At 41.3% G+C, this 72,089-nt stretch overlaps 1 long non-coding RNA gene across 4 annotated transcripts; it reads right to left on the bottom strand.

Annotated features, from left to right (window-relative positions):
- Positions 1-21,569: 21,569 nt before the first annotated feature.
- LOC138765487 (uncharacterized) lies at positions 21,570-71,349 on the bottom strand. Of its 4 annotated transcripts, none has more exons than XR_011358559.1 (5): positions 71,010-71,349; positions 62,775-65,881; positions 62,321-62,401; positions 41,678-41,871; positions 21,570-21,751 (listed from the first exon to the last, which is right to left on the bottom strand). It is a non-coding gene; the product is annotated as an uncharacterized lncRNA (long non-coding RNA). The 4 variants fall into 4 exon arrangements; XR_011358560.1 differs by lacking the exon at positions 21,570-21,751 and adding an exon at positions 40,441-40,507; XR_011339729.1 differs by lacking the exons at positions 21,570-21,751; positions 41,678-41,871 and adding an exon at positions 55,618-55,774.
- Positions 71,350-72,089: the final 740 nt, after the last annotated feature.

Here is a 72,089-nt window from a genome sequence, read left to right as displayed (position 1 = left end):
TACAAATATTGTCTGTTGTGCGTCTTTTTTTGATAAATCCAGTTTGGTCTAAATTTACCATTTTCGGTACCTGTTCTGCTAATCTGTTTGCTAATAGTTTAGCTATTATCTTATAATCTGTGTTTAGCAAAGATATTGGTCTATATAACGCTGGTGAGAGTGGATCTTTCCCTTGTTTTAGTATTACTGTAATTATTGCTGTTTTACATGAATCTGGTAAGCTTTGTGTTTCATCAATCTGGTTGATTACATCCAGGAGGGGCGGAATTAATAAGTCTTTAAATGTTTTGTAGAATTCTATTGGAAATCCATCCTCTCCTGGTGTCTTATTATTTGGTAATTTTTTTATTATCTCTTGTATTTCTACTGTTCCAAATGGTTCTGTTAATTTATTTTGTTCTTCTATTTGTAGTTTTGGTAGTTCAATTTTAGTCAAAAATTCATCTATTTTCCCTTCTTTCCCTTCGTTTTCAGTTCGGTATAATTGTTCATAGAATTCTCTAAAGTTTTCCTTAATTTCTTTTGGATTATATGTAATTTGTTTGTCTTTTTTCCTTGATGCCAATACCATTTTCTTAGCTTGTTCTGTCTTAAGCTGCCATGCTAGGATTTTGTGCGTTTTTTCACCTAGTTCATAATATTTCTGTTTTGTCTTCATTATATTCTTCTCTACCTTATATGCTTGTAATGTTTCATATTTTATTTTTTATCCGCCAATTCTCTTCTTTTAGTTGTATCTTCCTTCATTGCTATTTTTTTTCTATGTTTACTATTTCCCTTTCCAACTGCTCTGTTTCCTGATTATAGTCCTTCTTCATCTTGGTTACATAACTTATTATTTGCCCTCTAATGAATGCTTTCATTGCATTCCATAGTATAAACTTATCTTCCACTGATTCCGTATTTACTTCAAAATACATTTTTAATTGTTTTTCAATAAATTCTCTAAAATCCTGTCTTTTAAGTAGCATGGGGTTTAATCTCCATCTATACATTCTTGGAGGAATGTCCTCTAGCTTTACTGTCAATATTAAGGGTGAATGGTCTGATAGTATTCTCGCTTTATATTCTGTTTTTCTTACTCTATCCTGCATACTCGCTGATAACAAAAATAGGTCTATTCTTGAGTATGTTTTATGTCTAGCCGAGTAGTATGAGTATTCCTTTTCTTTTGGGTTTTGTTTCCTCCATATATCCAAAAGTTTCATTTCTTGCATTGATTTAATTATAAATTTGGTTACTTTGTTCTTTCTGTTAATTTTTTCCCCCGTTTTATCCATATTTGGATCCAAATTCAGGTTGAAATCCCCTCCTATTAGTATGTTCCCTTGCGTATTAGCTACCTTCAAAAAGATATCTTGCATAAACTTTTGATCTTCTTCGTTAGGTGAATATACATTAAGTAGATTCCAAAACTCCGAATATATCTGACATTTTATCATAACATATCTCCCTGCTGGATCTATTATTTCCTCTTCTATTTTAAATGGCACATTTTTACTAATTAATATAGCCACTCTTCTTGCTTTTGAATTATACGATGCTGCTGTTACATGTCCTACCCAATCTCTCTTTAATTTCTTGTGCTCCAATTCAGTTAAGTGTGTTTCTTGGACAAATGCTATATCAATTTTTTCCTTTTTCAGTAAATTTAGTAGTTTCTTCCTTTTAATTTGGTTATGTATTCCAGTAATATTTAAAGTCATATAGTTCAGCGTAGCCATTTTATACTTTGTTTATCTTCTCTTTCCGTTTTCGATCATTACCTTTCCTCCTTTTCCATTTCTGTTTTCTTATTTTCAACTCTTTATAAGACAACATTTCTACAACATCCAACATTTTCCTTATTCTCCTATTTATATCTTCTTTATCCCCAATCTCCCCTTCCCCTCCTGAGTTGTCCTTTATCCCTTGTCGGACAACCACATCTCCCCTCTCCATTTGGGTTTGCGAATCCACTCGCAAGCGTCAACTGATTTTGCAGTGACCGCTATTTCCCCCCACCCAGCCCCCCCCAGAAAAGATTTCACTTTTCATATGTAACAAAGGTCACTCTTTTAATTCCCTCCTTATTCTCTCTATTCCATTACCTTCCCTTATTAATTCTTGTCTATACTATCTATATTTTCCTCTAAGTACAGATACATTCACGTATGCACATTGTATCTATTCACTCTTATACCTCTTTACCCACATACATATCAATCGTGATCATTTTTACTCTCATTACCCGTCTTCATCCCTCAGTCTATTTTTGTAATTGTTCTGCAAATTTTCGTGCTTCTTCTGGGTCCGAGAATAGTCTGTTTTGTTGTCCTGGAATAAATATTTTCAATACCGCTGGATGCTTTAGTATAAATTTATACCCTTTCTTCCATAAAATCGCCTTTGCTGTATTGAACTCCTTTCTCTTCTTTAGGAGTTCAAAACTTATATCTGGATAAATGAAGATTTTTTGCCCTTTATACTCCAGTGGTTTGTTGCCCTCTCTTACTTTTTCCATTGTCTTCTCCAGTACCTTTTCTCTTGTAGTATATCTTAGGAATTTTACTAAAATAGATCTTGGTTTTTGTTGTGGTTGTGGTTTAGAGGCCAATGCTCTATGTGCCCTTTCTATTTCCAATTCTTGCTGTAGTTCTGGACATCCTAGGGTCTTAGGGATCCAATCTTTTATAAACTCCCTCATATTCTTGCCTTCTTCATCTTCCTTAAGGCCCACTATCTTTATGTTATTTCTTCTGTTATAATTTTCCATTATATCTATTTTTTGAGCTAACAGTTCTTGTGTCTCTATCGCTTTTTTATTAGATTCCTCCAATTTCTTTTTTAAGTCTTCTACCTCCATTTCTGCTGCTACTGCCCGCTCTTCCATCTTGTCCATTTTCTTTCCCATTTCTGTTAAGGTCATATCTATTTTATTCATTTTCTCTTCTGTGTTGTTTATTCTTTTTCTTAAATCATTAAATTCTTGCGCTTGCCATTCTTTAAATGACTCCATGTATCCTTTAATAAGAGAAAGTACAACCTTTATCTTGCCTTTCTCTTCTTCTTCTATTTCACTGTACTCTTCCTCTTCCTCTTCTTCTTCCTCTGGGTTGGCCATCTGTTGTTTCTTTGTTGCCCTTTTCTTCTCTTCTTTCTTGTTTCCATTGTCTTCTGTGTTCTCTTCTTGCTGCAGGTGTTCTGCAGCTGTCGTTGCCGGCTGTGGAGATCGACTCCCCAGCTGGTTCCCCCTCCTGTCGGTGTGTTTTTTTTCATGCGCATCGCGCATGCGCGAGGAGTCGCACATGTGCGGTTGCGCACTTTTACTCGGCTCAGCGAGCCATTTTTGTAGTCCACTATCTACCGACCTGAGGGAGCGGGTTTCTCTCTCCACCGCGGGCCTCTTCGAGCAGGTAAGGCCTTCTCCTTCTTCCTCCGTTGTCTTCTCTTCCTCTCTTCTTACCGTTGCTTTCGATTTTTCTTTTTTTGTCGCCATCTTCTTTCCACCTTTATACTCACTTTACTTTAACTTTTATTTCTGTGCCTTTGTGTTTTCCTTTGTTTTTCCCGACTTTTCTGGAGAGGGCTGGAGTTCACTGTCCGGCCACTACTCCATCACGTGACTCCTCCAAGGAGCATCATTAGGAGTAAAACAAATATCTATCCCTTAGTTATTATCACAAGATTTGAACCTCATTTTGCACACATTTGGTGTGACATTTCCTACTTACTTTGTAACGGTCCCAACTTCAAAGATTCTATCCTCATTTCCCTGTTTCCTTAAAGACAGCTATCCAGATAGATGGCTATCTGTAAAAGTATCTATCTTTCATAGATAAAAAAATATCTATTGAGTCATTGAATGAGACCTGCATAGTTTGGCAGCAAAGAAAACTGCAAAGATTAAAACATTATTGCATCACATCTTATTGGGTGAAAATCACATTAATTTATTTTAATTTATTTGTCAAATATGTTTCAATTACTCAATAATGTTTTGGTTCACAATAATTAATGTTTCTTGCATCAGTGCTGAACTTTCTCTTTTGTCAATCTTCCTTTTCCTCATGGTGGAACAGTGACTTGCCACTGTATCCAAAATTAGGCCAATTAAGACTTTCACATTGATTGGTCCAACATGGTGACACTGATGGAACTGGTGTAATGGCAATGCTGCTGGAAAACCAGGAGAGCGCAGTACGAAGAAATAGCACTGAACACAAAGGGTTCAGCCACCTTGTTCTAATGCTAGTAGCTCCGTACAGACATTAAATGACCTGTTATAGAAACTGATGGCATTTTTAAATTAAAATCCTGCAACCACAGGTCTATGCCCAAGATAGCAACACCTGTGCTCAGCAGTAGCCATGAGGGGTTGCATACTCCGGAGAGCAGCGGGCAAGTGCAGGGCATCAGAAACATGGATAATATCCCCCTTTGAGAAGGAGAAATAGAAGAGATGACCCTACAGGAGAGTGATCATGGCAATGGACCAGAAAGGGGCTCAGTTGCTGAGGGCTCCACAGGCTATGGGTGAATTACAGTTGGGGACCCGCTGTGGGATGCTGCCCACTGGCTCATGGGAACCAGGTATGGGAGCTGGAATATGAGAGGGTACTGAAGGCAAGAAGGCATCTGAAGAACTTTGGACGCTGAAGACTTCCTGATCTGGGCTCTTTTGCTGAAGCTCCAGATCACTCTGTTCACAGAGTGAGCAATAATACCTTTCAGGAGGTTCCCAGTGACTTAACCACATTTGCCTAAACAAAGGGAAGTGGTCTAATCATGCTGTATACATTATATACCTTTCCCCAAGCCAGTAAAGGCAGTCTGAACAACTTGCTCATCTGTGTATTCCAGTATAAAAACATAAGGCAAATTCTGTCAAACACAGTATTTTTCTGAACCATGAAAGATGTTATATTTACAAATTTTCATGTGCAATTGTATTCTCTAATGTGAAATTAAAAAGTCTGAAAAGTCACGTATAGTTTTTTTATCTCATAGTTCTAAGGGCAGATTGAGCCTACAGAAGGTATGACAAAGTCCATCAGCCTACGGAAGTTGAAGGCCTATTGGAAGAGGTAAATGATGAACTTCAACTGTTATGGCATCAGACTTGCCTTGCTCATTTCTGACGGAGTATTGTGGATAGGATTCCTCAATTGTCTATGATAATGCTGAAGTTTGAGTTTTGTGTGTTAAAACATATTTACAATGTATAGGGGCAAATTGCACCAACCAAGTTCTTTCCATAGGTCATTTATCTGCTTTCTTAAATTCAAAAATAACATATCATGGTGACCTTCTCTAACTTTTGAAGCTTCAGAATTGTTACATTGCCCAATAAAGTAATTGCTGTTCAGCTGCAGTACTATGAAAGTTAAGTCATCGAGAAATTATTAGATGCACAATTTTTAATATTTGAGCATTTTGAATTTGCAATATTCCACAGATAAAATAATACACTTTTTGAAAACAGATGGAAATTGAAATATATCTCAAAATAATTAACTTCTTTTGCTAATGCAGCACACAGAGAAAAAAAAAATCTGATAATGAAAATTATTCAAATAGTTTAGATTGTCAACACTGTTGAAAATGTGAGTACAATAAATCAATTAAACCTGCCATTTGGGCCAAGAGCAACATCTCAAGTGTCTTTAATTCTTTAACTAAATCAGTGGTTCTCAACCTTTTACTTTCCACACATATACCATCTTAAGTATTCCCCATGCCATTGGTGCTCTGTGATTAGTAAGGGATTGCTTAAGGTGGTATGTAGGTGGAAAGAAAAAATTTGAAAACCACTGTTGTAATCGTACCTAATTGACTCGTTGTGTTCCCGGTTTCATAACTCCAAAGGGAATGGGATAATGACAATTTTTCAATCCATATTTCAAGCAAAATATTTCAGTAACAATTGGGTCTAGAGCAGTGATTCTCAACCTTCCCTTCCCACCCACATACAATTATGCAATCTCTTACTAATCACAGAACACCTATGGCGTCAGGTTTGCTTAAGGTGGTGTTATATCCTCAGTTGTAACATTGGAGGTCTTAATAAACACTCAGAGAAGCTTGTAAGTTTACAGCACAAACGTTTACTCACATCTCAGGCTGCCGCTCATGAATGAATACACTGTCACACTGAACATGCTCACCACTCACTGTGATGTGGCTCTTGCAATATGTCTCACTGAGTACACTCACCACTCAAATGTGATGCGACTTACAGTCTTGCAGTGTTCATGCTCCAGCATAAAATAGTTCCAAGTTTCCACTGTATATAACATCCCTCCTTCTTCAAAAGATTTATTAGGATTTAAATTTCTTAAAAATAAATTGTTACTGCTTCTTTACCTGCACTTGCCATTAAGAATTGATTATTCTAATTACACAATTGCAGTTCTATATTCTTCTCAGCAGAATCGCACTGGTGGTAGGATGTTGCTTCTCCGCGTCGTAGACCTTGTTGTGTCTGTTTGCTTCGGGGGTGTTGGTATGGTTGTGGATGGTGGTGTTGGTGGGTATTTCTGCAGTTATCATCTCTTCCTTTTGTTGTGTATTTCTGTATTTCTGGCATGCCGGACATGTAGCCACCATGTTTTTGATGTCCTTGTATATGCCTATCCAGCAAAAAAATGTATAATGTCAACTTGGAAAGCGGAAGAGAGCCTGAGATTACAGCAATGGTACATGGAAATGAATAAATCTATTCCATTGGAAAAAATAACATATAGTTTAAAAAATAAAGTCACATTATTTGAACAAATTTGGGAACCGTACATGGAACATAACAGAGAGGGCTTGCCTTGGACCTCCACCCCCTAAAATGATAAGATGATAAAATGACTTGATCCAGTGTGTAAAAATAAATGACACATTTTTCTTGTTTATTTTTCATTGTGTGATGACATTGTTTAATGGTTTTATTGTATTGTATATGTTGAATGTTTATTGGTTTTGGAGGGGAGTGGGAAGAGGGGAGGGAAGGTAGGGGGGAAAAAAGGGGAGAAAATGCCACTGTGTATATTTAAGAGGGAAATGTTTGTATGTATTTTGGTTGATATGGTTCACAGAGTGAAAAATAAAAGAATATAAATAAATAAAAAATACATGCCTGTCCAGTAAACTGCTGACTTTGCTCTAAGTTTGCATTTCTCCATTCCCACGTGGCCTTGGTATATTTTCTGGAGAATTTATTTTTCCATTGTCTCTAGTATTATCTGCCAAGACCCTGCCAGCAGTACACCATTCTCCAGGGATATGTCATCCATGATAGACCAGAACTGGCATATTGTAGGCTGTACATGTTTTATCCTTTCTGGCCATCCTTGTATCACCTATTGGGAGAAGCAGCTGCAACTCCTTATCCTTTGCTGTTTTGTCTTTAATCTGGTTTAGTTTGCTATTAATTATCCTGACAAGGTGATGTATCTTGGTTTCCATGTCTTTCATTTTGTATGTTTAATTTGGGGAAAGGCGTGACAAAGCATCAGCAAGCATCATTTCCTTCCATATAACCACTTACAGCACAGAACAGGCCAGTTCGGCCCTACTAGTCCATGTCGTAGCAAATCCCCATCCTTCTAGTCCTACTGACCAGCACCCGGTCCATACCCCTCTAGTCCCCTCCTATCCATGTAACGATCCAGTCTTTCCTTAAATGTAACCAATGATCCCGCCTCGACCACGTCTGCCGGAACCCCATTCCACATCCCCACCACCCTCTGCGTAAAGAAATTTCCCCTCATGTTCCCCTTATAATTTTCCCCCTTCAATCTTAAACCATGTCCTCTAGTTTGAATCTCCCCCTTTCTTAATTGAAAAAGCCTATCCACATTTACTCTGTCTGTCCCTTTTAAAATCTTAAACACCTCTATCAAGTCCCCTCTCAATCTTCTACGCTCCAGAGAAAAAAGCCCCAGTCTGCACAACCTTTCCCTGTAACTCAGACCCTGAAATCCTGTCAACATTCTCGTGAACCTTCTCTGCACTCTCTCTATTTTGTTTATATCTTTCCTATAATTTGGTGACCAAAACTGTACACAGTACTCCATATTTGGCCTCACCAATGCCTTGTACAATTTCATCATAACCTCCCTACTCTTGAATTCAATACTCCAATTTATGAAGGCCAACATTCCAAATGCCTATACTTCAAGGTAAACTCGTAACATTGGAGCCAGAGGAGTAGCCTCTGTAGTCTGGCTGCTGCCTTGCTTAGGTTCTTTTTCTGGATGTGTTCCAGCAGGAGATGATCACTCTCTACCACGAACTGTCTCCCATAGAGGAATTTGTGGAACTTTTCACATCCATATACGACTGCCAACAGCTCCCTTTCAATATTGGCTTATTGGGACTCTGCTGTTGTCAGAGCCTTTGAGGCAAAGGCTATCAGTTTTACTTCCTGCACCAATGCTGCCCCGAGGCCTCTGGTGGAAGCATCTACTTGTAATGTGACAGTTTGTTTTTCTGTCATAGTAGCTCAGTTCTACTTTTATGCAGACCACTTCCTTTAGCTTGTCGAAATCTCGCTGATGCGATGATGACCACTGAAACTCCACATCCTCTTTCAGCAACTCTCTGAGGTTGGCTGTGTGGTCTGACATGTGTGGGGTGAAGGAACTTGTATACTGGACCAGGCCGAGGAAGCTTCTTAGTTCCTTTATGTCCTTTGGGTGTTCCATTTCAGCAATCTCTGTTACCTTCTCTGGGCTTGGCCTGACCCCTTCAGGTGTGTCCACCATTCCGAAGAACTGGCACTCCTCCAGCTTGATAATGCATTTGTCTGCATTGAGTTTGATGCCGGCCCCTCTTGTTCTCTCTATGGCCTCATGCAGGTGGAGATCATGTGTTTTTCCATTTCTGCCAAAAATCTGGAAGTCATCTGCGATGCCAACAGCACCCTTGCATCCCCTGTAGGTCTCATCTATCTTTTGCTGGAAGATGACTTGGCTCACCTTTAGGACAAAAGGTAGGCGCAAGAACTTATACTGGCTGAATTGAGTGTTGAAAATTGTTAGCAGTGTCGATTTTTTATCCAACTTCACATTCCAATATCCATTCTTGGCATCTAGCTTACTGAAGATTTTGGATCTGACTAGTTCAGAAGTGATGTCTTCTAGCATTGGTATTGGATAGTGCCCTCTTTTTTCATTGCTTGGTTTAGGGTCTTTGGGGTCCAGACATATTCTTAGGTGGCCATTCGGTTTTTCCTTTACTACTATCGAATTTACCCAGTCAGTTGGCTCGACTACTTTTGCTATTCCTCGTTTTTCTTCCAGCTCCTGCTTTAGCTTTTGTTTCAGCTCTATTGGCACCTTCTGTGGAGCATGGATTATTGGACTGTATTTTGGGTCTATAGTAATTCAGGCCTAGGATTGCTGGTCCGTCAGCGTCAACCACAAAGACTGTGCATATGATGCTCTTGCCTTTATGTTTGCCTTTTATTTAGACTTTTCCTAGTTGTTTAATCATGGGGCCACCAAAGGCTGTGAGCATGACATTTGTGGCATCTAGTGTGCCTTCGTCCGGGTACCTATTCTTTATGTTCTCAAGAAACATTTGGCAGTATAGTCTAAGCAGGAGGATGTTGCTTTGTGATCCAGTATCCAACTTTATTTTCTAGTTGAATATTGTTGGTTTGTTTCTGATCTTTCTTTTAATTTGGATCGTGGTGTGCAATTCATTTTTTTCTCCCTTCCCTTTCTTGGACATCTCATGAAGGAGTATTGTTTCGATGCTGAGCGTCAGTGAGTCAGAGTCACTGCTGTCACTTCCCTTGATGTGATGTACTTTCCTTCTGTATTCTTGGTTTCTTTCTCTTTACATGTCAAACCTACACATCTCTTCCCACAGGTCCTGCACTTCGAACGATATGCGGGGCATTTCTTCCAGTCATTGAAGGTGTGTATTCTACCGCACCTCCTGCAGTTCTCGGATGTCTGCGACTTTCTCTCCGTGCGCTTTATGCCATCAACCCTTCTATCTCTGTGCTGGATGTTGGCCTGCATGGAGAGGGATTGCATTTGCCTCCTAATGGCCTTGAAGCCCCTAGCTGCGTCTACAACATCTGCTAGTTTCAAGCTGCCTTTTCCTATGAGAGCTCTCTGCACTTCAGGTTGAGAACTACCCCAGATTAGTTGATCGACTATTCTCTCCTCTATTTCTTTGAACTTGCATTTTGTTGCAATATTCTTTAGCCTTGTGAGAAAATTATCTAATGACTCGTCAGGCTCTTGTTTTAATCCCTCGAACTCGTATCGCTTTATTTTATGGTTGGATTTTGGTTCCAGATGAGAAGAAAATTTTTCTAATATCCTTTCTGGATTATTTTCTTCCCCTTAAGCCAGCTCCCAGCTATTAAACAGGTCTAGTCCTTGCTCCCCCGTCCAAAGAAGGATGTAACTAACCTTTTCCTCTGGTGTGAAATGGTTGAGGCGGAGTCAATTCTTTCATTTAAAAGGAGGCTGGATATATATATGGATAGGAGGGGGTTGGAGAGTTATGGGTGAAGAATAGGAGGGGGGATCTAGCGGAGTTGTTTGAGTGAAATGACGTGGACTTGAAGGGCTGAGATGGCCTGTTTCCATGCCATAAACTGTTATATGGTTATATATGATTATTATTTCCAAGGCAATCACTTATTCCAAGTGCAGTTCTCGACCCACATCTGCTACTCCACAGATCACGCAACACACTGAAGAAGCCTGCTGTCTCCTTCCCTTCTGTCACCTCCCTTCCTTCCACAAACTCCTCACTTCTTCCCCCCCCCACCTGATTTTACCCCTCTGCATCCGTCTCTCATCATCCTACTCCATTTTTCCTGTTTTCTAATGTGGCTACTGCAGAGAGTCATTTAACAGCAACTTCCTGCTACCCATGGCTCAGAGTGCAAACAATCTTACGACTCACTGCTCACAGGGAGAAAAAAAAGACCAGTTAATGGTCAGATAGAAGGGAAGTTTATAGAGTTCTCGAGAAAAGGATAATCGCCACAATCTTTTAAAAGACAAAATTTCCATGTTTTCAGATAACACAAAATTTCCAGAGCAGTGAACTGTGATGAGGATTGCAATAGATTTTGAGGAGGTAGAGATAGACTAGTGGAATGGGTGATAAATTATGAGGTGAAATGTACAGCTGGAAAATGTGAAACATTACATTGGGGCCCAGTTCTAAAAAGGGTGGAAGAACAGAGGCATTTAAGATGTGTTATGTCTAGCTTATTGAGAGAGCAATTCAAAACATTTCAGCATCCTGTCTCTGACAAAAGAGGCATAGAATAAAAGAGCAAGGAAATCCTGACAAGCCCTTATGAGCTGAGGGATTATGTCCAGTCCTCGAATCTTACTTAAAAAAAACGTGAAGACTCTGGAGAGGATTCAGAAAAGATTTGCTGAAATTATTCCATAGATGAAGACCTCAGTTTTATGCATAGATTAGAGAAGTTGAAGTTGTTCTGCTTGGAAATGAGGAAGTTGAAATGTGATCTGATAAATGTGTTGAAAATATTAAAGGGTATAGACATGGAGAAATTGCCTCACATGAAGGCATTTTGGATGAGTTGCTGCACCTCCCCAGCAGTCACACCAGCTTCAATCATGCACGGGCGTGCTAGCTCTCACCTGGCTGCTGTACCCTGATGCTGGCTTCCAGGATGATCATTGCTGGTTTGAAATCCATGCAGTCTCAGATACCTTGGAAAGCACGCGGGTCCAGCTTGGAGCGAAGAAGCATGAGTTTTTTCTGGTTGTATTGATGAACTCAATCTGTGTGTGGATGATCATCTTGATCACATGCTTCCATATCTTGAAGTATGTTGGAACACCTGGATGTTGAGGGCTGATATCCAGCCTCTTGATGGTGAGGAACTTCTCCATGGTCCTTTTAATTTTAAGCTAATTAAATTGTGAGTGCTGTTGCACGAATAATTCTGATGCAAAGTCCACAGACTGTACAACAGGCTTTAATTAGTTTAAATTTGTACACACCAGGTCTCAGTGTACTCCTGGCTTCACGTGTCTGACTGTTCCCAAAGGAGCTGGCTCAAGTCTTTATACGGGTTGGTGATTGACAGCAGGCAGGTGGGGCCAGCCTCCCAGGTTGCCTACCTGCAGGTATAGTGGTTTCCCCCTGCAGTAGGAGGGTAGGAGAGTGGCCAGTGTAGTGGTTGTATCACAATAAAAGCCAGCGAGATTGCTCTTTACTGGAGCTTATCAGGGTTTCATGGGCTGAATGGTGTCCTTTGTGAACCTGTCAGTCAAGTCAACATAAGTCCACCATAAATTAAAATTTTGTAATCTACATTCCACAAAGAGATAGGTCTATAAGAAGATTGTTTTAATGGATCACTATCCTTTCTAGGAATAACTGTAATGATCGCTATGGAAAAAGTTTCTGGAAGACAATGTTGTTCAAAATCTTGTGCTATTACCTTCATAAATAATGGAACCAATAAATTCTTGAACTCTATAAAATTCATCCAGGAACCCATATTCACCTGGAGATTTAATATTTATTAAACTGGAAAGCATATCAAATACCTCCTGTTCAATAAAGGGACTATCTAATTCATCCTTATTTTCAAATAATCATCTACAACCTCTTCATTATGTAATGATTCAGAGGTATAGAGCTTTTCATAAAATTTCATAAATACATCATTAATTTTTTGTGGCTTATAAGTGTCTTGATCATTATCCTGCCATATTGCATTAATTGTTCTAAAGGATTGTTCCTCTTTTCATTGCCAAGCTAAAACCTTATGCGATCATTCCCCCAATTCGTAATATTTATGTTTAGAATGTGGCGTAATTTTCTCTGTTCTGTACATTAACATTGTAGTTTTTTATTATCTAAAATTCTATGCTTATCCTCAGAAGGTGATTTTTGAATTCCTTTCTCCAATAAAGTTATGTCTTTTTTCCAATTTATCTATATTTATCTAATATCTAAGTTTTGAAAAATAACTTATAATTTATCCTGTTAAATAAGATTTCAATGCATCCCAAATAACAAACATATCTTCAGTTGAATGTAAATTAATATCACAAAACAATTGAACCGACTGTCATATAAATAAACAAAAATCTGGTCTTTTCAAAAATAAAGAACTCAACCTCCATCTGTAAACTAAAGGTTGTCTTTCTATAAATTTCATCTCAATTAAAAGAGGAGAATGGTCAGATATTAATCCAGATTTACAGTCCACAGGGTGGAAGGTAAAAAATAAATAAATTCTAGAATGAGTCAAACCTACTAGAGTAAAAAGAATAATCCCTGTCCTTAGGATGCATTCTTCGCCAAATATCAATTAGATTAAAATCTTTCATCAGAGACAACAATGTTTTAGCTGCCTTTGACTTCACTATATTTTTTGAAGATTTATCCAATACATGTTGTCTGAGGGCAAAGACCATGTCAGTAGTTCCTCTGTTTGCGTGAAAGCCGCACTGTGATTCTGGGAGAATATTCTCAGCGACACTAGGTATTATTCTATTTAGGAGAATCCTAGCGAAGATTTTGCCTGCAATGGAGAGCAGCGTGATTCCCCTGTAGTTTGAACAGTCTGATTTCTCGCCTTTGTTTTTGTACAGGGTGATGATGGTGGCATCACGAAGGTCCTGAGGCAGTTTTCCTTGGTCCCAACAAAGCTTGAAAACCTCATGCAGTTTGGCATGCAGAGTTTGGCCGCCAGCCTTCCAGACCTCTGGGGGGATTCCATCCATACCTGCTGCTTTGCCACTTTTCAGTTGTTCGATTGCCTTATATGTCTCATCCTGGGTGAGGACCTCATCCAGCTCTAGCCTTAGGGGCTGTAGAGGGAGCTGGAGCAGGGCGGAATCTTGGACTGAGCGGTTGGCACTGAAAAGAGATTGGAAGTGTTCTGACCATCGGTTGAGGATGGAGATCTTGTTGCTGAGGAGGACTTTGCCGTCTGAGCTGCGCAGCGGGCTTTGGACTTGGGGTGAGGGGCCGTACACAGCCTTTAGAGCCTCATAGAAACCCCTGAAGCCGCCAATGTCCGCTCTGAGCTGGGTTCGCTTGGCGAGGTTAGTCCACCACTTGTTTTGGATCTCCCGGAATTTGCGCTGAAGATGGCTGCATGCGCGATGGAAGTCTTTGCCCAAACAAAGGACTCTACATCACCTTTGTTGACCTCACCAAAGCCTTCGACACCGTGAGCAGGAAAGGGCTTTGGCAAATACTAGAGCGCATCGGATGCCCCCCAAAGTTCCTCAACATGATTATCCAACTGCACGAAAACCAACAAGGTCGGGTCAGATACAACAATGAGCTCTCTGAACCCTTCTCCATTAACAATGGCGTGAAGCAAGGCTGTGTTCTCGCACCAACCCTCTTTTCAATCTTCTTCAGCATGATGCTGAACCAAGCCATGAAAGACCTCAACAATGAAGACGCTGTTTACATCCGGTGGCAGTCTCTTCAATCTGAGGCACCTGCAAGCTCACACCAAGACACAAGAGAAACTTGTCTGTGAACTACTCTTTGCAGACGATGCCGCTTTAGTTGCCCATTCAGAGCCAGCTCTTCAGCGCTTGACATCCTGTTTTGCGGAAACTGCCAAAATGTTTGGCCTGGAAGTCAGCCTGAAGAAAACTGAGGTGCTCCATCAGCCAGCCCCCCACCATGACTACCAGCCCCCCCACATCTCCATCGGGCACACAAAACTCAAAACGGTCAACCAGTTTACCTATCTCGGCTGCACCATTTCATCAGATGCAAGGATCGAGAACGAGATAGACAACAGACTCGCCAAGGCAAATAGCGCCTTTGGAAGACTACACAAAAGAGTCTGGAAAAACAACCAACTGAAAAACCTCACAAAGATAAGCGTATACAGAGCCGTTGTCATACCCACACTCCTGTTCGGCTCCGAATCATGGGTCCTCTACCGGCATCACCTACGGCTCCTAGAACGCTTCCACCAGCGTTGTCTCCGCTCCATCCTCAACATTCATTGGAGCGCTTTCATCCCTAACATTGAAGTACTCGAGATGGCAGAGGTCGACAGCATCGAGTCCACGCTGCTGAAGATCCAGCTGCGCTGGATGGGTCACGTCTCCAGAATGGAGGACCATCGCCTTCCCAAGATCATGTTATATGGCGAGCTCTCCACTGGCCACCGTGACAGAGGTGCACCAAAGAAAAGGTACAAGGACTGCCTAAAGAAATCTCTTGGTGCCTGCCACATTGACCACTGCCAGTGGGCTGATATCGCCTCAAACCGTGCATCTTGGCGCCTCACAGTTTGGCGGGCAGCAACCTCCTTTGAAGAAGACCGCAGAGCCCACCTCACTGACAAAAGGCAAAGGAGGAAAAACCCAACACCCAACCCCAACCAACCAATTTTCCCCTGCAACCGCTGCAACCGTGTCTACCTGTCCCATGTCGGACTTGTCAGCCACAAGCGAGCCTGCAGCTGACATGGACATTTACCCCCTCCATAAATCTTCGACCGCGAAGCCAAGCCAAAGAAAGAAAAAGAAGAGAATACATATTCTAAACAAAAAATAAAATCACCCCCTACCAAGATATTTTCATGTACATTCACTAAATTTAAAAAAAAGTATCTTGAAAATAAATTCTCATCCAAACTTTTCAGTTATCCTATCCTGGAAAAAATAAATTACATCTTGGCCTTCTTTACCTTTGGACATCCCAGCAATTTTAAGATTATTTCTTCTACTATAATTCTCCAAGATGTCAACCTTTTCTAATAATTTTTCATTCATGGAAACCAAAGCTATAACAGAATCTTCATTGATATTCGCTCTTTCTGCAATAAGTGGAACCTCTTCATGATCACCTTTCATTCTAACTTCTAGTTTATTGACCCTTTGTGAAACATTGTTTATTGATTTGGTCAAATCAGCTTTAACTTGTGTATTTCTCCTGTTAGAGATTTAAAATTATTTCCCATTGCAGTTGTAAGTTTTTTAATTTCATTTTCAATTTCATCCATTTTTTTCTTAAAGAACTTGGCCTTGCCTTTAAATTCTTCTTCTGTACTCACATCTTCTTCTTCACTTGTAGAGTTGTTAGAGTTCTCTTCTATATCTGGAAAGTCTTCTCGTTTTTCAACAGCTGGGACACTGGAACTGGCTCTTTTTTTGCATCCCCAGTGTGCAGGAATCACGCATGCACAGTACAGATCCAGTTTTTGCAACGACGCTATCTTTGAGAAGAGACACAGAGGTGGCTCCATGAGATAGTCCCTCACCAGGGCTCTCTCCAGCAGTCGCAGAGGGCAGAGGATACTTCAGCGGCCAGCTTCAATGACGAAGTAGGCCCAAGTTCTTTTTCTTTTCTTCCTTCACATTTTTCTTTAGGTGTAAACATCCGGTACTTTTGTTTGCGTGGTGGCATTATTTTTTTCAATCTTTTGTGACTTTAGATTAACTTTAAAATAGTTTAAACAGTATAAACTTTACTTAATTAACACTATTTTTAGTAAAACCTCCGGGAGTCATGAGGTGCCCTGTGTCCTCTACGGCATCACTTGACCTCCCTCCACCATAAATTGTAAAGGTCAGGTTTTATTATCTCTTAAAGTAAGAACTCACCTGATCTCATCTAAATACTTGCTTGAAATGACATCCTTATTTTGTGTTTCTTTTTTTATCTTCAGATTTGGCATTAATGTTAACTTTAGCACTCATTGAACTCATTAAAAAGATATGCAATATAATTCCTGGACTGTAATTAACTTCCAAAGCTCATGTCCATTATTTAAACATCTCCCTGCCTAAAGTTTGTAAAACCTATCCACTTCATCAGAAACACTAACCAAAACCATTAACAGTATTATTGTAGTTTATTACTTAGAGGTCCTGAAGGTGGGTATACAATCTTTAAGTAGCATTTTGAATTTGTTGAGTGCTCCCGCTAGTGCTATGGATGACGGCAGAAATAAGACTTTGCACAGAGATAGGATTTATTTGAATTGTGTGTGTTCTTTATTCAGTGTTGCAGAAGTAAAATGGTCCAATTGTGATAAACAGTATTTCCAAAAATTCTCTTTCAATAGTCTAATTGTTAGTAGATCAGAGGTATTTCTTTATACCTCTGAGACCGAGACTCAACAGACTGGGTGTGCTGTTGTCTGAAGCACAAACAAAACTGCTCACACAGGGTCTCAAACCAAAACATCAACAATATCTGTTCTCTCACAAATGCTGCTCAAACTGCTGAGTTCCTCCACTATCGCCTTAAGGCAATGGCTCCTTTTCTAGTACCTCATGCAGTAGCTCTCTCACCCTCACCTTTCCCTCTCCCCACATGGCTTCATCTGCCTTTTTATTTCTTTTTTTCTACTTCCACCCATCTTTCTCTGTCTTCCGATTCCACCTCGCTGCCATCTTTCACCCCCTCCTCAGTCCACTGGCTCCTGTCTCACTCCTCCTCTTCTCCTTATACTGACTATCTTCCATCTTCACTCTCAGAATTAATGCAGGATCTCAACCCAAACCAGCGATAATCCCCCTTGAATTCTGGTCAGCAACAGTTTGTCTTCCACTCCACCAAAAGAATGCAACACTCAAAATTCCATGACTTCCAACTGCAGTAATTTAACCTTTATATACTTAGTGCCTTAAAAGCCAGAAATGTCACTGGTTTTATTGTCTATTTTATATGACAGAACTCAGTGCACATTGTGAGCATCTGTCTTGCAAAAATATGGAGTAATCACATACGCACTCAATTAAAATTGTCTCCAAATAGGAACTGAAGCTCTCGCACAGAATATTCAAAGGTCTTTAGCATGATGTAAAGGCAAGGTTAGGTGCAATAAAATGCAGATATACTGCTGTCCTCTAAGACTTCTTCAATCTCACAGAATATCTCAACAAAATGACTACTCGTGGGGTGCATCAAAAATAATGGAAGATAACAGCACAGGCAAAGACCATTCATCTCTCTGAGTCTGTGCTAACCCTTTGTAAGCTTGACTTAGTTGCCTCTTCCTGCTGACTTACAATGTTTCTAAGAATTCATCAAATACTATATTGAAATATACTGACAGATCTACCCCCATTACCCTGTCAAGTGATGGATTTCAAATGTTCAAAGCTTACACCATGTAAACTTTTTATATCATGTTATCTTTAGCTGATCACCTTTAACCTGTGTTCTTTGCTCCTCAATCCTTCACTCCAACTTCCTTTTCTAAACTCTCTATTATTATTTATGACATCTCCTAACAGCTAGAATCATTGAATCATAAAATTATCACGGCTCATTCAGAAACTATTCAGCCCATTGAGATGACATAGCTCCCTGCAGTGTCACATCTGTCTCATTCCTCTACTCTTTCCTCATAGCTCTGTGAATTATTCTCTCTCAAGTGCCCATTCAATTACCTCTTTTTTAAAAAAATCTTTATTTATTTAAAAGATCATTAAGAAAAAACACTATACAATCTAATAAGAACAATTTTGTATAAGTATATATTTTTCTTTGGCTTGGCTTCGCGGACGAAGATTTATGGAGGGGGTAAAAAGTCCACGTCAGCTGCAGGCTCGTTTGTGGCTGACAAGTCCGATGCGGGACAGGCAGACACGATTGCAGCGGTTGCAAGGGAAAATTGGTTGGTTGGGGTTGGGTGTTGGGTTTTTCCTCCTTTTCCTTTTGTCAGTGAGGTGGGCTCTGCGGTCTTCTTCAAAGGAGGTTGCTGCCCGCCAAACTGTGAGGCGCCAAGATGCACGGTTTGAGGCGTTATCAGCCCACTGGCGGTGGTCAATGTGGCAGGCACCAAGAGATTTCTTTAGGCAGTCCTTGTACCTTTTCTTTGGTGCACCTCTGTCACGGTGGCCAGTGGAGAGCTCGCCATATAACACGATCTTGGGAAGACGATGGTCCTCCATTCTGGAGACGTGACCCACCCAGCGCAGCTGGATCTTCAGCAGCGTGGACTCGATGCTGTCGACCTCTGCCATCTCGAGTACTACGACGTTAGGGGTGTAAGCGCTCCAATGGATGTTGAGGATGGAGCGGAGACAACGCTGGTGGAAGCGTTCTAGGAGCCGTAGGTGGTGCCGGTAGAGGACCCATGATTCGGAGCCGAACAGGAGTGTGGGTATGACAACGGTTCTGTATACGCTTATCTTTGTGAGGTTTTTCAGTTGGTTGTTTTTCCAGACTCTTTTGTGTAGTCTTCCAAAGGCGCTATTTGCCTTGGCGAGTCTGTTGTCTATCTCATTGTCGATCCTTGCATCTGATGAAATGGTGCAGCCGAGATAGGTAAACTGGTTGACCGTTTTGAGTTTTGTGTGCCCGATGGAGACAGCTCCAAGGAAAGTGCAGAGAACAAAACAAAGGACTCTACATCACCTTTGTTGACCTCACCAAAGCCTTCGACACCGTGAGCAGGAAAGGGCTTTGGCAAATACTAGAGCGCATCGGATGTCCCCCAAAGTTCCTCAACATGATTATCCAACTGCACGAAAACCAACAAGGTCGGGTCAGATACAGCAATGAGCTCTCTGAACCCTTCTCCATTAACAATGGCGTGAAGCAAGGCTGTGTTCTCGCACCAACCCTCTTTTCAATCTTCTTCAGCATGATGCTGAACCAAGCCATGAAAGACCCCAACAATGAAGACGCTGTTTACATCCGGTACCGCACGGATGGCAGTCTCTTCAATCTGAGGCGCCTGCAAGCTCACACCAAGACACAAGAGAAACTTGTCCGTGAACTACTCTTTGCAGATGATGCCGCTTTAGTTGCCCATTCAGAGCCAGCTCTTCAGCGCTTGACGTCCTGCTTTGCGGAAACTGCCAAAATGTTTGGCCTGGAAGTCAGCCTGAAGAAAACTGAGGTCCTCCATCAGCCAGCTCCCCACCATGATAAGTATATATATATATATATATTTATATATATATAAAAGAAAACACAAAGAAAACCACTCCCCCCACCCTCCCAGCCCATCAGCTAGCTCTCTTAAGGAGAGCCAAAAATATAAGCAAAAAAAAGCTAAAACTATTTAATAAGTCAAAGTACATCCAAATGCATATATTCCAAATAAGGTAGCCACTTATTAAGAAAAAAAATTATCATGTAGATTATATGTAATTTTTTCCACAATAATATAAGCTTTCAATTCATTATGCCAACACATTATACTAATCACTATATTATCTTACCATGTACTAGCTACACATTTTAGTGCCACAGACAACACTAATCATACAAATGCAATTTGAAACTTATCCAACCCTAATCCTTTTAAAGGAACCATGTAGCCCATTAGAAAAATAGATGGGTCTAATGGTAACTTAATATTATATAATTTTTCGAAAAGTAACCTAATTTCTTCCCAAGATGGTTCTACTTTAATACAGGACCAAACAGCATGTAAAAAAAAAGTTCCAGTACATAACCCACATCTAAAACAAGAATCCAAATTACTAAAACCATATTTTTTCAATTTCTCTGGAGTTAAATATAACTAATGTAAAAAATTATAATTAACCATTCCATATTGTACATTCATCAATTTTGTTACATTATCATAATACATATCTGCCAAGTAATCTTTTGGAAAAATAAAAGTTAAATAATTTTCCCATTGAAGCTTAGACTTCTCCCAGTCCAGTTTATTCATACTATCTTGTAAAACTTGATACATAACTGAAATATAACCCATTTTTGGTATAGAGGAAATCAAACATTCAAATTCCATCAATACAGGTAGAATCATCTCTTTACCAGAGATATCGATTACCAAAGCTCGAAGTTGGCAATAAACAAACAAAGAATTTTCAGAGATGTCAAATCTTTCTCCGTAGGATTAACTGTTCTCCAAATAGCCACCAAATTTAAATCTTTCATCAAAGCCCCAATTTGTATCACCATCTTTGATTTCCTTATACTTTTCAGAAATCTAACCAATAAAGGATCCAAAACACAGATGAAATCTCCTCCAACTAAGATATTTGCATTAGCCTGATTTAACAACAAAAAAGCTTCTAAAATAAAATGTTCATCATCTATATTAGGTGCATAAACATTAAGTAAAGTCCAAGAATCAGCAAATATTTTACAATTCACCCTCAAAACTCTCCCAGCATTTCCCTTCAGAGATTATAATTCAAAAGGCAAACTCTTATGAATTAAAATCGCTATACCCCTTGCCTTAGAATTAAAAGAAGAAAACACATGACCAACCCAATCTATCTTCAATTTCAAGAGTTCTTTTTCAGTCAGGTGTGTTTCTTGCAAAAAAGCAATGACAACTTTCATTTTTTTTAATATAGGCCAAAACTCATTTCTGCTTAATTGGATTATTCATCCCCTGAACATTAGACATTTCTACAAACTAACAGTATGATCACATACTACTAAATATCGCTCACCTTATAAATACTTAAAATCACAATCCCTCCCCTATAAAACGGCAAGAAAAATATTAAAGAAAAAATCACCCCTTTAAAAAAAACAACCCAAAGATAGTAATGCCCTAAAAATCTGGGTGTGGTAAACCCCACAGCAGCAGATGACTGTCAAAGATTTCAGTGCCATCCACCCCGCCCCCCCCCCCCCCCCCCTCAGCCAGACATTATTCAATTAAACATAATCAAATACGGTAAATATATTCAACCCAGTGATTCCAGTCCCAATGATGGTTCCGGGTCTTCGATATCAAGAAGACTTTGTGTCAACTCTTCTTTCTTTCCATTCTTCCCAGTTGCCCTTCTTTTAGGTGACAACAATGAAGATCGGCCATTTCTTCGCAAATCTGGCAATGAATTGGCAAAATTTAATGCATCATGCACATTTTCAAAAAAGTGAGATGGAAAATCACCATAAAAAACTTTTAACACCACAAGGTAGCGAAAAGCAAATTTATAACCCTTCTACCACAATTTCTTCAGCTAAATTAAATTCCTGACATCACCTAATAATTTCTTGACTCAAATCTGCATTAAAAAATACTCTATTATTTTGAATCTTCATTGGAGTTTGACTTTGTCGTGCCTTTTGCACCACCATTCCTAATTTAATTTCCCTATCTTGATATTTCAAACAACGAATTAAAACCGCCCAAGGCGATTGTCCCGGAAACAGCTTCTTCCTTAATGCTCTATGTGCTAGATCCAACTCCAAACCTTCCAGAAAAAACTCATTGCCCAACATCTCAGGAATCCATTTCTTAAAATTTTTTATCAGGTCGGAACCTTCAATATCTTCTGGAAGACCCATTATTTTCACATTATTCCTTTGATTTTGATTTTCCAATGAATCAATTTTCTTCAATAATTCTTTCTTCTGAATTCCCCAATGCTCACAAAAATCTTCCACTTTTTACATTTTTTCCCTATTACGTTCAACTTGATTTTTACATTCAAAAAAAGCTGCTTCAAATTAAAAAAAAATTAGCTTGTATTGTATCAACTGATTTTATACATCTATTAACATCACTTTTAACTATAGACTTATCTTGCTTCATATTTGTCATGTCTTCACACATAGTACTCATTTTAGTTTTTACTTCCAAAAATCCTCGAGACATCTGTTTAAACATATTGTCCATTTGGTAGGTAATCCCTTCCAAACAGCATAGATTCCATTCTGGATTCCATCACCTCCCTTTGAGGCCTACCTTCCCTGGTCTCCACCTCCATTTGTTCTTGTGTGCTGCCCAGTGAAGGTAAGTCTTCAGGCACTGCTGGTCCTCTTCCGGTGTGGCTGCGGGTCTGAACACCCAACGATTGCACCTCGACCTCATCAGGGCACTGCCGCTTGGGCCCCCCTACATCCCACACCCATTCTAATAAATCCAGAACCCTCGAAGCACCGTGCATGTCCGGTAGGACCAGCGACTGCGCAGGTGCATCCTCCGACGCAACACTGCGCATCCCCGGCCCACCTGACAACATCGCGAGCTCGAGGTCCCCTCTCTTAGCTGGACCACCCGTGCGCCCGACTTCACGGGCATGCGGTTCAGTGCCGGCTGAACTTGTCGTCAAGCTGGCACCATCTTTTGGAGGCAGTATCGGCGCCGGTGTCATACTTAACCTGAGCCTTGGGGATTCCCACCAACAACTCTGTGGTTTCAACTGAACAGGTAGGCCTCAATTCTTTGACACTCTTGTAAGGTAGTTTCTTCTGTATTTGAGCTTTCATTATTTTTTCACATTGGTAGCCATTGTAGTCCTCTAGTATTCCAATAACTGTAAATAGTACTTTTAATCACTTTTATAAATTTAAAAAATGGGTATTTAAAAAAACTAGCTGGTGAAGGGTGGAATTACACATCTGTCTTCTATGCCTATCTTGCCACGCCCCCTCAATTACCTCTTAAAGCTAAGTTTAGACTCTCTGCCTATTCTCCCTAATAGGAATGAATTCCCGATCCTGAGTATTCACTGAATAAATAAAAGATTTCACTCAAACCCTCCTTCTAATCTTATATCCTTTAATCGTCTAAGAATAAGAAAATACACATTTTGAGATCCAAGCAAAAGTAGGAAATATTGGTGAACTTTAATAGGTGTTTAAAATAATAACACAATCAGGACTGTGATGGATACAAAATATAGATGAGTATTTAGAACCTTAGAACATTACAGCACAGAAACAGGCACCTTTGGCCCTTCTAATCTGTGCCAAATTATTTTTCTGCCTAGTCCCACTGACCTGCACCCTGTCCATAGCCCTCCATACTTCTCTCTTCCCTGTGCCTGTCCAAATTATTTTTAAATGTTAAAATTGAGCACACATTCACCACATCAGTTGGCAGCTTGGACCACACTCCCACCACTCTCTGTTTGAAGAAATTCTTCATCATCTTCCCCTAAACTTTTTCCCTTTCACCCTTAACCCATATCCTCTGGTTATGTCTCACAAACCTTCAGAGGAAAAAAAAGCCCAACTATATTTACTCTGTCTACCCACCTCATAATTTTAAATACATTTATCAAATCTCCCCCCATTTTTCTATGTTCCAGGGAATAAAGTCCTAACATATTTAACCTTTCCCTGTAACTCAGTTCCTGAATTTCAAGGAACATCCTAGTAAATATTTTTTCCACTCTTTCTATCTTATTGATAACTTTTCTGTAGTTAGGTGACCAAACCTGCAAACAATACTCCAAATTTGAACTCACCAATGGCTTATCGTCATGGCTATCCCTCAAGAATGAAGTCCTTTGTTCCATTGATCAACAGAATGAAGATACCTGTGCGTGTATTTAAGGTCTTAGTTGGATTGTTCTTTTTCAGTGGCTTCACTCTCGACCTTACTACTAGCTCCGGACAGCAACCCTCTCGAGATCACAGGACCACACAAGCTTCTCCACCACAGCAAGGTGACAATCCATGGAGAAGGATCATCTTATACAACTTTACCATAACATCCCAACTCCTATTCTCAATATGTGAGAGAAAATCCTTAAATCTCAGCAATGTGACCTTGCATTTAAATTTACTCTCAGGATCACATTCACTTTTTTTTTGTTGGCCTTGTTTGATTGACAGGCTGGGAGCAGATGGATAAGAATGTGGCAATAAGAATTTGGGAAGAGGAAGTGTAATGAAAGGACAGAGATTAATGATATGGAATGAAAACAGAGAAAGCGGGAAGAAATCAGAAAATCAGGAAACAGTTTTGGAAAGAGAAGGAGGGGAACGTTTCACGTTGGTGAGCTCTTGTCAGATCCAAAATATTGACTCAGTATCTCTATGGTGAAAGTAAGAGTGTGTCTAGTTTAGACTGATGTTGATTAATGCAACTTGATTGATGCTTTTGCTGGGATGGTTGCAGATATCCAAGGGGAGTGGAGCCTCCATGACATGTGTTGCCTGGAATTGACAGCTGAGCTGATAAACTACCACTGGCTCTGATTACTGAGAAATCATGTGAATTAACAAGAATTATGGGAATCAAAATTGTAAAAATACCTGAGGGGAGGGAGACATGTCTCTGTGATTGGTCCACAGTAATAATGCCATATGTAAACAGTTTAATCTAATGGGTGGCATCACGAAGGTCCTGAGGCAGTTTTCCTTGGTCCCAACAAAGCTTGAAAAACTCATGCAGTTTGGCATGCAGAGTTTGGCCGCCAGCCTTCCAGACCTCTGGGGGGATTCCATCCATACCTGCTGCTTTGCCACTTTTCAGTTGTTCAATTGCCTTATATGTCTCTTCCCGGGTGAGGACCTCATCCAGCTTTAGCCTTAGGGGCTGTTGAGGGAGCTGGAGCAGGGCGGAATCTTGGACTGAGCGGTTGGCACTGAAAAGAGATTGGAAGTGTTCTGACCATCGGTTGAGGATGGAGATCTTGTCGCTGAGGAGGACTTTGCCGTCTGAGCTGCGCAGCGGGCTTTGGACTTGGGGTGAGGGGCCGTACACAGCCTTTAGAGCCTCGTAGAAACCCCTGAAGTCGCCAATGTCCGCGCTGAGCTGGGTTCGTTTGGCGAGGCTAGTCCACCACTCATTTTGGATCTCCCGGAGTTTGCGCTGAAGATGGCTGCATGCGCGACGGAAGGCTTGTTTCTTCTCTGGACAGGACGGCTTTATAAGGTGAGCCTGGTGGGCAGCTCGCTTCTTTGCCAGCAGCTCCTGGATTTCCTGGCTGTTTTCGTCAAACCAGTCCTTGTTTTTCCTGGAGGAGAAGCCCAGTACCTCTTCACTGGATTGCAGCATGGTAGTCTTCAACTGAACCCAGAGGGTTTCAGGGGACGGGTCCGTGAGGCGTGTTGCATCGTCGAGCTTTGCTTTGAGGTTTGCCTGGAAGTTTCCTCTCGCTTCGTCTGACTGCAGGTTTCCAACATTGAACCTCTTTCTGGGGGCTTTACTGTTCCTGGGCTTTGGCTTGAAGTGAAGGTTGAGCTTGCAGCGAACCAGCCGGTGGTCAGTGTGGCATTCTGCGCTGGGCATGACCCTGGTGTGGAGCACATCTCGTTTGTCACTTTCTCGCACCAGGATGTAGTCCAGGCTTTGTTGGGACCAAGGAAAACTGCCTCAGGACCTTCGTGATGCCACCATCATCACCCTGTACAAAAACAAAGGCGAGAAATCAGACTGCTCAAACTACAGGGGAATCACGCTGCTCTCCATTGCAGGCAAAATCTTCGCTAGGATTCTACTAAATAGAATAATACCTAGTGTCGCCGAGAATATTCTCCCAGAATCACAGTGCGGCTTTCGCGCAAACAGAGGAACTACTGACATGGTCTTTGCCCTCAGACAGCTCCAAGAAAAGTGCAGAGAACAAAACAAAGGACTCTACATCACCTTTGTTGACCTCACCAAAGCCTTCGACACCGTGAGCAGGAAAGGGCTTTGGCAAATACTAGAGCGCATCAGATGTCCCCCAAAGTTCCTCAACATGATTATCCAACTGCACGAAAACCAACAAGGTCGGGTCAGATACAGCAATGAGCTCTCTGAACCCTTCTCCATTAACAATGGCGTGAAGCAAGGCTGTGTTCTCGCACCAACCCTCTTTTCAATCTTCTTCAGCATGATGCTGAACCAAGCCATGAAAGACCCCAACAATGAAGACGCTGTTTACATCCGGAACCGCACGGATGGCAGTCTCTTCAATCTGAGGCGCCTGCAAGCTCACACCAAGACACAAGAGAAACTTGTCCGTGAACTACTCTTTGCAGACGATGCCGCTTTAGTTGCCCATTCAGAGCCAGCTCTTCAGCACTTAACGTCCTGCTTTGCGGAAACTGCCAAAATGTTTGGCCTGGAAGTCAGCCTGAAGAAAACTGAGGTCCTCCATCAGCCAGCTCCCCACCATGACCACCAGCCCCCCCACATCTCCATCGGGCACACAAAACTCAAAACGGTCAACCAGTTTACCTATTTCGGCTGCACCATTTCATCAGATGCAAGGATCGACAATGAGATAGACAACAGACTCGCCAAGGCAAATAGCGCCTTTGGAAGACTACACAAAAGAGTCTGGAAAAACAACCAACTGAAAAACCTCACAAAGATAAGCGTTTACAGAGCCGTTGTCATACCCACACTCCTGTTCGGTTCCGAATCATGGGTCCTCTACCGGCATCACCTACGGCTCCTAGAACGCTTCCACCAGCGTTGTCTCCGCTCTATCCTCAACATCCATTGGAGCGCTTTCATCCCTAACGTCGAAGTACTCGAGATGGCAGAGGTCGACAGCATCGAGTCCACGCTGCTGAAGATCCAGCTGCGCTGGGTGGGTCATATCTCCAGAATGGAGGACCATCGCCTTCCCAAGATCGTGTTATATGGCGAGCTCTCCACTGGCCACCGTGACAGAGGTGCACCAAAGAAAAGGTACAAGGACTGCCTAAAGAAATCTCTTGGTGCCTGCCACATTGACCACCGCCAGTGGGCTGACATCGCCTTAAACCGTGCATCTTGGCGCCTCACAGTTCGGCGGGCAGCAACCTCCTTTGAAGAAGACCGCAGAGCCCACCTCACTGACAAAAGGCAAAGGAGGAAAAGCCCAACACCCAACCCCAACCAACCAATTTTCCCCTGCAGCCGCTGCAACCGTGTCTGCCTGTCCCGCATCGGACTTGTCAGCCACAAACGAGCCTGCAGCAGACGTGGACCTTTACCTCCTCCATAAATCTTCGTCCGCGAAGCCAAGCCAAAGAAAAAAAATCTAATGGGATAATGTTTGCCACATAGGAGGAGACCATTTTGTTAATGATTAATGTTATATAGTGTTGGATCATATAAACCCATGCAATAATGTTTGGGAACTCCTTAATCCTCTATGGAGGTGATGGCTCCCCCTCCCCCCACCACCACCCGCCGACAAGCTTGTGTATCACATAAAAGGGAATTAGCAGAAGAAGACAATTCTAAGTCCTAATGGAAAAAAAAAACTGCTGATTGAGATGGAACCCATACACTGATCCTGTACAAATTTGGTGAGCCAGCCAGGAGCCCAATATCTCGGTGAGACAATGGAAAGAGCCTGACAGTCTGAAGGGCTTCTCCAGTAGATAACTAGCCAAATTAGGATAGAGTAACAGACAACTTTTTCACAAAAGTCTGTGAAGTAGGGTCTGCTTGGTCCATCGATTCTGGGTGTGAAGTTGTGTGAATGATGGATTTCCATGGGTGAGGGTATAATGGAGAATTTAAAAATCAGGAGTCCAGTTTGGAAATGAAAGGCTGAGAGACAGACATTATAATTTAGGGGTGTTAAGGGTGAAAAGTGGAATAATTGCTGATGTGAGATAAGAGATGAGACAAAGAATAAGTTAAGAGTAAGAGAATAAGAGGAGAAAGAGTTTCATAAGAAAAAAATAATATAGAGCATATTGTGAGCTGTGGCTGGCACTGAACTAGCCCCACAAAGTGTGAATCATGAGTCATGAATGCTGAACCATTCGCACACAATGTGAATCATGGCTTGTAACCACTGAACGAGCCCCAAGCAAGGTTAATCAGGGCTGTGCCTGCCACTGAACTAGCCTTAGCAAAGAGGCAAAATAGAAGCTGTGAGTGAGGAAATATCCCCCCCAGAACCATTCGCCACTGAACTAACCAAAAAAAATGAAAAAGAGAAGTGGAAAGAAGAAAAAAAGTGAAATAAAAGAAAACATATTTCTAGAAAGGGTTAAGGGACATTTTGGGGGGAAAAAAACTACGTCAGAAGGCTACGCGAAGTCAGGAGTGGGTGAAGGCTGATAACATCAGTACATGATTTAAGCACCTGAGAAGTAAGTCTGCTCCACAAAGCCTTGTAAAACATTAATTAATATGGAAGGAATTCAGGAAATGGCAGAACCGGTAACCCACCAAGCACATGAAGATTTTGTTCCGGACTGTCTACGGCCAGACCATGAACAATTGTAGAAAATGTCAAGGAAATTCTGAATCCCTGGCCAGAGAACAGGACATTTAGCCGAAACATATTCAGTGCGTCAACACCATGCTCCGCAACAAGGAACCCAACAGCAGAATAGGACAGAAAGGCAAATTAAAGATGCACAGAACACACTTATCCAGTATGTAGATGATCCACTCCTATGCTTCCCATCTCTTACTGAATGCAGGAAGATAGCAAAGCTCTTCTTAAACTGCTAGTTGAGAGAGAACATAAAGTGTTCAAAGCAAAGCTCCAGTTCTGTCAGGAACAAGTTAAGTTCCATGAGCATTTACCAAAGAAGGGAGCCAAAGAGATCTCCAAAGAATGAATGGAGGTAATCACGCTGCCAAAACAAAGGACAGTGAAGGAAATTCAAAGTTTTCTGAAAATGATCACTTATTGTAGGCAGTAGATTTATGATTATGTAGAAATGGCAAGACAACTCAGAGACTTTTGCCTTGGAAAGACCAAGTCCCAGAGGTTGAACTGGTCACACATGGAAAACAGTGTATTTGAAGACTTGAAGAAAGATCTGCAAAAAGGCATCAACACTGGGACTCCCAGACCATGGGAAGCTTTTCTCTCTGTTCATCAGAGAAAAAAGGAGATTTGTAATCCATTGTTACCCAGAAGTAAGGTAGAAGATACAAACCAGAGGTGTATTATAGCATGCACATGGACTCAGTCAGAAGAGGACTGCATCTATGTGAGAGAGCACTGGTAGCAGCCAGATTGGCAGTTGTCAAGGGCACCCCAATAACAGCCGTACTCTGTACGTTTCATATACGGTCACATATGAGCAGAGGAAAATCATCTCTCACACACAGGAGAGTAATGGGCTGTCAGGTACTACCGACACAAGCAGAACTGACAATTGTGAGGTGTAGGACTGTCAACCCAGTAGAATTGATGGAGAAGAGCATGAATGCCAGGCCATTGAGGAAAAAGGCTTCCACGTCGGAGATATACAGACTCGCTGCAAGATTCTGATAGTGTTTTTCATGCATGTGTTCTCCTTCATTGACCAAGGGACAGGGGTGATAAAAGCCAGATAGACAATAATCGAACAAACAGACACCTGGGATTATTGGACTTTTAAAGAAAAAACACTGTATTTAGGCAACGGCAAACAAGCAGAAAATTTCCAGTGGTGGAGGCATGTAGACTGTGTGAAGGACAAACAGCCAACATCTGTACCAATTCCATGTACGTCTGAGGGGTATTTCATAGCTGGGGTATGGTTTGGTCTAGGAGAGGATTCCTCTCTACAGGAGGAAACCCTGTTAGAAAAATGCATGTAATTAGAGAATTGCTTGAAGCCATACTGCCATCCATATAGGTGACGAAAAAATCTCCAGCATACACACGAGGCACTGATCACGCAGACAACGCCATGAAAACTGCAGTCGAGAGTTTTGAACACTGCAAGGAAGTCTCGCCTCAGGCAAGTCAAGCAGCATTGGGAGAAGTAAAAGAGGCACCTCTGCTCGATTTAATTGAAGCACCACAGGCCACAACAGTTCATGAGAAACAAGATTGAGGAAGCAAATCAGTAGGCCTATGGAAACAAATTATGGGAGGGAAAATTGTGGAGCTGACCTCGTTAATACAAGAAATTTGCACAGCTGCTCACGGAATGAGTGACTCTGCAAGGGGGAAATGAATAAAATTTGGAACCATTGGTGTGTACCAACAGTGACTGAACATGTGAACAATACAGTCTTGACATGTCAAATTTGCCAGGAAACAAAGGTAAAGAAAGAATTTTTACCACACAAGGCTCTGTGCTACCACCACACATTGGTCGATTTACTCGCCTACTAATGGACCACATAGACACAGTTGACCACACAGAAGGAAACTGTAACTGCCTTATTAATCAGTTATTAACTGGTTGGTTGTCAAAGTGGATTGAAATGTTTCCCATCATACATGCAGATGCTAAAACAGTAGCAAAATAAATCTTCCAAAGATTTGGATGGAGTGTGCCAGATACTGAGCTGTGATAATGGATTTCATTTTGCAAATGAACTTTAAGACACAGCAGATAAACTGATGGAAAATAGACAAAAATTCACTTACAAGTATCAACCATAATCAGTTGGCATAGTAGAAAGGAGCAATGATAGCCCAAAAGCCAAACTGTGAAACTGTCAGGTTTGAACTGTGTACAATGCTTATCATTAGGCACTCATGGCCATGAGAACCAGTAGAAATAGACATACCCATTTAACTTTGCATGAGATAACCATGAGAAGGGTGATGTCAATGCCAATGACTAAGCCCAGAGGCAATGAGATATGTTTAGAAGTGTTGGAAGAAGAATTAGGAAAGTACTTGAAAGGATTAACCTTGGCTCTCAAATCTGTTTATTCCCAGGTATAGGAAGCACAAGGACCCTCAGTGGAAGACACTGAGCTGCAAGTCAATCCCAGAGACTAAGTGTACATGAAGAAATTTAAGAGGATGTGGAAACACCCAAGGCAGTTAGTCCATTCCAGATGATCATGATGACACCCACTATAGTCAAGATAAAGGAGACAGGTCCATGAATTCATCTCAACCACTGCTGAAGAGTTCCACCAGCCGGGGAACCAAAAGAGAAGAATAATGGAAAAGACTGCTTAAAATTGTGCATTTTATTCTATAACTTATGCTTTTTGCTCTTATTGGGTTATAAGGTGGTGTGGAGAAAGAGAAAATAGGGACAGTATGCATCCCTGAAGGTTTAACTCAAGAAATTAAGTGTCTATTTTGAAATAAGAGAAAAAAAAACAGCTGGTGGGGATTTATTGAGAGACTGAAAAAAGAACCATAGGAAATAAATCAGTACTTACAGTTTACCAGAGCCCAAAACAACAGAAATCCATATTTAGACTGAAGCCAAGAGCTCGGGAATGTAGTGAGGCCTGTAGAGCTGCATGTGGGTATCGTCATTTTAAACGCCATAATCTTTGGCATTCTCTCAGCCACTTTCTCAGCTATCTGTCAGGCCCTGGGCAAAAATTGCACATCACAATCTTGGCAGCCAAATGTTACACAATATAAGGACATTTTAATAAGGTAATATACTATGGCACGGAAAATGTAATATTAATACAGCCTGCACCAACTCTTGATAGAACCTGATGATAATGAGATATGTGTATCTACCAAACTCTTAAAAAAGCAAGTATTCACAGATGAACCCTCCTGAAGCATAACATGGTGCTGGACAACATTTTGACAAAATGGACTCTGCATTGCACTGAATTTGACAGGTGATGCATGAAGACCCCTTGTTTCCAGTCAGGACCAATGTTAATAATGCATTGAGAACAATGAGAGATGCATTTGACCCTTCTAAAAGCACAGGAAAATAATTCTCAGGGTAGCTCATTGATCATTTCGGATCCTGGGAGCTTTGTGCAAATCCTGATCCCCATTCTGTTTTTACCGACATGTGCAAAGAACTCATATTGGCCCGCTGGGTGGGAATCAAGTTAAGAGGAGGGGATAGATGTTTCAACAGGACATATAGGGGAGCATGTCCGCTTGTGTGATAATGCAGGCAGGAGAAAGGAAACCATGTCCTTGTCCAGGAATGTAGTTGATGTGATACTATTAGACTCAGAATCTTCAGCTTAGTTGTTGTTAATCCACTTACTTGCATATAAAATTTTAATAACAACCTCCCTCTGACCTGGGAATATAATGGTTAATGTTTACTGTATCTGCAAGAGACTGTATTATGTGAGACTGTAAAATCCTCGAAGGGGTGAATGTGCAAGTAAGGGTCTAACTCGTTTTGAATTGTTATTTAATAGAACTTTATTAATGCTTATGCTGTGATGGTTGGAGATACTCAGGGGCAGTGAGGAGCCCACAACATTTGTTGACTGGCAATGACAGCCTGATAAAATACAACACGTGAGTAACAAGAAATATGGGACCCAAAACTGTAAAAATATCTGAGGGGAGTGGGACATGTCTTTGTGTTTCGCCAAAACATGATGCAACATGAAGATGGATATTGTGTAGCTTAATGCTGATGGGATAATATTTTCCATAAAGGAGACTGTTTTGTGATTGGATTAGATAAACCCATGCATTTGTATGTGTGGGGAGCTCCTTTATCCTCTGCAGAGGTGATGGACCTTCCACAAGGTTGTATATCAAAATAAAGGGAATTGGCTGAAGAAGATGGATCTGGGTCGTTCATTGCTCAGGTGAGTAGATTGCTGATTGATATCTCATCCCAGAACCTGGACCAAGTATCATTTCTGATCTTCTGCACTTTACACAGACCCTGCCTTATCTTGCTGAGTGATTCTGGCTTTTTCCTGTTTTTATTTCAAATTGCTAGTATCTGCCATTACTTTAATTCTAATTTCATGGCAGCTTCTGGATCACAATGGACAAAGAAAATGCAATATGCTGTACTCCTGGGGGACTGGAAGAAAGAGCTCTCGCAACTCCTGCCCATTAAACAGTGTTGTGCAAAAAATGCTGAATGATTTTGCAAATCCTGCTTTCTTTTTAGCTTCTGGGTTTTCCATGCCCTGAAATTCAATCCTCCCACAATATATTAAAATGCTCTCAAAATCTAAGGAACAAAACCTCCAGACCAATTCTTACTTCAGCCTTCTTACCTGCTGTAGCTAATTCTGGGAACTGTGATGAGAACGTGAAGTGACCACAGGCATGTATAAGCCAATTAAGTAATTGGGCATGAAACTGGCAAGTGCAACAATTGATATTATTCAATTGGGTCAGAAGTATGGAAAAAAATAATTTCCCATTGTGAGTGAGAATATCCTTTCTTGGAAAATAATGGAAAGCTAACATAAAGATCTAAACACACAGATAAGGAGCAGGATTAGACTGCTCATCAACCACTCTCCCCTACCTGCTCTGCAATTGAGTCAGAACATGATTGTAACCTGATTCAAATTTTTCTACCTACCCCTGTAACATTTCACTCCTTTCCTTATAAAGAATTTGTCTACCCCAACTGCTTCCTTTTCACTGCTCTTTGAAGAGAATACGCAGATTGAGAAGGCAATCAGTGTGCTATGATTGTAGTAAAAACCAGCCAGCCTTTCAGCGTCAATAGGAGATAAAGATATATTGCCAGCATTTCAGGCCTGACCTCTTTTTAAAGGAATAAGCAGAAGGCAATTAGGAAAGCTTTATTGCAAAAGGGTTGGTAGAGAGCTATGTAACAAATTCATGCTGCAATTATACAAGGATTTGGTAGAACTTGTTGGCTTCCTTGCCAAATGTTTCAGAAACCCTGCAACAAAGATACACTGGTCTCATTTCTAGAACAAGAGACCTGACTGATTAGGAGGGAATAAGTAAATGGCCAATACTTTTTTGAGAAAAAAAGAGATGTAATTTTATGGAAGTATTTACATTCCTAAAGGGTTTCAAAGGTTAGTTTCTCCTACCAGGAGAACTTAGGCATTGCTTTCAGGAGTCACCATTGGTGCTGAGATAAACAGAAAGTTCTTCTCTCAGTATGTTTAAAATGTTGGTAAATCAGTGCTCCAGTAGATTTCATATGCTCCATTATATTCGATATTCAAGGATGAGAAGAATTAACAACAAATGGGATGTAGGAACAAGGGGGAACTTGACTTGATGTGATTTTATTGGTTCATGAAGCAACATTGCTGATAGAGTGTTGTTGGAGATTTCAATATGACTTAATTGGTTGTAAAATATTTCAGGCCATCCATAATTCAAGAAAGCAGCAATAAAAAAAACCCCATTTATCAGAGTAATTTTTATAACAGTAATGGGTGTTCCTGGATTTAAGGTAAAAAAAAAGATGCCTTGTTGATAATTGGAGTAAATATTGTCACTTAAACAGTGAAAACTGACTGCCTGACAGGTTAGTGGAGGCATTAAAGACTAACATCTCATACAATGTTCTTGGAATGAGTATCTGTAATTTTAAAATGTTACTGGTCAGATAAAGTTTTTTTTTCTAGCCAGAATGGACATAATGGAGCACACAGTCTCCATCTCTGCTGTAAACTTCAGTTTTACTTTGAAATTTTAAAATATAGACATTCAGCACGGTAAAAGGCCAATTCGGCCCTTAAGTCCATGCCACCCAATTTACACCCCATTAACCTGCACCCCTGGTAAGTTTTTGAATGGTGGGAGGAAACTGGAGCCCCCATAGAAAACCCATGCACACATGGGGAGAACATACAAAATCCTTACAGACAGCGCGGGATTCAAGCCCCCGATTGCTGGCGCTGTAAAGGCGTTGCACTAACTGCTATACCAATCATGATACACTTCTGTGAAAAGGAACCTGCATTAATTGAGCAATGTTAATTCTTTGTAGCATACTTGCAAATTATTTGCACTATAATCAAAATATCTGACTGTGTTTTGCACTCAATACAGTTTACAATATTGTTACTTTGTCTCTGTTATAAGGCTGAACGAGTTTTCTAAGGAAAAAGGTGGTCTCACTGTAAATGCTTTCACTTTCTGAGGACCAGCTAACAATCATGTGTTCCAGAGGCAATCCAAGGCTAAATAAATATTTATATTATCCTTTTCATTCATGGGTCAGTTGGTGAGGTTCAAAGAAACATTGTGGGGAATTCAAAGTGGAAGTAATTTGTGTGAGAAAAAGAACTTGAGTCTCAGTGTTGTCAAGACAAAGGAGATGATTGTGGACCTGAGGAGGACACCACTCTCCATTAGACATCAATGGTGTGAATACAAAGGACAACCTATCCTGGATCCAGAATACCTCCTTAATAAGGAGGTAAGGAACACAAAGGATACCAGCCCCCATCTTTACAATATCTTACAGGAAAAACACAGAAATGCTGGAGGAACTTAACAAGTCCTGCATAGGATCTAAAGATATTTTACCAATGTTTCAGGCTACCTTCAAGAATGGCTCAGGCCCAAAGCATTAGTAATACATGTTGACCTCTTGTGGACGCTGAGAGGCTTGGTGAGTTCCTTCAGCAGTTCAGAGTTTTTACTACAATCAGACTTGCGTGTTTCACAACATCTTGCAGGAGCATAATTGAGCATGTCCTGTCTGGCTGTATAATTGCATGGGATGGTAGCTGGAAGGCATTAGACCAGAAGTCAATACAGAGGATCATCAAAATGACCGAGATGATCACTGGGGCCTCGCTTTCCTCTATTGACAATATTCACTGAGAGCATTCCTTAAACAAATTTATAGAAGACTCTATTCAACCAGAACACAATATGTTTGATCCACCACTATCAAGAAAGTGGTACAATATCATCAATATCAGATCTGTCAAGCTGGGAGATTGCTGAACAGCATCCTGTAACCAAATAAATCATCTCAAAATATTTATATATATTTATTTTAAATTGTACATTTATGCATGTACAGTATGTTATTATGTATTGTTTGGGCACCATGGTCTAGAGAAATGCTATTTCATTGGGTTGAATTTGTACAGTCAAATGATAATAAATGGCCTTGAAGGTCAGTTAAGGGTGGAGCGACTGAATTTAGAGTCTGAAAATAAAAAGCAAAAACAAAATGCAAACAGGATATTTTGGAAATACTCAACAGATCAGCCATAAAAAGAAAAATTGACAACTTAGGTCCAAGACCAATATATTAAAGGCACAAAGATAGGGCAAAAAAAGGTTGTTGAGTTAATTATGAATCATACTTCAAGATCATCCATATATTATGCAAATGGTCAAATTACTTGACTAGTAAAGAGAGAAAACATGTCAGTTTAATTTTGCAGAAAGATGATGAAGTCTAAATTAATAAACTCAGATAAACTGAATAAGCTAAAGACATTGCAAATCTAAAAAGAACACAAGATACTGGAAATATTCTACATGTCTAGTCACAATCCTAGAGAGAATAATACAGGTTTAATGTTGCAGGTCAGTAACATGACATCAGAATTAACATAAGAGTAATTTATTTTCAAATGAATCTTCACTTGTTGAAACTTCATCACATAATGTCAGTTTCCTTTGTAAATCCCTGCGCACTTCCAAGCTAATTAGTGATTAAAATGGCAGACCAATATAAAAGGTCTTGTGGATTGTAGAAAGCTTGTGTGAAACGCACAGGCCCAACAAGTAGTCTTGAAAGTCTGCATATAGTTATATTTAAATGTAGAGATAAATGGGAAATTGCTGTGTTAATCAGGAATTTTTAAAGGTTAATTGGAAGAGGCTGCTTGTAGGGAAAGGGCTTTTAGGCAAGAAAGAGGCTTTTGAAAGAGAGACAAGGAGAATTCTTGTTAGAGTGAAGAGAAGGCTGATAGGATTTTGGAGCTCTGGATAGCCAGGGATATTCAAAGTTCAAATTTATTGTCAGAGTACTGTGGTGATACACCACTAGCCTACTGCAGGGGGAAACTACGCACCTGCAGAAGAGCACTGAAGGACAAGGCGACACCTGGCCAGCTGCCAATCATTCTCCAGGATATAAGCTAGATCTGGCCCTTCGAAACCTATCTCAGAGCCTTCCGTGTACGTACATGAATCGCATAATTTTTCCTGAAGGGTAAGCAGAATTTCTAATTATTAAATTAAATATCAAATAAAATATTTCTGTTCTGTCAAGAAAAAAGGAGGGATATATATATGTCAGGTATGGATGATAGGATCAAGAGATTAGGAATAGTCAACATGGCTTTGAGGATGGGAATCCATGACTCACAAAGTTGATTGAGAGTTTTGAAGATTTTGATGTTGACATGGTGATAGGGATTATCTATATGGACTTTACCAAGGCTTTTGGCAAGGTAGCACATGATAGACTGGACCAGATGGTTCGATCACATGGGATACAAGGTGAGGTAGTTAACTGGATGCAAAGTTAAACATGAAAGTCCGCAGATGCTGGGGTCATGTGCAATACACAAATGTGCTGGAGAAACTCAGCAGGTCATGCAGCATGCATAGGAAATAAAGAGTAACCAATGTTTTGGCCCTGGGTCCTTCGTTAGGTATAAAAAACATACAGAATATAAAAGAAGGGGAGGGGAAGGGAAAAGAGAACAGGGTAATAAGTAAGAGGTAATAGGTGGATACAGGTGGGAGAGTAGTTAAAAAAAAGCTGAGGAGATAGGAGAAAGAGGGCAAAAGGTAGCCTTTTGAAAGGAGAATGAAGGGGAAGAAGGAGGGATAGGGAAAGAGAAAGAGAGAGAGACATGGGGGAGTGCACTAATGGAAATTGGAGAAGTCAATATTAATGCTGTCTCCTGACCAGAGACTGAATACCCCTCACCAATCAGGGTTCTTTAAACTTGCCACCTTGCCATTCACTTTAATAGCGGAGAGGTGATCTTATGAGGGTATTCATAATCTTGAGGAACATACATAAGGTGAATAATTACAGAGCAGGGGAATCTAAATCTGGAGGCTCTAGGTAGTTAAGTCAGAAAAGATGTTAAAGGGACCCGAGGGGCATCTTTACTGTGTTGTGTAGCTCCTAGACTCATCAACCTGAGCATTGCTTTGGTCAATTGTTTATGTTTGATTTGTATGAAACAGAGCTCCACTCATTTTTTTCTCTCTGGCAAAATTGTCATGTGTTTGTTTGGAATAGTTTGCTGTAGTTTGTCTTTCAAATTTCCTCTGTTCTTTAAAATGGCTTTGATTTACAATAAAATTGACTTTGTAGAGCAAAAGAATATTTGCTAGAAGCCGTTAAATTCCATTTTATTGGTTTATGCAGTCAATAGATGTCTGATCTTGGAATCCATTGGATTGTTCAATATATTTTTTCTTGTACATGACAATATGGAAATATAGACTTTTGGAAAACAGCTTTTAGGCTGTGAAAATAAGTAGAACCAACACTTCATATACATATTTCTTTGGCTTGGCTTCGCGGACGAAGATTTATGGAGGGGGTAAAAAGTCCACGTCAGCTGCAGGCTCGTTTGTGGCTGACAAGTCCGATGCGGGACAGGCAGACACGATTGCAGCGGTTGCAAGGGAAAATTGGTTGGTTGGGGTTGGGTGTTGGGTTTTTCCTCCTTTGCCTTTTGTCAGTGAGGTGGGCTCTGCGGTCTTCTTCAAAGGAGGTTGCTGCCCGCCGAACTGTGAGGCGCCAAGATGCACGGTTTGAGGCGTTATCAGCCCACTGGCGGTGGTCAATGTGGCAGGCACCAAGAGATTTCTTTAGGCAGTCCTTGTACCTTTTCTTTGGTGCACCTCTGTCACGGTGGCCAGTGGAGAGCTCGCCATATAACACGATCTTGGGAAGGCGATGGTCCTCCATTCTGCAGACGCGACCCATCCAGCGCAGCTGGATCTTCAGCAGCGTGGACTTGATGCTGTCGACCTCTGCCATCTTGAGTACTTCGACGTTAGGGGTGTAAGCGCTCCAATGGATGTTGAGGATGGAGCGGAGACAACGCTGGTGGAAGCGTTCTAGGAGCCGTAGGTGGTGCCGGTAGAGGACCCATGATTCGGAGCCGAACAGGAGTGTGGGTATGACAACGGCTCTGTATACGCTTATCTTTGTGAGGTTTTTCAGTTGGTTGTTTTTCCAGACTCTTTTGTGTAGTCTTCCAAAGGCGCTATTTGCCTTGGCGAGTCTGTTGTCTATCTCATTGTCGATCCTTGCATCTGATGAAATGGTGCAGCCAAGATAGGTAAACTGGTTGACCGTTTTGAGTTTTGTGTGCCCGATGGAGATGTGTTTGGGAAATGATATTTAGTGTTTGGGAAATGATATCAAATGAAGAGCCTGATTAAAAACATTTCTGTTAGACCTTGTTTTACACAGAAATGCTGGAGGAACTCAGCAGGTCTCACAGCATCCATAGGAGGCAAAGCTATATAACACGTTTCGGACCTGAGCCCTTCTTCAAGGTATGAGTAAAAACCAGCCATCTGAATTAAAAGAAAGTGGGAGGGGGTGGTGCACAGACCAACAAACACAAGATGTTAAATCAGATATGGAAAGAAGGTCAGGAGAGAGGAAAGATGAGAATTAATTAGGGAAGGAGGTCACTCTCTGAATGGAGAAATGGTCTAATGGGGTGGTCTGTGAGGGCAAGGGGAATCCTGTCTGTTGCGTGTAAGGGCGGAGGGGGCTGGGGCAGATGTACAGGCAATAACGGATATGCAGGTGATGGCCAAATTGATGGTGGTAGAAGGGAAGGATATCTCTGGTGATCTGGCAATGGATTAACTCGTCTTGGAAGCAGATGCGAGGTACGTGGAGGAATTGAGAGGAAGGAATTAAATCCTTAGAGGGGACGGGATATTAAGAGGTGTAGTTGAGGTAACTGTTGGAGTTGGTGGGTTGGTAGGGGATGTAGGTCGAGAGTTTGTCTTCCAAGATGGTGATAGAGAGAATGAGAAAGGGGACAGGGTTGCTAAAGATGAATTTCCAAGTGAATTTGAAGTTGGCAGCAAAGTAGATGAAATTGATGAGGTCAAATTTGGAGCATGAAGCAGCACCAAAGTAGTCAGTTTCTGTTAGCTCCCTTCTATCTTTCCCCATATCTCCTTTCCTCTAGGTCTGTCCCTCTCTATTCACTTTTTCCTCTGCCTCCTTCACCCCAGTTCTCTATTCACAGAGCCAACCCCTCCCCCAATCAATTCTCACCTTTCCTCTCTCCTGGCCTCCTCTCCATATCCAATGAACACCTTTTGTCTCTTGGTCTGTGATCCTCCCTCTGCAAGACATTGATGGAATGAGAATAAATGCTAACTTTTAATCATGATTTTTTTTTTCCTTTTATCTATCTAAACTGCTAAACTGATTCTTTTTTTCTTACAGAACAAAGGCAAACACTTGACTAACTGAGGCTAAATAAGAACTATATGTACCTGTTCCGACTTATCTACAAATTCAACTTAAAGACAAGCCTAGAAACCAATCTCGTTCCTAACATGGGGACTCCCTGTACTTTGAAGAAGCGAGGCCCAAAACATTGGTTATATATCTTTGCTTTCTATGGACCTGCTGAGTTCCTCCAACTATTCTTGTGTTTTGACAACAATCATAACATCTGCAGACTTTTGTGCTTCAGACTTGGTTTTACAACACATTGTGAATGAAAATATGTGTGGTTATCAAACTTAAATATCTTGCAACTTTACCACTTAGGGAGAGGAAACGTGACACAAGGAACAGCTATAAAACAAGTCTTTGTTACCCTAAGAAAACAAGAGAATTGGTTAATTGGCCCTAAAGCTTTTTTATTGGTCTGGTCAGGTCTGACCTGGTCAGGTCTGATCCAGAATTCCAAAATCAATCCAATACAACTCAAAGGAAGATTATGACAGTGTTATTTCAAGGTTTTATTTTTGTTTTTGTGATTTACTCAGTTCAGTGCAAAGAAAATCCAAATTGAATCTAATGCCATGATACAACTTTCGCAGTTCCCCAGTGGAGATTTAAAAAAAACAGGCAACAAATAGTGTTATTTTCTTTTTAAATGAAGAGAAAGCTTCTAGATATTTAATAACTTTTATGCTGAATTTCCAGTAGTGATGTCAATGCAAGCAATTTTATGGTTCCAGTAATAGAGTTCTGGACATTCATTGTCATTGCTACAGCAAGTGGATGCAGCCCTGATTACTCATCAGATATTCAATCCAATTAGTTTCTCAGGAGAAAGCAATAAAATTATTCTGCAAGAGAACTGCCCTTATTTCAGTAAAGACAAATCTTGTTTGATGATGAAGATTGGTCATTTTCCTCATCAACAATTAATTGCACAAAATATTGTCTCACTGATCTCCCCTTCCTTTGGTGAAGCGCTCTCAGTTTCTATTCTTGCTTTACTAGCTGACTGAGTTTGTTTGAGAACATTTCTCATTCTTTCCAGCTTACATATTACCTTTGAGCACATTGATGGCCGGTGATCTCAACTTGCTGGCTGCATTGGGCAGGGTCCTTGAGCACGGTCTGCTTGTCCTCTTTCGATTCTAGGACTGGTGACTTCCCTTCTTGCAGTGTTCACAGTGCCGTGCCATTATATTTCCAACCTCCTCTTCATGGACACAGTTGGCATGCACAGTTGAGTACCTAATGCTGATAGTGACAAATATATGGATCATATGGATATGATCCAGGCATATTGCAGCTATCAAAATTCAATACGGAATTCAAAAATTGCAACTAACTTGCTTCCTCTGTTGGTATCAGAACTGGCTAGTTCTGCTGTAGGTTATCTCTCCGTAATATTACCTCACTTTTTCACACTCTACAGAAACTAATTGGGCATTTCAAACATTATGTTTTTGTTTTCAGATCTTCACAACAACTCTGGGTGACATTTCATGTGTTCCTTTGATTTTTTTCTTCGCTCTCTAACTCCTCTCATTAATCTATCACCATTCAACTCATCAGCATGGCCCAGCAGTTCCAGGCTCACACCTGCAGAGAATTCCCTTTCGACCCATCCAGCCCTCACTCACACATTCTGTGATTGAATCCAACATATTTTCTCACTCCAAAAAGAGGTCAGGGGTATAGAGGACTGTTATGAGCGGGGGAAGCTCATGTCATTCAAGCAGTTAAGAATTAAGTATGATTTGTCAAATAAGACATGCTTTTGCTACTTTCGGTTAAGATATTTCTTGAGGGACAAATGGGTCTAACCATGGCCCTACCAAAATGCAGTGACATGGAGACTCTGATTCAAAGAGAGAACATGATTTATTTTGGCAATGTATTTCCTGTTCCAAGTGGAGAGCACAAAACTGGGGCTTTACAGGTCAAGGCAGAGGTGGGAGTGGACCTAGGTGTTATGATTGACGAATGGTGCTGGTCAGACCTGTGTTGTGACAGCATGACTGCAACAATTAACTCATGATGTAGACTGGTGCAGTATAATTTCCTACACAAGCTATACCTCATGTTGTGGAAACTGAATAAAGCCAGAAATTTTGGATCAGTGTTTCAGGTGCGGGACAGAGACAAGAACATTTGTACATTCAACCTGGTTGTGCTCCAGAGTGAGGCCCTTGGTTGGAAGTAGGACAAGTCCTGGAAAAAAAAAATCAAAGGTAAAGAATTTCCACAGGATCCAGAGTTGCTCCTGTTGGGAAACATGGAATCAAGGCTGTGTTGATCACTTTGGTGGTGGCCAGAAAGTGTATAGAGGTTACCTGGAAATCTGACTACCATCTTAGAATATGGAAATGCAGAGCTGTGTTCCCTTGGAGAAAATTACATATAATCTAAGGAAAAAATATGAAACTTCTCTTAAAATCTGATCTGGCAGCTATACCTGTGTTATATAGGTTCAAGGATATAGTGCAGCCCCCTCTGCTTCACTGCCCTGCACCTGCCCCACCCCCCCCCCCCCCCACTATCCTTCCTCTCCTGGGGCAAGGACGGGGCGAGGGGTCCATTCCAAACAGGCTAAATCAAGATGAATGTAAAAGACCTGGACACCGAGCGTTGAGTTCCCTCAGACCCCATGGTTAATGTATTTGGCTTTTTTTTCTTTTTTAAAATGTGTTACTTGCCTTCAGTCAGTGGCAACATGCTTTTTTTTGTGTTAAGTAAATGTCTTTGCCTTTTTATGTACATATTAAGTTTCTTAATTTAAATGATTAATGTTTTCTGTTGTGGGGGTGGGGAAGGGGGAATAAAACCAGACTCAGCAGAAGAAATGTATATATACTTGATGAATATGATTGCTGTATTGTGAATTATTGGAATTGTCTGAGTTTGGAAAAAAATATAAAAAAAATATTAAAAAAAATTTTTACACTTATTCAGTTCTCTTTCCAAATATGCATATATGCTCATAAATAGGTAACAATAAGAATATATATCGAACAAAGTAAAACATAGAACAATAGCTGTAAGCAACCTATGAAAGAGAGAAAACTATATATATATATATAAAGCAAAAACTATTCTAATGACCTAACCCCTCCCCTTTTGAAGTTATAACTAAACATAAACATTCCATTAATGTATGAAAGAAAGGTCAACCGCACCATACGATGGGATCCAATAATCTTATAAATTCTGAAAATAATCAAGGAAAGGGCCCCATAAATTAAAAAAGTTAAATTGCATTACATTAGTGGAGCATCTAATTCCCCCCCCCCCCACCCCCCCCCGAGTCAAGACTGCCATCACATCAGATAACGATTGAGTATGTGTAGGAGGGACAGCATCCTTCCATCTCATAAGCATAGCTCTTCCGGCAATAAGGAGAGCAAAGGCAATTGCATGGGATTGTAGCCTAGACTAATAGGGCAAGAAAAGGATTAGGAGCTAAATTAACATTAAGAACTAAAGACAATAACTGGAAAGCAAGGAATATGACCAAAACATATGAAATAATGAACCTTCTTCAGTCTTACATCTATCATACTTTGACAAAAAATTATAATAAAATTTAGCCAGTTGAACTTTGTAAAAGTAAATTCAATGTACTACTTGAAATTGCAAAAATGAATCAGTGCATAAACAGGATTAATTAATCAATTTCAAAATAGAATCCCATATAGTATCAAAAAATTCTTGTTGAAAATCTTGTTCTCAACTTATTCAGTCCTGGTCAAATGTCTTTGAACCAACGGTTAATTCTGTTGCTCCCTCTCCACAGATCCTTCCTGATCTGTTGAACATTTTCAGCATTTTTTATTTTTGATTCAGATTTCCAGGAATATATTTTATGTCCAGTGATTTGGCTTGTCCTTCACGTGTTAATGGAGTGACAATGCTTTCATAACCCTGCAAGCATATTTATTTCACAGAACAGTAATCACAGTTAATCCACAAATTCCCAACCATATCCTATCCACAGTGAAGTGACTGGTCAGTTAGCAGTAAGCAGATGTCTGCCTCAAAATGCATCCTTTGTTGGTTGCATCAGGTTCTGCAGTGCCAGCTGCAAAATATAATCCTTAGGCCATTTCAGACAGTCCAAAAGCTGAGATGTAAAGGCGGAGAAACTCCACCAAAACACATAATCACCTACCTTTCTGAATGTACGGAGGTGGTCTCCGAGCCGCATATTCTAACCTGTCTCCAAGAGGGATAATCTCCGAAGCGCAGCCCTCCGCCAATCAATCTGAATGTACAGGTGCGTTAAGTGGCTGTTTAGGGACAGGCTGATGATGCCAACAGCCTGCACCCATCTCCCCACTCACCCCTTTCCCTCCAACTCAGGGGTGGCAGGGAGCTTTCGGGGAAGTTGGGGCACCAGGAGCTGGCAGAGGGGACCATCAGGGCAGCAGGACAATCGGGGAAGCAAGGACTGGCGGGGCAGCAGAGGACGTCAGGGGGCGGTCGGTGCAGCTGGAACAGCCACACTGGGCCACTTTGGCCTTTGGACCTGCTCTGCAGCTCAAAATGTAGCAGAGCAATGGTCATCTTCCCTACCCATAATCCCCCACAAAGCTGGAGCTGTACTGGGAACCATAGAGTGGTTTCAGGTGCGTGGGAGATTATGGGTAGGGAAGACGGCCATTGTTCTGCCGCGTATTGATGATGAGTGGCATGATGGCACCAGTCACCCCACCTCCGTCAGATCCGGAGGGCACTACGAGGTGCCTCTGGATATGAATTGGATGCTGGAGCAGCCTTTTAGGACTGCTGTTTGAAAGGTAAGTTCCCATCTTTCTATCTGCTCCGCAGCCGGTCTCAAGGCAGAGGCCCGACATGAAACGGCCTTATATTTGAGAGTCGCTTCCATGTGATCAATATTTTGTGGAAGTTCATATCTGAACATTCACATTAAATGGAATGCAAGCTATTTACTCATTTTTCACCTTAACTTGAGCAAATCCCACTTTCTGTGCGATTTAGATGATAGGTTTGAATGTCACAAAGAATGGGGATAATAAACAAAAATAAACTAATGCAACTGAGTGAATGAACAGAACCAGATGAATGGATTTTGGTTTGGACAATTTAAGATGAACAACTTTGAACTTAAAAATAACCAGAACAGAGCACTTATGTGAAAGGCTTCAGAGATTTTCAGATCATGAATATATCAGGGGCAAGTAGTGAAACATGTTGAAGACCGGATATTTGGAGTTCACATCAGGTGATTTAGAGACATATAGGAAGTCCAGATACAACCTCAAGAAGATGATTGACAACTCAAAATGACAATTCTGGACTGAGCAGGAGTCTCAGAAGGTTGCTCAGCTGTGTTGTATGCCATCACATCCTAAAAGGTAAAATGAGATTGCATCATTCATTGTGAAACATCTCCTTCTGGATGAACCCAAGAACTGAAGGATAAGCACATGGAAGATATAGCTTTACATCATCATGGAGTCATATAGCACAGAACAGGTCCCTTATCCATGGTGACAAGCTTGACATTCTGGCCATATCCTTCTACACCCTTCCTACCCATAAATCTGTCCTAGTGTCTTTCAGGTGCCAAAATTGTGCCTGCTTCTACAGTTTCCCCTGGCAGCTAATTTCAGATATGGACTACAACTCTAATGAAGAGGTTGCCCCTCATGTCATTCTTAAATATCTCCCCTATCACCTTAATCATCTACCCTTGGTTAAACACAGGGAGCATTCACTTTTTTTCATGTTCCTCATTAAATCCCTATAAGATCACCCCTCATCCTCCTACCTCCAGGGAATAAAGTCCAGCATATCTAGCCTCTCTGTCCAACTCAAGTCCTTGCAATATCCTGGTGAATTTCCTTTGTATCCCTTCCAATTTATTGATGTCCAAAACTGTATAGAGTACTCCAACTACGCAGGACTATTTGTGCAGATGATAGAACCAGCACTGGTCCAACCATCTGCTGGGAATCAGTGAGTCCAAGTAGAAACAATATCCAGGCATGATAGTGCCCACAGCCAGTGGTTCAGTGAATGTGAGTGCTCCCTAGACATTAAATGGTATGCGCTGGTTATGCAGCCACCAGGCATATCAATGGCTCCTCAGAGGATGGTACAGGTGCTACTAACTAGGATATGTAATTTCATAATATACCACCTTGATGACCTGGGGAAGCAGCCGGATGGAGATGCTGGCCAACAAGATGGGTGTAGTACTTCAGCATATGGAGATATAGACATATAGAATTGGATGGCCCTAGACTACCTGTTTGCAATCTGGGATGGTACCTGTTGTTAGTAAAGAAGATTGCTTGTACATTCATGACAAATTGAATAATATTACTCACTGGTCCAGTATCATATGAGAGTTGATGAACAAAATTAAATGAGCCAGCCACCAGTCCCTTGAACAAAACACTCCACAGAGAAGCTGGTGGGTATCGCCCCTTATTTGCTGTGTGCATAATTTAAGAAAACATCTGTAGGATTTACATTAGTCTGTAAATGGATCAATGGAGTGTGTGGTTTCTGATGGGTGGAATGTTATATTGAAGGTCACTTGCTCTCTCCAGCTGGATGCAGTTCAGATGTCACCTCACCTGCCAATCAAAGTTAGATCCACCCACACGAGGATGACATGTAATTTATTCTCCACTAGGTGTTAGGTCATGTGACCACACTTGAGCTGGCACCTCCTGCTGGCTGCAGCATAAAGGCCACTATATGAATCAACTCAATCTCTTTTCCTCTTGGGACAATCTCTAAGCTCCTCTACAGGTTGTGAGCCACGAGTGACAGTGGATGACCAATTGTGAGCTATCCAATCCAGGCTGTGAGGCATGGGGGATGCTGGGGAACTAATTGTGAGGTGTATGGAGGGTAATGATGGGGGCTATTGTGGCATCCACCCAGGGAAGACTGTAGTGTCTCACCCATTGCCAATTGTAACTAGTTCCTTTGCTAATGGGCTGCTTGTTGTAGAGGGTATCGTTTGTTTGACCCTCTAGCACAATCAGGAGTAGTGATTAATGACCTATCCGATGTGCATGGTTTGCATGTTATTGCTTTTATGTGTGTGTGTGTGTTCCCTGTTGCAAATTCCCTCACGTATAAATAAAGGCTATTGCTTGTTAATAAATCGTGTCCAGGACTTGTCACTTCAAACCCTTCGAACTTGTTCTCACCATCACAGTATGGGAACATATTGTCAGAGGAGGTAGTTAGATGCAGGTAACTTAAAGCATTAAAAAATACAGATTTGGATAGGTACATGGATAGAAAAGGTTAGAAAAATGTATCCTTTTTGAAATGAAGAATTTAGAGGGATTTAAACCAAAAAAATTAAATGCAACATATCAAAGTAGAGGAAGATATAAAATAATTTTTAATATTTGCATAAGTAAACCAGAATTAAAACAAATGTTATAAATTGAGACTTGTGTATCCTAACACACAACATAAGTCAAGGCTGAATTTCAATCTTTAGCGAGTATATTTTCTTCAAGCTTTCTTTGTGTCTCTCTGTGTAAGAGCAATAAAATGAGCTGTGAAAGATAACACTGAGAGTGGAATTAAAAGTAATTGTTTGAAATAAAACATTAATGTTAAATGAATGAATTGAATGGGTCATGATAGATGATGGTCATATTGCAGCTGATATCCCAAAAGATATTAACATCAGTGCAATAGAGGTTCTTGGTTAAGAGAATGTACGGCTAACACATCTCGCAAATTAGATCATTTATATCCCAAGGTGTTCAGTAAAACTGAGAAGGATATTTCTGACGCACTATTTATCTCCAGGGACAAATTATCTGTGAGATTCACCCAGACTGGAAGCAAGTAAATGTAATATGCATTCCAAAAGCACAAAAGCAAATCAATCAGCCTATCACCAACATAAATCTGATTAAATATCCGAAGGGTATTTCTGGTGCAGTCTCTGTTAGGAAATTAACTTATAAGAAGCAGTCAGCATAGAATGAGAAGGGACAATTCTGTTAGGAAACTTTCTTGATTATTCTGAAAATGTTGTTTGTGAACAGTATTGGTAAATAATGAGGCTGTTATTGGAATGTTTATAAGGTGGATGGAATTTGAAAACCCGTTGTGTTTTTTTTCTACATGAAAAAATGGTAACTAAATTAAAAGCAGCATCATTTCAGATTCATCATTGCTGGTGCTAAAATTTAGGATCTGACCTCAATATTCCTTCCACTATTTATCTCTCACAAATTCAGATGTGTCGATTCTGTCTAACATCTCATAATACAATTGCTGCAGCAAATGGTGTATTATTTAGCCAATCATCCTGTGATTAACATGGAAATTATGACCTTTCAATGAAGTTTCCATGCAGCTAAATCTTTGGAATTATCTCCCTGCAAGTAAATTGAGGCATCAATGTTCAAATTACAGATGGATATTAAAATGAGAACATAATTGGGCTAATAGGACTTGAATATTTGTGTTAAACCAACTCAGTGGCCTTTTTGCATTCTTGATGTATATCCCAATTTCAATGGAAGCTTGCTCATTTTGAACCGAGGTTTCTTACTCCTAATGTCTATGAATCTTCCAACATTTTAATGATCTCCCTTAACTTCCCTCACTCATCATCTCATCAACAAAATGAAGCTGCATTCTGATGTTACACCAGATACAGTTTCATGAATCCTTCCGGCTGCTATGTATTGCACTGCATGGAACTCCAGCTTGCTTCGATAAAACACAACCAATTAATAACATATGTCCATGCATTTGATTCCAATCCTTGATTATTTGTTGAAAACAATGAATTAAACTTCTCTGTTAAAGTGCAGCTTCAGTTCAGAAAAGGCAAACCATGTGATATTAACTCGTAATGAAATAAGAGACAAGCATGGGCAGAATGGTAATTCAATGCTGGTGTCAAAGTAACATTATATACAGATAGAAAGTGCATGGAACATGTTTATCTATATGATGGTGGTAAAATAATGATGATATTTTTAGTACAAATAAACACATTCAAAAGTCAGGCATCGTGTGAATCAATTCATGATAAATGAAAATGATAAATTATTATTGAATCAACATCCAGGAGGAAGGATGGGGATTGATCTAAGGACATGCATTTGAATCTCCCTGAGGTAGCTTGGGAATTTATATTCAGGTAATTAAATACATCAGGAATTGAAGAGCTAGATCAGAAATAGTTGTTGTTTATATGTTAATAAATGCTTCGATTAGTGGCATATAGTGCAATATCTAATGCCTGCTACCTCATCATTCCAGTGATCCAGGTTTGATCCAGACCTCCAATGTGGTCTGTGTGGATTTTTCATGTTCTCACTGTGACCCCATGCATTTCCACAGGTTTCCTCTAAAAATGTGCTGGATGTCAGATTACTTAGCTTGGGAGCAGATGGGTATATGAGTGTAAATGAACGGGACAAATGGAATTGATAGAATTGTTCTGTGAATTGGTGAGACTCAAGGGGCTGATCAGTTTACTTCCATGCTGTAAGACAATATGAGAAAACATGATATATTTTGGTTAAATTTCACTGCCTCTTCAATCAGGCAATTGGGATGGACATGAAATGCTTATTTTGCCATTAACACAAATTTTCCTATCCCAAGTGGTCTTTCTCTTCTTAAACTGTGATTCTTGATTTTAATAAAATTAACGAGGGGTTGGATTTAGTGTCTGAACTACCAGTGATCAAAACTGAGAAATTTAGACTCTATGCTTTAAAAGTGAATGACGCGTCTGTGCCCGGAAAGCAAGTTCTGATTTTTAATTGGGAAACTAAACCAGGGAAGAAACGAAGTTGCACAAGTCTCTTGGCAATTCAAATGTGCAAAGAATAGAGATAGTAGAGCGAAGAATTTACACTATATATTGAGACAGCTTTGCAAGATGAAACTGAAGAGACACAAGTAAGGATGTTATCACTTCTCTAGGCGGCAAGGGAAGTGAATGGTAACACACAATAATGTCTTCAAAGAAAACCTTGGAGAATGCTTTCTTCCCAGAAACGTCATCTTTTTTTCAAAAAGTAAGAGAACACTATAACTTACTGTTGAAGATGGCAAAATGCAGCCTATACATGTCCAAACTGAAAATTCAGAATGTAATTTGAGAAGTTTGAGAAGTTTGCAAAATTAGAATGAGCACAAGTAATTCATTTGTTCTCCACAGCACTTTCCATTGACCATTTCAGAAGGTAGCTGTGAGATTGTAGTACGTTGTGTGAAATTTGCCTAGATTTTAAAACCCCCACTCTGTATCAGGTTTGCTATCACGAATGATGATGTGGAATAGTGTTTTGAGACCAGGCCTGCACAATTCTTGTGATGGCTCTTGTGTGCACTAGAATTAAATTTTGTGATCTATCACTGGGAACCATTTTTAGGGAGGCTATTTTGGAGTAAATGATGGAATCAGCTCTATTGTAGACTTCCCATCCAGCCCTAGGCTACCATCAGTTGAGTACCATATATTTACGAGCACCTACTTGTATTACTGTTGCTATATTGTGGTATCATTTGATGTAGCATGTCATGGCCACAATGAATTTAAACTTTAAGGTCATATGAAGTTGAAAAGTTCAGAAAGAAAATTGAATTTGGACCATGGACACCTTGATTAGTTACAGTGCTCTGCATCAATGTACATTCAGAATAAAAAAAACAAGTGGCCAAACCTCGTTCAATGTGGGCACAAAAAAAGTGAGGTTCTTCACAAGCCCATAGAGTTAGATTACTAGTTTTCAAACTGTCCCCCTAAACTCACCATAAATGCCATAATTGCTCTGCAATTAGTAAGGGATTGCTTAAGGTTGTATGTGAGTGGGAAGGGAAGGTTGAAAACCACTCATCTAGATCCAATTGTTACTGAAATATTTTGCTTGGGGAGCATTGTCATTGGCCCATTTCCTATGGAGTTATGAAATTGTGCGCATAATAAGTAAATTAGGTACGATTAAAAGAGTGGTTTTCAAATGTTTTTCTTTCCACTCACATAACACCTTAAGCAATCCCTTACTAATCACAGAGCACTTATGGCTTAGGGGTTACTTAAGGTGGAATGTGAATTGGGGGGGGGGGGCAATTTGAAAATACTGAGTTAAATGAAAGAGAAAGCAAGAGACAGCAGAGGTGCATCAGTTTCACCTCACGGTTGATGCTTCCAGACGTGCAAGGAGCAGGAAGTAGGACACAGAACAGCAACGATATGTCCGTCTCAGTGCTCAGGCCTCCAGACAAACAAAGTTAGCAGGAAACTCAGGAACAATACCAAGCCTGAAAGTTTTATTTCCACGGCAATGCCAGGTATCCTTCCAGTAAATAATATTTTAAATAACCCCATAAAAGAAAATATAATATACTAACAAACAATTAAAAACAAATAAATAAAATAATAAATATCAGAACTTATATTGCGACTATCTTTTTCTATAATTGCTTGGAAACTATGGAGTGCCGTTGTTTTGACTTATTAATTGAAAAGTCTGTTCTAAAGTTGTATTGAATTTTTTCACAGTTTATTAGAACTTTATATAATTATAACTATGGTAAAACAATTAAAATAGTACTTAAAACAGTCAATAAAATGATAAAATGGTCAAAATAATTATCCGGAGTGGATCCATGCTCTTTTGGTCCTAAACAGTACAAGGAAAAGCTAAAAAAAAAACTTGTTTACCTTCAACATGCAAAAGACCAGCCACAACTTTGAATAGCTGTTCCTAGGAGACACTTATGGAATTTGTAAATAATATTTGCTGGCTGGCTTGCAGAATATACTCTGAAGTCATTTTAACTCTTACAACTTATGTATGGTCTTTGATCTGAAACATTTACTCTTTTTCACCTAATTAATCAAGTTGATTGATTTACTGTGTTTCTGGCACTTCTTGTATTTAATTTTAATTTCATATTTACAGCATTTGTATATTTTTTTATTTTCCATTTGGAGATGCAGCACAGTAGCCTGGCCCACTAGCTTCCGCCTGGGTGACCAATCAAGCACAGTCATGGAGAGAATGCACAAACTCTTTACAGACAGTGGTAGAATCAAACCTGGGTTGCTTGAACTATAATTCTTTGGCTTGGCTTCGCGGACGAAGATTTATGGAGGGGGTAAAAGTCCACGTCAGCTGCAGGCTCGTTTGTGGCTGACAAGTCCGATGCGGGACAGGCAGACACGGTTGCAGCGGCTGCAGGGGAAAATTGGTTGGTTGGGGTTGGGTGTTGGGCTTTTCCTCCTTTGCCTTTTGTCAGTGAGGTGGGCTCTGCGGTCTTCTTCAAAGGAGGTTGCTGCCCGCCAAACTGTGAGGCGCCAAGATGCATGGTTTGAGGCGATATCAGCCCACTGGCGGTGGTCAATGTGGCAGGCACCAAGAGATTTCTTTAGGCAGTCCTTGTACCTTTTCTTTGGTGCACCTCTGTCACGGTGGCCAGTGGAGAGCTCGCCATATAACACGATCTTGGGAAGGCGATGGTCCTCCATTCTGGAGACGTGACCCATCCAGCGCAGCTGGATCTTCAGCAGCGTGGACTTGATGCTGTCGACCTCTGCCATCTCGAGTACTTCGACATTAGGGATGAAAGCGCTCCAATGGATGTTGAGGATGGAGCGGAGACAACGCTGGTGGAAGCGTTCTAGGAGCCGTAGGTGATGCCGGTAGAGGACCCATGATTCGGAGCCGAACAGGAGTGTGGGTATGACAACGGCTCTGTATACGCTTATCTTTGTGAGGTTTTTCAGTTGGTTGTTTTTCCAGACTCTTTTGTGTAGTCTTCCAAAGGCACTATTTGCCTTGGCGAGTCTGTTGTCTATCTCATTGTCGATCCTTGCATCTGATGAAATGGTGCAGCCGAGATAGGTAAACTGGTTGACCGTTTTGAGTTTTGTGTGCAAACCTGGGTTGCTTGAGCTATAATATCATCGTGCTAATTGCTAGGATAACCATGCTGCCCACATTTGATTTTGACTTTCCTGCACTTAAATGTTTGTACATAATAATCAAGTCAATTGGAACAAATATTTTGTCTGGAGACCAGTCTTCCCAGATGCAAAGCTGAGAGATGGTTGGAAAATGTGCCTAGCCTTCCTTTGTCACTGACATATCAGCCATTGAGTTCAGTGGTGAATCCTGCCATGAAGTGGGAAGTCAGATGCACTAGTTTGATTCTGTTAGATGCAGATAATTATTGCAATTTGAAAGATTGTGATAAGCTGGCAATGTTTTGAAAGAATGCATTCATTGTCACTTCCCAATGTCAGACATTTACATGCATGATGAAGTTCATTATAAAATTTGAAGAGTTTGTTAGCTTTGTGTTAAAAAGATTTACATCGCATCATAGTAGGGAATTGACACATGTAGATAAAGCCAATATTTTTGCTCGACTCAAATCTTTTCCCATTTTACTGATAAATTTTATCTGCACAATTCTCTCTGCTTTCTATGTCATACACAAACTAGTATTTATTATTATTATTTACTTCAACAACTCTCCAATCAAACCAATTCCTCACACTGGGTAATGTTTTCCTTGGATTCTTCTTGGAGGGCCAGAATATCCAAAATCCAGTTCTGTTTCTTTTTCTTCTGATGCTGTCTGACCTGCTGTCCTTTTCCCATTTTTATCCAAATTCCTGCCCTTTCTCTCCGAAAGGGAAGGATTTTGAATTTTGTGTCAACCAGACTTTGTAAAATTGGGCATTGAATGGTGAGTGGAAATTGCAGAATTTCTCTTTCATAGAGGGAAAAAAAGGAGGGTTGAATCTAAAGTGGGCAGAGTTGTGGCACAAATATTTATTGAAATATTATTTTGCGAGGCTTCTAATATTTTAGGAACCAGTAAGAGTTGTCTATCAATTGATAAGGAAAGAGATGTTCAAATACAAGATTAAAAAAGCCCGAAATTTCAGAGAAATTATGGGAAACTGGACAATGATATGAAAACAGTAGGACGAGATCAATTATAATGAGGATTAATGACATGTCTGAAAGCATTGAATAAACTGTAAAGGATGCACTAAACACATCAGCAAAGGTGACAAGCCATGGGGCAAGTGACAGAGATGAGCTTAAAAAAAAAAGATATTGAAATATTGGGATTAGAAGACAACACATTTTTTTTGGACATTGTAGGGAGTACAATGTAGGCTTGTTAGAAAATGTTTGCATTCATGATGCTGCAAGTGCTCCAGCAGTTTAGGAAACAATAGAAGTAACACCAGTCAGTGTTCATGGAAGGAGGGGCAGCAGCCATGGAGATGGGGGCAGTCAATGAGCTAGGGAGGAGTGACCACAATAATCAGAAGGATGGGGCTTCTCATAAAGGACTTGGGGAGTGTGGGAGGTGGGGGGGCGAGGTGGGGGGGGCGAGGTGGGGGGGGTGGGAGGTGGGGGGGTGGGAGGTGGGGGGGGTGGGAGGTGGGGGGGTGGGAGGTGGGGAGGTGGGAGGTGGGGGGGGTGGGAGGTGGGGGGGTGGGAGGTGGGGGGGGCGGGAGGTGGGGGGGGCGGGAGGTGGGGGGGGAGGGAGGTGGGGGGGGCGGGAGGTGGGGGGGGCGGGAGGTGGGGGGGGCGGGAGGTGGGGGGGCGGGAGGTGGGGGGGGCGGGAGGTGGGGGGGGCGGGAGGTGGGGGGGGCGGGAGGTGGGGGGGGCGGGAGGTGGGGGGGGCGGGAGGTGGGGGGGGCGGGAGGTGGGGGGGGGCGGGAGGTGGGGGGGGCGGGAGGTGGGGGGGGCGGGAGGTGGGGGGGGCGGGAGGTGGGGGGGGCGGGAGGTGGGGGGGGCGGGAGGTGGGGGGGGCGGGAGGTGGGGGGGGTGGGAGGTGGGGGGGGGAGTATTCCTCTTCCTTGCCAGAGCACCACTTTACTTTTACATTTAAATGCTTAATTAAATATTATAATGAAGTTTTCTATCTTCTGAATCCAGGAAAAATGCACAACTATGTTATAAAATGCAACAAAATGAAGGTATCTTACCTACTCATTCAACTTTAACCTCCCTTGCTCATGCCCCTTCTGATGTTACAGTGAGATCACTTCAGCAAACTGTTACTCCTGGGGAGCTGAAATTGTCCAAAACTCCACTCCCACCTTGGTACGGAAAATCCAGTTTTATTGCTGGATTTTATTGCAGACAACAGTCTGAAAGGAAATCCAGAAATATTTGTTGATACAAATGTAAGGTTTTCAACTGGACCTCTGCTGTGCGACAAAGTCACCAAAATTTAATCGCATGGATAACAAAATGGCTCTGGTATGGTCTCTCCTGCTCCTAACAGTTATAATGATGGTGATGGGAGTTTATTTTCATATTATATTAATACAATGCACATGTGCACTGACATTCTTGCTTTCCACAGCTACATGGGTATGTAAAATTTACTGACAAACCAAAGAAATAAATCAAATTACCAGACGAGAGAGAACAAAAATAAAAGGATGGATAAATAATCACAGAGCCTGATACATGTTGGACAAAAAAAAAACTGTTCTCGAATCTAAAGGTGTTGGACTTCTGTAACTTCCGCATGAAGGCAGTGAGAAGAAATTATGGCCAGGATGATTTCTTGAGGCAGCGTCTCACATAAATGTCATCAACAGATGGGAGATCGGTGACAGCAATGGGCGAGGTGAAGTTTGAATTTTCTGCAGTCTCCAGGTGTTCCTGAGCACTTGTGTTTCCAAATAAGTCAGTATACTTTTTTAACTTTACATTCCACAGAATACATGTTTGAGAGCACATTTGATATCAGCTGAATCTCTTCGAAAAGTAAAGGCATTTTTGTGTCCTCTTCTTAGGCATAAACATCAGGAAAAAGCTCATTAATCATCTCCAAGATAAATTCAAACCTCTTTATCCATTATATCATTTTTATTTTGTCAATAGTTGGGTTTCAAACATTGATCATTTGGTAAGTTCTTGGGCTGGTAAAAAGAAGCAGAATGGTACAATCAAAAGGAAAGGATGTTGTGATATTTCTTCTAATGTGATAAAGAAACCTGGGTTCTCTCGTGAGACCCATGACCACCAATCTCATTGTCTCCTGGGTGGTGGAAAAGAGACTGATGGCTAAGGGGAGATGTGGGGGAATGCTTGACGCATCATTCACCAGATCATTGTGGGGGCGGGATCCCCCTTAAATCACCAGGTTGGCGATTTAGCAAGTAGGTCCACCTGAAATTGGAAAGGTGCATCCTGCACCCCTGACCCGGTAATTGCTCCAGGTCCCAGGAGAGCTATCTGAGTGCTGCTATTTGAAAGCCCTACTGTGACTGCAATACACAAAAGTGCTGGGAGAAACTCAGCAGATCATGCAGCATTTATCAGAAGCAAAGGTCTATAATGAATGATCTGGGCCTGAGCCCTTCATCAATCATGTAAAGGTGAAGGAAACACTTTCACCTTTCTTCATCTGAAAGGACAACTCTCACCTAAAATTGCAGCCAGGAAGTAGATAACTGAGCAATTGTTGCCCATACTGCCAGTGCATGAGAAAGTGTCCAAAGAAACGGATTTTGTTGATTGGTTGAATGGTCTCAAGAGATGTAGAGGGAGGGGTCCCTTTAATGAGAAGAAAGGAAAGAAAGATAAGGCCTTGCAATTTTGTTGTTCCTGGCCCTACACCCAGCATTTTAGTAGTATTCTAACTCTCTGCTTTTTTTTGTTTTTATTCTTTATTTTTCCAAGAAAAATAAATTTTACATCTCACATTTCTTTCTGATATTGAAGGAGGCCATTCAATCCATTGGGTTCATACTGACTCAGAGCTATCCTAACAGTATCATTCTCCCACTATAACCTTTCCTCTCACACCTGCATGTTAATAGCTATCTGATTCTCCTGCCATCCTCCCTCACTCAGGATCATTTACAATACCTAATTAACCAGCTCCTATTTGGAAATTGGGAAGAACATTACAGAATCTAAAGGAAACTCACAGTCTTAAAGAGAATGTGCAAATTCCACACAGCTGGCATCTGAGGTCAGGATCAAACCTATTTTGCTGTCCCTGTAAGACAACCAAAATACCCCCAGTGCCATAGGGCACTCAATTGAAAGAGACAATGTTGACAGAAATTGTTAAGGGAATGAGAAATGAGTGCAAAATTGCTTTAGTTTGGGTTAATTGGATTTTTCAGCTGACCAACATGTTGGTTTTGGCATTGCCTAAATGACCCCAACCAATTCAATAAAGGACAGCAGAGAACTGGATGTCACATTTATAGTGGTGCACTTACTGAGACACATCAAAGAGGCCTTGCTTGACAATTGGTTTGGCTGAGATTTGTCAGTCCTCATCTGCCTTACTAGTGATGTCTCATCAGTGGGGCAGACTGACAACTCACATATCAAACCTTAGGGTGATAACACATCCATCAACTGGGCTTTAATACGGTAATGAAGTTGAAGCTGTGACCTCTTTAGACACTGCAAAGGGCATGGTGACAGCCTGCCTGATTGTTGACTGGGAGCAGTATTGGCTGCAGTGACAATCTTTTGAGAATTTGAGAAATTGCAGGACCAATACTGAAAGCAAGAATGTTTGTAGCATTGAACAAACTAACTTGTGAAAGCATAACTTTAACATGATCTGCTTAATTCTGGCTGATATAGTCATTTAAGTAGGAACCCCGTTGAAATCAGCATTCTATGTCCAACAGGCTGCCCCATTGTTAATGTCTTTCTTAGAGTTTTTCAGTTTATCTATCGAGTAGCTTTAGATTTGACAGAACCAATTATAATAAATAAAGAGTTGCTCTTTCTCATACTGTAAAGCAGGCATTGCAGGAGGAAGTCTGATTCACTGCAGTTTAGCTCACAGCCTCTGGTGGTGGCACACCTACTTTAGTTGAGTTTGTGAGCAAATGGGTAGGTTCAAAATCTTATACTAAGCTCTGTAGGACTGTTAACCTATCCTTAGGCACATAATATAACTTTAATGCACAACACATAATGGAAGGTATTTTTAGTATTGTCCATTCTCTTCTTCATCACCCTATATTTATCTTATCAAACACATGATGTTACAGTGGAAGTAAGTCATATGGATGCTTTATCAATCATGTCTGATCTGCTCATTTTTCACACAGTATCTGAAAAACTCTGTGATTGCAGAGGCAGGTGCTCTCACAACATGGAAGTATTAACACAAACACTTTGATCACCAAGGCATGGAAAGGAACAGGCCAATAGCTGGAAAATGAATTGAGTAAAGGTAGATAATCAATGCTTGGCCTGGATACAGTGGGCCAATAGGGACTAATTTTGGGTTGTATTATTGTGACATGATTTTTGGGCTCAACTACATTTTCCTATTTGATATTAATAACCATGGATTCCAAAACAATGTCATCTTTGAATATGGTAATCGCTAATGGATACCTTTCAATTCCACAAATGTTTGTCTCTCCTTTTCATCCCTCAGTCTCCCCTTTCCTCCACTAATTTTTATTCATTTCCTTTTGCTACATCTCCAAACAGATTGGCTGCAATTAACAAACCTTCACCCATTCTTTCACCAGTATGTTGCTTGTGTTATTCAGTCTCTCTTGGTTTCAACTCAAGTCACAGACTTTCTCTCTCCACTGGCCTACCTCACTCCAACACCACACATGCCTGATTACTAAATGCTCACAGTTCTGATTAAAGATCACTTGCCTGAGATATTGACCATTTATCTCTCTTTCTCTGCATGTGGCCTGGCCTGGGGTTTTTAAAAAATAATCACACTGAAGAGTTTTTAGATGCCGTAAAGGACTGTTGTCATTAACATATTTTCTTTTTACAGAGCATAAAATAATATTTAGAACCGAGGAGCAAAAATTTTAAATAAGTGGGAAAATATACAGGGCTAACACCATGACAAACTTTTCAATGCCCGGAGGTACCAATGATTCAGAATTCAGTGCTTGATATGGCAATGAAACAGAATGAGTCCTGGTTTCCAAAAGGGAATGGGTGCAGGGTTTGACAGATCAGGAATGGGAGTTCATTGGGTTGCTCATGCAAAGAGCCAGAACAACTTAATGGGTTGAATGGCCTTTGTCTACTCTGCAATGATTCATATGGATGTTGCAATAAAGTGCAATACAATTGCAACAGTGAATGTAAGGGTATGCATTAATGTAAGGATATAATAATCTACTGATAGAATATTATTTTGTCGGGCCAAAATGTCTGCTCTCATTTAGGTTTTCCCCTGAAACATAAAAGGTGAGCGATATACCAGAAGACATCTACTACAACCCGCTTCCTGTTCCACATTGCCCTCAAACAGCAAATTCATGGGATACTCTATAAAATCATCTCTCATACTTTGGAGACCACCTCTCAATGAAAGTAGACACAAGGTGAAATTTATTGCATGCTTCAATACATCAGCACAGATTTTGTTGTTTGAGGAGAAGGGTGTTCAAAGATCAATACATTAGACTTGGCCCCAAAAGGTAAAGGTTCTATTATTTTCATGTAATACTACATTTTGAATGTAACGTGCATGAAATTCTTAACTTGTGTCTACCATAAAGGCAGACAGAGATTCGCCCCTTTGTCCAGTGATCCTCACAGAAACCTACAGTACCTGGTGTTCCTAGGTGGTCTCCCCTCCAACTACTGACCAGGCCTAAGCCGGCTAACTTCCGAGATCAGACAATCTCAGGTGAATACAGACTTAAAGTCATGGTCAACAGGACAGCACTGATTCCTGTTCTCCAATATGCTCTGAGACCTGGACTATCTGCAGCTCATTGAACTGGAAGGATAACTAAATCAATTCCAGGATCCTCTCTCAGGCCATTGTCCTCAGTTTAGTGAAGCTCCAGTGACAATCAGCTACAGTGGGCAGGCCATGTTGCATGCCTGATACCAGATTTCTAAAACATGCGCTCTATTCCAAGATCTATCTCAGAAAGTGATTTGCAGGTGGACAGAGGAAAGTAGTTCAGAAAGTATTCAAAGCCTTCTTTTAAAAAAACTGCAAAATTCGACCCAACTCCTGGGAATCAATGATCGATGAATGTACAAATTAGAGGAGAGTGGTGTGAATCTCAAATTGGGGGCCCATTGAGGCCCTGAGGGAGTGGCAGAAGGAGAGGACTACTTCTAAAATCACCCATCCATCTCTCCTCCAGCCACCTCCCATTCTGTCTGTGGGAAGTTTCCACATTGGGTTCTATGCTCTTGATACCATACCAAAAGATCCTCATCAGAATCTATAAAACTAAAGTGGAAGGATCTCATTTGCAACCAAGAGGGACGGCCATAGAAGAAAGCAGCTTAAAAGTTCTCATAGACTTCATTCAACTGATACACGATTTTGGGATGTTCTGCAGTGGGGCCAATTTGTGAGATTCTTAAATTCATAACAACACTATTGATTTTCATTGATTTGCTGAAGACCCCTAACAGATTGGCTATCGAGGCACACTCAGTCATTCAAAATACATGAGGGTTGTTTTAATGATATGTAGAAACCTGAAGGTGCAACTACTTTTACAGAGTAATGGTTCTGATGATCACTAGTTCCAGTACAAATTATTATTGACAAGAATCATGAAGGACTGACAGGTGTGTCTGACATCAAGTTCACACAATACAGTACCTCATCTACAATATTAACTTGGAGGCTCCTACTCCATTTTATAATGAAGGAGTAATAACACTCTCTGGGGATTTTAATGGGCCGGTATAATGCCAGTGCTTCCCAACTAGTGGGCCATAGCCCCAGGGACTTCCCCATCTACTGAAATCAGGGTGGGTCATAACTCAATCCTCCTGGGTGACCTTGGGTGGATGGCGAGCAATCTGCCACTGAGATCCATGAAGATAACTGGCCCCCTTTCAATATAAGCAGCTTAGTGCTCAGCGCAGTCACAGTTCCTATCAGACCTCCACAGATTCAGATTGATTCACAAGTGTATGTTTTCTGACTTCTTACTTGCTTGTGGTTCTTCACTTTAGTCAGGACTCAAGAGGCTCCTGTTTATAAAGGTAAGACACATAATACATTTCTCCTCTAAAATTAGATATAAATTACTTCTGCAAAAAAATTCGTCGAAGGTTTATCCTGGACAGGATTGCGTGACTGTAGGATATTTTACAAGTTTACTTGGCTATTGAGATCAAATGAATAACCTTTAACAAAACTGCATTGAAGTGGAGGAAGATCTCTGGTGTGCATAATCTAAACAGAACCAAGGATGTGGAAACTGGTGAAGAAACTTCAGGAACAGGCGTCTCATTAAAGTGGCTGAGCTTTGATTTTGATTGGGAGCTTTTATGATCAGTGTATGTTTGCAATTTTTTATGTTCTTTAAAAATATTAACTAAAATACAGTATAGCTTTGATATCTGAAATGGTCAAGACCCAGCCCATTTTGGATAAATGTTTTTTTTTGGAGAACCAGTCATTTTTTAAATATAAACAGCAAATCATTTGTAACAGTGTTTAAATAACAATAACAAAAAAAAATAAGGTAAGGCTTTTTAAGCATTAAAATAATATTTACTTCTCACCAAAAAAATGCTGGCCGCACCAATCATCAACACCTCCCCACCAAGGCCCCGCTCATGCTGGGAGCCCAAGGCCCGTGGTCAGGTCGGCTCCAGAAAATTTTTCGATAAATTAGCATTTTGTTTGGATAATCAGTTATACTATATTTTAAATTAGATAAAGAGGTGTTACTTACAGAGATGCCTTTGACTTGAAAATATTGCTCAGTCATTGCCACGAGTGGGCCATGGCATGTTACGCTGGAAGCCAGGTGGATCTTAGAATGAAAAAGGTTGAGAACCACTGATTTAGAGGATACAAATTACACACATTGCGTTATTTAGTTCTATTGTTATGGAGTCCAGAGGACCCCAAAAACCAGCAGCAAAAGATATGCACCACAACACAGGGTTACTTAAACAAAAGTAATTTTTAATTATATTTTAACAAGAAACCAGAATTAAATTTTAACTTAATACTTAACCTACTTACTTAACCTACCTAATCTACTTAATAGCCCTTCTAATACTAAGCACAGGTGTGTGTAATGTATATTTAAGATTAGAAAAGTTCTTTGGATCACAGTCCAATCTCACTGGTTGCAGACAATTCTGGTACTGTGCACAGAAGTTAGCATTAACAAAGTTCACCAGTCAGGAGGGTTCTTGCTGACTTTCAGAGAGAGATTCCTTTTCCAGGACATCTGCAACTGATTCCTTCTTAATCAGTCTTGGTGACAAAACTTGCCCCCTTCATGGTTCTCCAGATGATCCTCCTTCTTTCAGGTCACCTTTCAGACAGACAGCCTTCTCCTTTGACCAGACAGTCTTCCAAAAGTTTGCCAGCTTTGTCCTTCTGGAACTGATTTCTGTCTCTCCTCTCTCTCTGTTTTTACACCCTCCCTCTCTGAGAGCAAAACTGTTCTGTCTCTGCCTGGAAAATCACATGCTCTCCCAGGCAAGCTGTATGTCGATACTTTGTTGCTCTTTTGCAAAAGGCATTCTGCAAAAGTCCTGCAAATTCTGTGTTTTAGAATGTTTGTGTGCAAACTGCTCCAACAATTCCTCCCAAACCACCTCTAAATCACACTATACATGACATAAGGTTATTTCAGGAGGCATTAGAGCCTGCAGCTGACGTGGACTTTTACCCCCTCCTTAAATCTTCGTCCGCGAAGCCAAGCAAAGAAGAAGAAGAGTCATAAAGCAATAGAGCAGAGAAATGGGCCCATCAGCTCATCACGTCTTTGCTGGTCATCAATGCTAGCCCCATTTACCAGGACTAGGTTTGCCTTTCATTTTTTGGCAATTTAACTGGTTGTCTAGATTTCTTCAATGTTGTTATCCTTCAATGTTTATCCTTCTTGGATTGGTTTGGCACTTTTCCCTATTCGCCTGACTCTTAACCGACTCTGACTTTCTCCTATCCCGTACTCACACCTCCTTTCCCCACCCCCTATTAAACAAGCCCTTTGTGTATACGTGCATATTTCTATATCTGCTTAAATTCCTCTGTTATCTTGTCTCTACTTTTTCATGCGCCATTTTACACAAAGAACATTTTAGCTATTTCCTTTCTTTTTCTACCTTCTATAATTGTTTCTAAGTTCCATTAAAATAGTAACTGTTTCTAAACTCCTACAATAATCAAAAAGTAACTGTTTCTAAATTCCTATAATCCACCTCTTAAAAAGAGCTACGCTTTCAAACCTATCTAAATAATAGAGGTATCTATCTCCCATAGTTTCCCAGAAGGTTCTCTGCTGCTTCAGCATAATCCTGTTGTTGCAGAACCATAATGGGGCTGATTTGTTGGACGGCTCGTTTAACTAAACACTGGCGGCAAGGAAGAATACAAGGGATTAGAATTAAGACAAGAAGTATAAAGGCAACAAAGACAAATGCTGAACGTATCCATGACCAGGAACCACTAAACCATTTAGAAAACCATGAGTCAATGGCGGGGTGCCATGTCTGCACCGGAACATGAGAGAGTTTCCGTATACCTGAAGAGATGTCTTTAACAGCTTGTCCATTATCATCAATTTTAAGGCAACAATTAGAAAGATTCAGCTTGCCACACACACCACTTTCTGCAGCCAATAAATAGTCCAGGGCAAGGCGGTTTTGGTAAACTGTTGCTCGTATCTGTTGCTGTTCCTCTGCCAATAGCAGAGCAGTAGCTGTCTGGTTAGTAATTATTTCTAGGACAGCCTGCAAACGGATTAAACGATTGAGCATGTAGATTGGAGTTCGGTACCCCCATGAACCATCCTGTGCCCACGTAGCTGGTCCATAGTATGAAATTATGCATTCAGGGGGCCAGTCATCCCCCCATCTGCCAATCTCAATCGAACGGCGTTGTATGGGGGAATGTAGTCGAGTGGAAATATGTTTATAAGAATCTGGAGGAAGAAGATGGAAGTGTGGTTGTATCATTCCAATACAACAAGTTCCACTCTAGTCGGGTTCAAGGTACGTATAAGCCCTATTACCACAAATGCAATATAACCCATCGGGTGCATAGCCAGAAGGACTAGAATTTTCCCAGAAGGATCTCAGCACAGGAATAGCCTGATAAGGGTTGAAACCAGTGCAATTCCAAAACCCAACGTCGGCAAGGTCAGATGTGTTATTAATGGGAACCAGGGGTACACAGGGAACATCTGATCGATTAGAAAGGGACAGGAATCCGGTAGGTGGGGCAGGAACCCAATTTCCACTAGTGATATTTTTCCAGCGCCGGCAAGCCAAATCGCCTTTTGGATACCTGCCGTGTTCTTTTACCAAGCACTCAAAGCCTTATGGATGATTTTCCAACTTCCAAAACTCACGGGATCGACCAGAAGCGCTAGTAGAAATATTGGAGGCAAGGAGTGTACGATCATCGAATGGCTCACCTCTCCATGGCCAAGTTCCATCCCGGGTTGGTCCGCTACAAATCCAACAGTTGCAAACACCAAGCTCTTGGACTGTAAGTTGATGCAAATCGACCCATAGGTTATCCCCGAACCTATGTTTGTTGGCTTGTTTTCTTGCCCTTTCGTATAAATCTTTTGGATCCCCTTGTGGCAGAGCAGGAGTATCTTGAGGCCTCTCTGTTGTATTCTGGCGCTCCACTTTAGAGAGATCCCGACCAAGGTACCTTGATGACCTGACAAGGGGTTCCCCCTGTTTTCCCAACTGAGCTAAGCATATTGGCCCAATAGGTGGGCAAGATGGAGACCTACTCTGTTTAGAGCCCTCCCCTGTACTCCGGTGGACAGTATAGATTTTATTCTCGTTCCCGCACCAGGAACATTCAGGGAACAAACAGTTCAGACTTTCCTGTTGAATTAAGCATCCTGCCTGTGTACCTGACCACTCCTCAAAATACTTAACTTTCCAAACTTCCCCTTTATCTTTTCCCAGTGCGGCCCCTTCTCCAATAGGACTTCACACAACCAAACTGAGAACAGGGAGGTATGGCAGATTTTTTACATTCCTTCTCCCCCTTTTTCTTAATACAGTGAGTAAGATTTGGTGACGTAACATTAACCAAGAAACATCCCGTTACAATAACACAAAATAAAAGATACATATTCATCATTTTCTTAGATTCTTCTTCTGCAAAGTCACTTTAAGTCCATCGGTATGTCGTTCAGATTGCCACTCTGAGCCTTTGGAGTCCTTGCAATTTTCAGGGGGAGGACAAAAACCTTTTACTCGTTGTACATGTGTCCAACCTCTCTCTCGGGTCCGAACAGCAGTGTCTGTAACTAAAAGGACACAATAAAGACCATCCCACGTTGGTGTCAGCTTAACGTCTTTCCAACCCAGTCACCGGGTTGAATGGTATGTATGGGGAATTCTAAGGGTGGTGTGTGCGCTAGAATTCCCCTCCTTCTCAAATCAGCCAATGTGGTGGAAAGCTCCTGCAAGTACTTGGATCTAAATTGATCATTTGCCTCCAGTATTGGGAGGTCTGCATGTGAGCCCAAATAAGGGAGGCCAAACAGCATTTCATACGGGGAGACGGAAATATCCTGGCGGGGAGTGGTATGAATACGGATCAAAGCCAAAGGTAAGCATTTAAGCCAGGGGAGACCTGTCTCAGCACACAGGCGGGTAAGCTGAAGTTTAAGCGTTTGGTTCATACGCTCAACTCATCCTGAACTCTGAGGGTACCACGGGGTATGCAATTGCCAATCTACACCCAAATATCTACAGACCTCCTGCAACACACGGGACGTAAAATGGGGTCCTCTATCCGAATCAATAGTCTCGATAATGCCATACCGCGGGATTATCTGTTCTAGAATTAATGGAACCACTGTTCCGGCTCAGTCATTTGAAGTAGGAAAGGCTTCAACCCAACGGGTAAAATGATCAATCATTACTAACAGGTACTTATAACTACCGGACCTGGGTAATTCGTTGAAATGAACCTGCATGTGCTGAAAAGGGCGCACAGTCAGGTCCCAACCTCCACTCATGGACTTACGCATAGAGGCTTTATTAACTCGTTGACATAGGGGGCATCGCTGAACACTTTGCTTAGCGAGGGTATAAATACCAAAGCAATAGTACCGGCTACTAAAGGCATCAACCAATGCCTGCGTTCCCCAGTGTGATTGCTGATGGAGTCCGATTATAACCTGTCTTGCTACGGCCTGATTTAATACTTGTAACCCATCTGTTGTCCACCACAATCCATCTCGGGTTTTATACATCCCCTGTGTCTCCATCTGTCTCTGCCCTGTCTCGGTAAAAATAGGATTTTTCTGTAACTCCTGGGGTACAGGTAACAATACATACATTTGTATAGTCTCTCCCATAGAGGCTTCCTTTGCGACCTCATCTGCCTGTCTATTACCTTGGGCTTCGGGGCTTTTCCCTATTTGGTGTCCCCGCACATGGACCACAACAATCTCCGTAGGCAGCATTAAAGCATCCAAGCATTTAATTATTAAATTTTCATGAACCAATTTTTGGCCTTTTCCTGTAATCAGCCCCCGTTCCTTCCAGATTTTTCCAAAGGTATGTACAACCCCATAAGCATATTTAGAATCTGTGTAAATTGTTCCCACTTTTCCTTGTAGTCCCTGGAGGGCTCGATACAGCGCATATAACTCGCATGTCTGAGCCGACCAGGGACCGGGGAGGTGACCAGCTTCGATCACAGAACCGTTTTTGCCATCCACTATGCCATATCCACTGTAACGGGTTCCTTCTATACAACGAGAAGAACCATCTATAAACCATCTTTCTCCCTCACATAGAGGCTCATCTCCTAGATCGCTCCAGATCTTAGTCTGCAAATCTATTATTTCCAAACATTTGTGTTCTAACTGGTCAGAAGTTGTCTCACTTGACAGAGATACCAAGAATGCTGCTGGATTCTGGTCCCGATTAGTAACCAGCGTCAAGTCATCTCGGTCCATCAAAATTGCCTCATATTTTAGAATTCTCGAATCAGTCAACCACCTCCCCGCACACTGTAACAGAATAGTTCGGACGGTGTGCAGGGTATGGACAGTCATGGGTGCGCCAAAGGTAATCTTTTGATCCTCTTCTACCAGGACAGCGGTGGCATCAATAGCCTGGACACACTCCGGCCATCCGCGGCAAACTGGGTCCAATACTTTGGACAAAAACACCACTGGTTGCCGGAGTCCCATTTGCTCCTGGGTCAATACACCCGTAGCTGCCCCAACCTTTGCATTAGTAAATAAGTCAAATGGTTTATTCAAATCAGGTAATGCCAACACTGGAGCCTTGGTGAGACAACTCTCTATCCTCTTAAATCCCTCCATTTCTTCCTCTGTCCAGACAACAAGAGAATTATCTAGGCCAGCTAACTTATCATACAAAAGTTTTACCAAACTAGAATAATTTTCTATCCAAATTCGGCAATATCCCACCAGACCAAGGAACTTCCTGAGCTCTCGGGCATCCTTGGGAGGTGGGACCTGCAAAATTCCACATATTCTCTCCGGGCTTATTCGCTGATACCCCTGACTAATTAGATGGCCCAGGTATTTTACCTCTGGCTGCACAAATTGCAATTTTGCCTCACTTACTCTCAACCCCTTTTCTCCCAGAAAGTTTAACATATCCACCGTATATTGTTTAACAGACTCTTGTCCTTCCCCCGTAATCAAAAAGTCATCCACATATTGTATAAGCTGACAATCCGATCTTTTTGGAGTTTCTTCCAACACTTGTTCTAATACCTGGCCAAACAGATTAGGGGACTCTGTGAAGCCTTGCGGAAGAACTGTCCAGCGATACTGGTTCTTTCGTCCAGTATACGGGTTCTCCCATTCAAAGGCAAACATGTCCCTACAGCCCTCATCCAGAGGGAAAGCCCAAAAGGCGTCTTTCAGGTCTATCACACTAAACCATTTACTAATTGGATCTATTTTTCCCATAATAGTATATGGATTAGGTACAACGGGGTATCGGGCCAAAATTACCTTGTTTAACTCTCGTAGGTCTTGTACCAGCCGATAAGTACCGTCTGGTTTTCGGACTGGCAGTATTGAGGTGTTAAAGGGGGACATACAGGGTTCAAAAAACCATCCAGTAGTAGTTGATCGATTACGGGTTGCAATCCCTTCCTTCCATCCATAGAAATCGGGTACTGTTTACGCCTAATTGTCTGATTGGGATCCTTTAACGTGACCCGAAGTGGAGGAACATCCAACCCCCCCTCTATTTCCCTTCTTCGCCCACACTTTGGGGTCAATCAACTCGTGATCTTCTTGTGCCAATGTATAGAACTGGACTCCGATCCCCTTCCCCTGGGGCCGAGTCCCAATGCCTAACGAATCCTGCAAATCTCGACCCAATAAGCAAACTCCCACCTGAGGGACTAGTAGAATGTTTCCCCTTATCACCTTTCTCCCTATTTGTATCTTAAGGCCCCTTAATTCAGGAACCTCAAAGTTAGATCCCCCGACCCCTGAAATAATCACCCTCCCGTTAAAAACTGTTCCCTTGGGTTTGGTTAAAATACTAGAATGAGGAGCTCCCAAGTCTACCATAAAAATCATATCTTCTTCGTTGGGTCCTGTGTTTAACTTTACCAATGTTTCTCCATGCTGCCCCACGGCACTCTTTACGAGAGAACCCTGACTCCCCTAATCTTCCTCCTCCATCAGGACATAGGATCGTGTGTCCCTGGCCCTCTGGAGGCATTCCCTCTTGAAGTGTTCCTCTCTTTTACAATAGTAACAAACCTTGGACCCTGTCTACCATCCTTTGTTGGGACCACCTCTTGGAGCCCCCGCTCGTGGTCAGGGACCCTGGGGTTCGTCCCATCCTTCAAATCCTGGCCCTCCTCTTTCTCTCATTCCCATCCATCCGCCCGGACCGTTGGTCCGGTGTCTTTGACTTCCCTGCTGTCCATTTACGACTTCCTTTACCGCCTGCATTAATATCTTCGCCTTTCCTTTCTGCTTATCCTCACTCCTTCGGACATATGCCCTTTGGGCTATTTGTAGGAGCTGGGATAATCCCTGTTCATGCCAATTTTCAGTCTTTTGAAGTTTCTTTCGTATATCTGGGGCTGAGTTTGTAACAAATCCTGTCAAAACTAATTGTTCCCCAACTGGTGACTCTATATCCAATCCTCCATATTGTTGTATTGCTGTCCGCAGTCTAGTCAAAAAAGCTGAGGGGGTTTCCTCTGGGCCCTGGGAAACCTCGAATGCTTTCTTAAAATTCTGTCCTTTTGGTACTGACTCCCTCCTCCCTTTATGAGGTTCACCCTGTATTCTTCCATCCGGGTGCGACCATCTACCATCCCCTTATTCCAGTGTGGATTGACCAGAGGGAATTTGTTCTCTCTAGCACTGCTCCTGGACCTCCCTGGTGTTCCCGATCCCACACCCTAATTCCAGCTTGTCGAATCATTCCTCTCTCATCTAAAGAAAATAAAGCTTTGAATATAGACATTAACTCATCCCAGGTGTAAATGTTAGGTCCCAGAAACTGATCTAATTGCTCCACACAGGCTTGAGGATCTTCAATTAAAGACTATTTCCTGTTTAAAATTTCTCACTTCTGTGCTAGTCAAGGGGACATTTACAAAGCCTACTCCACCCCCTGGACCTCCCAAGGGTACCTCGCGAAAGGAAAACATTTGCGCCTGAGAAGGATCCGGTCCCCAGGCTCCTGATGGAACTGGATCTTCCTTATGATGTCTGGGACCCAAAGCAAATTCCCCAGCCTTCTCTTCATGAAGTTTTTCACACTGCTCTTCTAATAATCCCATACAGTCTGGGTTATATACCTGGGGGGTAAGAGGTGGTGGAGGACCCTTAGCTTGTAACCTAGTCCTTATCGTGTTTTCTCGTTCATTTTCATTGATGAGTCTCGGAGGGGTTGGAGTGGCAGACATAGGAAGGGGAGGATAAAGCGGGCAGGGAGGAGAGGGCAAGGGAGGAGCCGGCTCAGGATATGGTGGAGGTAATGCCTGCAAGGGGTCCCAATTTTCAGGAAGAGGAGCCAAAGGCTCCTGTTCCTTAGATTTCGCCGGATCCCTTGTATTCAGCACCATCTGGTCAAATTATACAAACAACCAGCAGGCAGCATAATCTCTACTTTCGGAGTCCTCAGGTCTATACTCATAAAGCCAGGTATTCAACGCCTGGCATACTCAATCCTCATTCGAACCGTATTTTGGCCAAAATACTGAAAACCCCTTAATTGGATTTTCAGGCCACTCGTGGCAACAGTACTGGATAATTTTCTTTTTATCTTTCGCGCGGGTCTTTCCCGCACCCCAATTCATCAATTCCCTCCCCAATGGGCTTCCCTGGGGAATTCTATCAATTGGTCCTATACTCGGACCTTTCTTTTTGATCCCTCCCCCACCCATGGTGGATAAATCAGTCTTACCCGGCTGTCGAGCCTTCCCAGCACGTCACTCGCACGGCTGTCCCGTCCTTTGTTCTCAACGTCTCTTTTCGGATATCACTCGCTACGTCCACTGGCCGGACACTCGATGACCAAGAGTCCGGCTAAATCAGCCGAGGTACACCAACCCCCTTTCAGACAAGCACCAGTCAGTGGAGGGAGTGTGATCCCGGACGAATCCCCAAGTTGTGAGAAGTGCCTTCACGTTCACAAAATATTCTCGAGACAAAAGTTGAGAACGAAGAACATTTATTTACAACATTGCAAGGTTGGGTACTCTCCCCCTACCTCGGGAAAGTACACCGAGGGCAGGAAGCTTCTTTGTTTTTATACATTTTTCAATTCACCTCCCCTTCCATTTTTCTTACATTTATCCTTCTTGGATTGGTTCGGCACTTTTCTCTATTCTCCTGACTCTTGACTGACTCCGACTTTCTCCTATCCCGTACTCACACCTCCTTTCCCCACCCCCTATTAAACAAGCCCTTTGTGTATATGTGCATATTTCTATATCTGCTTAAATTCCTCTATTATCTTGTCTCTGCTTTTTCATGCGCCATTTTACACAAAGAATATTTTAGCTATTTCCATGCTTTTTCTAAGTTCCATTAAAATAGTAACTGTTTCTAAACTCTTACAATAATCAAAAAGTAACTGTTTCTAAACTCCTACAGTGTCAAAAGCCTAGAAACAGTCCATTCATCCCATCTAATCTATTCTGATCACATTAATTTCTATCCTATTCTGTCAGTGTAAGCTTCCAAGAATATCTCTCTGATAAAATCATTATTCCTCTTACGTTATCACTTGTGCAATTGTTCATAACCATTTTAGCAATTCACTAATCTTCTCTTTGGACCTGGAAACTCATTTGGGGATAAAAATAGATAGACCCCCAAAATAGCCTCAATGATTGATTACCTCTCTGGCTTTTAATTTAGCTACATGACATCATAGGATTGCATGTCCATTATCATAATCTCTGCATGCAATTAACTTCAAATGCATTGCCATTGGCAGCCAGTAATTATAGAGGATTAATATAATCAGTGAGTGATGCCA

The sequence above is a fragment of the Narcine bancroftii genome, chromosome 1 (genome assembly GCF_036971445.1).
Source record: "Narcine bancroftii isolate sNarBan1 chromosome 1, sNarBan1.hap1, whole genome shotgun sequence".
In the NCBI taxonomy this organism is placed as follows: Eukaryota; Metazoa; Chordata; class Chondrichthyes; order Torpediniformes; family Narcinidae; genus Narcine; species Narcine bancroftii.
Note: the sequence above shows the minus strand (reverse complement) of the source record. Positions and strands in the feature narration are given on the sequence as shown.